At 37.1% G+C, this 72,089-nt stretch overlaps 1 protein-coding gene across 1 annotated transcript; it reads right to left on the bottom strand.

Annotated features, from left to right (window-relative positions):
• Nucleotides 1-33,355: 33,355 nt before the first annotated feature.
• On the bottom strand, nt 33,356-64,362 carry TRPA1 (transient receptor potential cation channel subfamily A member 1). Its single transcript, XM_056484015.1, is given in 28 exon segments — nt 33,356-34,460; nt 36,204-36,301; nt 36,787-36,897; nt 37,512-37,580; nt 38,472-38,654; nt 38,780-38,909; nt 40,954-41,123; nt 41,351-41,440; nt 42,023-42,170; nt 42,600-42,670; nt 43,490-43,588; nt 44,512-44,571; nt 45,191-45,284; nt 46,131-46,297; nt 47,517-47,631; nt 48,278-48,442; nt 48,529-48,698; nt 49,974-50,074; nt 51,025-51,124; nt 53,985-54,033; nt 56,247-56,383; nt 57,577-57,722; nt 58,050-58,158; nt 58,580-58,687; nt 60,371-60,546; nt 61,622-61,784; nt 64,104-64,278; nt 64,280-64,362. Coding segments are annotated over 28 exon segments (3,519 nt in total). The 3' UTR covers nt 33,356-34,228.
• Between the last annotated feature and the right edge of the window lie 7,727 nt (nt 64,363-72,089).

Raw genomic sequence — 72,089 nt, 5'->3', positions numbered from 1 at the left:
AAATAATTGTACATAAAATTAACCAAAAAGCATAAAATGGTGTCAAAGAGTAGCAACCATTGGTTTTAGCCAGAAAATCACACCATACATAAACATGTGGAGTAGACTGATAATTTGACAAAGTAAAGCTGTCTACACTGACACATGAGTAATTTAATACATGTATTTGTGGCTATCAAAAGCGATTTTAATGACACACTAAAAAATAATTTGGTTGAAAGAAACAGAGGAATCTAAACTCTCAGAAGAAGCAATTATGTGAAAATTTGTATTTTAAGTGCTTAATAAGCCATTTTTAACTCTCAAGGAATCCCATTGCACTACTCTGGCTCATAAACACTCAGCAAACGCAGGATATGATATAGAGCTTTATCTCACCAAGTGACTTCCAGTATGTGTCTGGAATTTTTTTCATTTTCAGTCATTATATGGGTTTTTAATAGCAAGCAACCTAAGTTCTAAAGGCAATGAACACAAAACCTATGTTTTACTGCAATGAACAATTAGGAATTCCAAACAATTTGGCTCATCAATCAAAACATTACCATTAAAAAAAAAAAAAAAAAAAAAGCAACAAAAAAAGAAAGGCCCACATCTAGCTGAATAGTCTTTTCACCTGGGGCTCATTAGTGCTGCAATTATTTCTCTCTCCTGTTTCTAACTAATGCACTGCTGGGAGTCCAGACCAGGTGCTCCTTTCAGTTGTGTCTGCTCCCAGCAACTCTATCTGAGAGCCCCATGTCTGCCCACACCAGGCTCATGTAACCTTTGGCTCTGCCCTGTTATATTAGAGCACCTTCCAGCTCCACACTAGCAAATGGAATCACTAACAAGGAGCAAGTCAGCAATGCTTGGGTCAGTCAGATACATTTTGAGAGGGCACATGCACAGTTTTGTTTTGTTGAAACTGGTCACATCAACAGGTTTGTGGATTTTTAATGGGCATGTTAGAAAAATTAAAAATTATTTCCTTTTTTTCCCGGTAGGCTGGTTTTATTTAGATAAACAAATAAATGAAACTCCATTTACATATTTTGGAAATGAAAGTTGAAAAATTCCCATCCTTTACCCTATGAACACTGGAGTAGTGTTATTTGACTGAAGCTACAAATAACACTATGGGTTTAAAAATAATTAACTAAACATGCCAGGTAATAGAGGACTGTTGTTGTAACCATCAGGGAATCTGATGCCCTGAATCTGAGAACTTTACTTGATTTATCCATTTATATATGTAATTTCAAATAGAATGAGATCATTAAAAAACAAAATTCTAGTATTTTAGTCCTTTTGACTTTTGATTTCTGAATGGCAATCAAATAAAAAATTGAGTTTATTGAGGCTTCCTGGTTCTGCCTTCACTCAGAGTAGGAATAATCTGGGGGACCACTAAAAGCAGGGGATGGTTATTTCAGAAGGGACTCCCAGATCATTTACAGACTGTGAGCTCCAGTAGGCAGTATTTCTTAGTTTCCACTAATGCATTTTATCATAAAGTGATGCTGTTGTTAAAACTGTGCTACATCACAGTTACAAGGTTGGTCCCAGATGCTCCTTCATGTTTCACTTCCCAACAGTGCATGAAGGTGCTCCAAACTGATTGGAAATTAGAGAAGGAAAGCCCATGGGTAATTTATCATTGAGACCTGCACAAATAGATGGACAAATAGTTGGGCAGTCTACTAGTGTATGAGCCATAATATCTCCTTTAGATCTCAAATGGGCAGGAGATTAGATAAGGAGAGAAAATCCTGTCAAACACTAATAAAGGCTGATCCCATATTTTACCTTCTCATTGGCTCTTCTACTTTCCATGTTCATGTCTAAAATATCTACATATAGATTACATGGAATAATACTTTGAACCAAATTTACTGGGGAATATGTTATTAGGACAAGATTCTCTTCTATCTATTATTTTCTGAAGTACAATGTGGGCAATAATTTACCTCTATATTGTAGTCATTGAAGATGGCATGAAAAAATTCAAAACAGAGCTTCCTTATTTAGCAATTAAGAATCAGGATCATGGTCTAAATACAGTCATCTTTCAGTTTGCCACCCATTATCTAAGCTAGCATTGTTTCACTGTTGCTTTTTTTTTCCCTAGTATTATTTCTAAATATATCAAATAAAAGTTCAGTGACCTCTGATGTAATATTTTATTAAACAAGCATCACATTTTTACCTAGAAGAACACAAAATCATGTTTAATTTGAGATCATCAATCAGTTTTTAGAAATAAAGAGACATACTTTCATCATCCTAGACAATTGTCAAATTTATTTTCAGTAGAAGTGCAGATTTTTGGTAACCATGCTTGGCAGCCCTCTATACTTCCATGTCTTCTGTGTTGGATCCACCTGATAAGAGATATTGCAGGGATACACAAGTTATCATAACTGTTGAAATATGAAATCCAAAATATTATCATGGATCCCTAAGAAGCAAAGAAAGAAGGCTTAAGGCACCTCTAATTTTATGCTGGATTTTGGATGCCTATAGAAAAATGTATAAATAATGTATGCAGATGTACTGCTGTGATCCAATCCCAACACAGAATCTGGTATAGGCAACTTAAGAGATACTGTCAGTAATCTATAAATGAAAAGTGATCAGAGTATTAGGTTTAATGGTAAAAATGGGCATGAATTGCATGTCTGACTGTAGATTCAGATCTCCAGCTGTGTATGTAAATTGAGCAGAAAATCTCCCTTCAGGGTAAGTATCAAATCAAAATCACCTGAGTGCCAAAATTCTTTCAGTTTAGGGCAAATTTAGATCTGGATTCCAGCTTTATGGACAGAGCTCCTCATTTGAGTTCAGTTTTGTTTTCCTTAGCTTTTGTGGATTTCAGCAGAATCACATGCTTCCTGTTCTTTCACAAAAGCAAACATATTTAATGGGTTTCTTTACCTGCTAATCTGACTAGGACTAAGTGCACAAAAAACACTTCTAAAAGGATTGCTCTATAATTAATTGTTAATTTCATCATGGTGTTGCTCAATTTGTCTTCACGTTGCCTATCAGGCTTCAGTCATAACATCCACCACTTGTTATGCAAAGATCCTGCAAGTGATTTATGGAACTCAGCAGGTGTTTTATTTAGGGGCAAAATCACAGCAGGGACAGATTCCATGCCTGTGTGTGACTCTCTGCTAAATTGCCTACTTGCTGCCTCACAATAAATGACACATGTGCAACTCCAAACATTTCTGTGCTTTTACAAAGTATTTGTAGCATTCATATGCAGGCAAATGAGACCCCTGGGCACACTTTAGAATTAATGTTTGTAAATTTTCAAAATTTCATCTCAGGTGACTGTCATAAAAAACACAAGGAAATTTATTTTGAAGATTTTCTTAATGAAAAGTGGATGAATGAGCAAACTAAAAAGCTGCTGAGAAAAGCTGATGGTGTTTGGTGCATTAGAAATTACAACTGCAAATCATTAGCATTTTTCACCAGACATTTTCCTGTGCAGCAGGACTGAAAATGGACATGAAGATTCAGAAAGATTCTAAAAGCTAGCAGATTTGAACTCCTTCCACACCAAGATTATCAAAGTTTAATATGTAAGGAAAATACTGAGAAGGACCTAAATTACATGGCTGTGCATGGCCAGAGACTTAATTCTGTGGTGAGCAGAGCTAGCACGAGTCCCTTTCAATCAGTGGGACTAAGTGGTGGAATAAAGTGATCCCCAAGATGGATCTGGTACCTGCAGACAGCAAAAAGTCAAACACAGGGAGATGAGAGGCCCCTGGAATCTGTGAGAGAGGCTGAGTAGCTGTTCTCTTTGCAGTTGGTCAGAGCATGGTGCCAAGGACACCAAGGTCACTGGTCCCTGTTCAGGACATTCACTCAGGAGGGTGGTGGCTCAGTGGATCCCATCCAGCCTAGGATATTCTGTGATTCTGTGTAATCCTGAGATCTTTACAGAGAAGTTCAGAACAATACAAAGCATTGAACTTGATTGTCTCTTGATATGGAATGTCAACACACAAGTGCCCTCCACTGAAACTACTGCTGAAACTGGGTGTGACTGGTCCTGAATAAGGGATATAAGAGGGGAATATAAGTGGAAAAGCCCCTTTTTATTCAGTGCTGCACAGGAGCAGGAGGCTGGGCTGGATCCCAAGAGTCTGCCAACTTGAAGACCATCCCACCTGCTCCTGCTCTGCATGATGAAGACAGCATCAAGCAGAGGAGTGAATCTGCCATCCCTCATGCAAAGGCCCAGTGGACAGACAGATAAGATTTGCAGTGATGGCCAGTTAAAGGATGCTCATGCAGCCCACAGTGATGGCTGTGGATGACCCAACCTGGGCCCAAAAGATTCCTCGAAATCAGAAGATGCAAAACTAAATTAGGATGGTGAATTAGTCAAGCCAGGCATGAGAAATGTCAACCTCCACTCAGATGCATTGCTAGAAAATAGAAATTACTCTCAATTTACAGCAGTCCAAGTGAAAGACAAAGCTGTCCCAAGATAACAGAAGAAGATAATGTGAAAAGTGAAGTAATCCTGAAATGTGTCAAGCAGCCTCTGCTTACAGCACAGTTACTGAAGCAATAGCTCACAGCTATCATAAAACATAGCCCAGGGCAGAGGAAACAGTGCTGCTGTGTTCCTGTCAGGGAAGCTGTGCAAAATATGTACTGGTTTATTCACCCTCCATACAGGCATGGCTTGGAGCAGTGAAAGAATGCTGTAAGAAAGGGAATACTAACCAGAAATTAAGCTGGGCTTGGCAGATGCCAGGGAAGTGCAGCTCTGGCAAGATTAATAAGGTGCTTTAGGGACAAAGACTTTCAGAGTATTTGTCCAGGAAATCATGGCACCCAAAGGAGGGAACAAATAATATGAAAGAAAGTAAAAGAGCAATAATCTCACCTCCTTAGTGCTCCCAAGTTGTGTATTCTCTCTGCTCTTTGGTAGTAGAAACTGGGGGCAGTTCACTTTAAGAGTGCTATTGGGACTTTATATAAAAGAAAAATGCCTCACATGCTATGGATACAACCAAAAAATATGTGCTAGAGCATATGAATTGATACATAAATAATTCTGTTCTTCTAGGCTAAGCTCATCCTGTCACTATAAACTGAATCAAACCCTGTAAGACACTAAAGCAGCAGGGTGGGGTAATGACTTTCTTATGGAGTAAATTTCTGCAGCAATTTCTGTGAAGTGGGGCAAAGACTTTAGGATAATGAAAATATCTGTCCTTAAAAGCCCATGTGCAAGAAGATAAAATCTGATTTAAATGAATATTGGATATAAGCTTTACATGGGTAGACTAAACTGGCTTTCAGAAATATTTTTTGTATTCATAAAATTGTAGAATCACTTATATTGGAAAATACCTCTAGGTCATTGAGTCTATCCACATGAAAGGAATATTTTGAGATGATGATAAAATTTCTGTTTTCTCATAAACTGGGCATCTCTGTTTTCCTCCTGATTCCCAAAAGAAAGTCTAGAAATAAGCTATAATATTGGGGAGTGTTGGCTGATTGGTGTTATAGGGCCATAATTTTTAAAGGATGGATGCAAGGTTCCTAAAATCATTGTTCATAGGGGTTAAATAGGACCCCACTTGAAGTAAATTCCTGCTCAGCATGGGTGAGTTCGCCCAGTTGTGTTTGGGCCAGTAAAAGCATAGTAATTGTGGCCAAAAGTAAGGTTATGTATAAGGTTATACTTTTATACAAAAGTAAGGTTTTGTATAAATTCCAATTTATCTCTATCAATAATCATGTATATTCATATTTAACACAGAGTTCCTGCTATTGATGTATTAGGCAGAGGAAGAAATGGGAAGGCAGGCTTCCCTAAGATGGTAAAAGTCAACATTTTCAATGCAATCATTATTTGTCTTTACATACCAAATCCATCAAGTTTAAAAAACTGCTGTTGTGTTTTATAGAGTCTCAGAATATAAATCTCTAAAACATACAATATTTTTAAGTATCTGAAGAAAGCCAGGACCAAAGTTCTTAGCTCAGTTAATTTCTAAGATTTTTTTTCCTTCTAAATGGTTTAAATATTTGACATTCACAAACAGATGTTAAGATCTATTTGAATTTGACTAAGCAAAATAAATTGATCTTGACAGGTTATAGCAGTTTAAGGATTTACACTGGTGTGGGAAATCAATAGACCCAGAAAATCAAACCAAAATTCCTCCATGATACAGGAAATTTAGAAGTTTACCTGCTTTTTATCAGAATCAGTTCAAAATTTAATTTTCACTATAATATATATTTACAGAGCCTAAAGCACTAAAATAATAGAAATATTAGATAAAAGCAAACTGTCCAAGAGATTTTTTAAAATTATTTGTAAATTCTTTGATCTTTTAGATTTGTAAGCTCTTCCCGTTGCTTTTTAAAGCATATAGTTTATCTTTCAATGAAGTAAGGTAAATGTTTCTCTGTTTTTAGCTGAGCAGTGATTTTTCCTTTAAAAGGACTTAATTCGTCCTTACCAATTATTAGCAACATCTTTAAATGGAGTTTTGCTAATTAATCAAAAACTTCTTGGGAGCTCAGACAAGCCAGCCCCAACTGACCTTGAAAGTATATGAAAGCACACAAGTAAAAACAAGAATTTCTTGGCCAAAGAAAACATCTTTATTCTTGTAATAGGCATGGAGGGAAAAACTGCTTAGTGCAAAGAACTCTGTAGAGCTGAGCTCTTTTACAGTTTTAGGTGGAGCAAATGAGTCCACAAAAAATAAGTATTTTAAATAGTATTCAAGCTCTCACTGAAGTTAGTGGGAAAGTTTTGTTTTATTCCTAAAAACAGAAGCTCTACCAGAGCAGGTTTTGCTCAGCCTGTGAGGATGTGAGGCTGCAAACCAGAGTACTGCAGAGATCCTCCCTGCCTAAAGAGAAGAGTGAGGGTACCCCAGCAAGAATCACCATTCCCTCTCAGACCAGACACTGTGCAAAAATGGGCAAGATCAGGATACTCTCTCTGCCTGGCCCAGGTTTCACACACCCAGGGTAACTTTTATTATGGGACTGTCTATAACCTTTCAATTTTCTGCCAGTGTTTTCTTAAGGAGACAGCACACACATTTCTTACTCAGAACTACCTATAGCCAAGACTGAAATTTTAATTTTCAAACCACTTCAAGTCATTCCAGTACAAAAACAATCTATGAAGAAAGGCATTCAGTGTAAAGTAACCTTTTTTTCTTATGGAAAAGTATGAGCTACTTCCTTTAAAACTTCAGAAAAGTTGCATTTTCCAAATATACAATAAATATATAATTTGATTATTTCTTTTTTTATTATTCTGTCTTTTTGAAAGCAGTTGCTAGAAACCCCAGGTATATTGAATAAACTGCTCTGTAGGTCCATGCTCCTCATATTTTTTCTACTCTCACTGTATCAGCGTCTAAAAACATTAAACCAGACTATAATGGATGAGAAGAATAGATTTCTGAACATTATGTTTGCTTTTTTTTAAGCCTCCTTTTTATACAGTAATTGGCTGACTAGCCTTGAAAGCACTGCCTGCTTAAAAATTATTTACTGTTATGCAAACAGTCATGTGGCTTCCTCAGGCTTAATTTGGAATATTTATCCCCAAAGAATCCAGGACCCTAAATTTAAGGATAAAATGAGGCTGTTTGTCTCCCTGAGGAATCTGTTCTGTGCACTAAAATGGCAGCAGTGTCACAAGTTCATCTTCATGCCAGACTTTGTCTGGAGCTGCAAAACAGCAGCAAGCTCTTGTCCAGCAATAGCCCAGTGGATTGTCATGCTCAGGGTAAGGCAGTACTAGTTCACTGTGAAAATATACCTTCTGATTTAGTTGTGACACAAACACTCATTAAATAATTTATTAGAATACCTCTGAGTGTTTTTAAGCTCTTCAGTGGCAGTGTTTCCTCTCATAAAGCCCTTCTAAAATGCTGTACTGTCAGTGGCATTAACCTCTTGCAGCAATTTTTAGCTCTCTTTTCTTTTCCACTTCTGATGTGGATTAAAGCCTGCAGGCACAGCTCTGATACAGTGTTTATCCATTATTTGCTTTGTTTATCCAAAAGGAAATTAAGTGCTGTGCCTCAGAACAGTGAGATCTGTAACACACTGATGCCTTGGAGGTCTCTGACACACATTAGTCTTTGCTAGAAAAATGGAAAGCTGCATCACTGACTTGGGAAGATAGTATTGAAAAGTGCCTGACTTTGCAGGTGCACATCTAATAGTTTGTCACAAAAAGTATGCAAAGATAAGAAGGTTTCTGATGAAATGATGATTCAATGTTATTTTAGTCAACAAAATATCTTTTATGATATAGAAAACTCATCTTCTGAAACACAGGAAGTTTCACCTGAACACGAAGAAGAAATTTACTGTAAGGGTGACTGAGTACTGGAAGGGGTAGCCCAGAGTGGTTGGGGAGCATCCTTCTCTGAAGACATTCAAAATCTGAGTAACCTGCTCTAGGGAGCACTGCTTGAGCAGGGGGGATGGACTGGATGACTTCCACTGGTCCTTTCCAATCTTACCCATCCTGTGGTCCTGTGATTTTGTCTTTCGTTCTCCTCATTCTCATCCTCCTTAAGTAACCTTGTAGGGCACATCTAGGGGTATGCAATTTCCCTGCTTTAAAAAATACAGGTTTTTGAAAAGAACAACAGAGAATTTCTTGCCTCTCAGAAAATGCAGATTTCTTTAGGTAGGAGTAGACATAAGTCTGCTGACACAAAGCTTCTCTACAGAACTGTATGTTTGTTTTAAAGATTGCTAGGAAATGCCCTGTTTTATTAGGGGTAGGTCTTAAAATACACTCAATAAATTTCTGATACATCTTTAATCCTTTTTGACATGCAAGAGTAATAATATGTGCATTAGAACTTAATATTGTAAGTAATATTTCCTTCTTGCAATAGTTTGTAGGCAGTAGGGAAGGAGTTCACATCATTACTGTTTGATCTGAATATAAAACTGCAGAGATGCTAGACAGAAACCTCAATCCCTTCAGGACTACATCCAATATGCTTCTCTGTAACAGGAATAAACTAAAAGCCTCATTTTGCTAACTTCTGGCAGACACTGGGTTCCCATTAAATGTTTAAGCTCCTCAACTCTCTGCAGGTTAAAGCCCAGGAAAATCTAACTCCAAGTGACCCTATGGGAGATTGGCAGATGCTGTGGCAACCTCTTTTAAGTTGATTCATGGAATAATACAAAACATCAACCCCACAAAGCTGTTCTTGTATTCTTGGTTAGCTGGCAACATGATATATTAATGCCCTGAATCATTACAGCAGAAGAGCAGAATAAGCATAAAGGATACATTAAAATGTAAAGCCTTGACCTACTCATATTTAATATAAGAGAGCAGTCCTTTGGTATTAAGTTAAGTGATCAAAATCCTATTAAAAAGATTGAGGTGATTTATACACCATTGAGCAAAAGATCCCTAGAAGTGTTATTATGGAATATTTGTTTCCAAAAAAGCAGGGAAGGGTAGGGCACCAAAATTCTTACCCTTACTCACACTAAATATCACAAGTGCTACAATTCCTGTCAACTTGACACAGGACCTGAGCAAAGAATTTCAGTTAATAGAGGAAGACATCTTCCTGAAGGTTTTCTCCTGACATTTTAAAATTGTATAGCTGCTTATAGGAAAGCCTATGAATAAATCTTCAGGCCAAGAAATGCCATGAGAAAATGAGATCAGAGCTTGACAAGCAGCCTTTATTGGAAACATATCAATAGAAAGCTCCTCTTTTTAGAATGAAAGAAGACTTGAGTGAAGAACAGAAAAAAACAAAATTTAATTTTTTAAAGGGAAAATATAATCTGAGCATTAGAGCATTCAGATATGTAGCTGAAATAGACTGATATATCTTTCCTGGAATCAGTAGAACTATGTCAGCTGAAAGCCAAAAACTTGGTATGGAAAAAAGTGGGTGTAGCAAGAAAACCAGCATGGATTGTTTGTTTGTATGTATACTTAAAATTCTCATTATTAGCCCATTAGTAGGAGTCAACAGCTATTTCAAAGAAAATACAAATACACAACTCAGGCTCAGCTTAGTTAGACAAGCAGACACTTGGAGGCATTTCTCCTATAAAAAGTATTGTAATTGCTTTCACATATGGCAAATACAATTATGTATCTCACCAGTAGGGTGGATTATAAATGCAATCCATGAACAATGACTTATATTTCAATAGATAGCAGCTGTGTTCCTGTAAGGAATGCTACAGGAACTTGTGGCTAAAGCTAAAAAAGAATTAAAAAAAAAAAAAATTAAAAGGCAGTCAGGTAGAGGGGAAATGTAAGTTCCTGATCCTGAGAAAAGAAAGAGCTAGACTTAAATTAGCTGCTCAGCTTGCTGTACCCAGCCCTATTCAAATATGCAGGAATGATTGATTTAAGAGGGTATGCAAAACTTGTCTTTCTCAGTAAGGGTACAGTTACTATTGAAACATGTGTGCCTTGTTTTAAACAATCTCCATGAAAGAAGGGCACAAAATGCTCATTTGGGCTAAAATTATTTCACAGATTATGGAATTTACTGTGTCTTATTTATAAAAGTGGCTACCATCACAGATGTGAACTGTACAAACGGACAGAACTGATTGATTATTCCATAGATAAACTCATTTCACACATAATTAAGAAAAATTAACATTTGAAATATGGGAATAAGTATGTAATCAATTCACTTTCCAGCATAATAATAAAGTTGTTCTAGATTCATGAGAAATGCAGTTTAAAAAGATGCCCCAAGTAAAAAGAAGTTTGTTATGAACATTTTATTTTCTCCTTAATTTTTTGTTTTCCTCTACTATTAACAGATCATCTTACATTAGCCATATACTATTGCTGCTCCAAAGAATTTCAGCAACTGAAGTTCAAGACAGTCTGTGAACACAGTAGGAGAATACTGTGCTAGTCTCTGTCTTCACAAAAGCATGAAAAGCATAATAAAGTGGTTTGTGACCTAAATGCCAGCAACAAGAGATGGTCAGACTTGCATACACTATATATCTGTTTTGGAGCACAATTTAAGATTTAGAAATAAAGTCAGTCTCTTTTAAAATATTTTACCCAATCAAGAATTAGATTTTGAATTTAAAACCCTGACTCCATTGAAGTCAAGGATGTTTAGTTCTTCAAATTTTGTGACTTAAGATTTCCTGCAGCAGCCCCTCTATAAAATTTTACTGACATATATGAGCATATATGAGGCTGCTCAGTATTTGCACTCATAGGACAAGGCCAGGGACAAAAAATATTGACAAGATCACAGGTAAAGCTCTGTTGTGTAACCCCATGGGCTGTTTCTATTCTTTCTCATGTGTGGTACAGGAATTTTTCTCAGTGTTTTGGGAATCACCTGAAAGTGGTAAATTTCAAGCAGTTTATCTGATGCTAAATCCAGACTAAAATTTGATCTCATTGTGTTTGTGGTTGTGAAAGTTAAAACCTTCTTCTTCAAGACAATGGAAGGAAGATTAACTGTGTATAATTAGTTCTGTAAGCATAGATCTGACCAGTTCCCCACCACAAGCAAGGTGATTTTCTCTGAATAAAGTGATGGCAGAAATGTTCATATGGGAAATTGTACTACACCTTCCTCCCAAAATTTTTGTTGCAGTGTTTGGCTACTGTTTGCTGGACTGTTGTGAATCCTAAACTGTATTTAATGTTTGTCTAACAGGAAAAAAAGCCTTGACTAAAGCAATTCCTGCGTGTGGTCTGAAGCTGGTTATCACAAGTCAATCAGTCACACTTTCATCCACCTCCTCTGTAAGTCTCTGGAGGGAGTTATTTTTATACAAAACAACTATATTTCCCTGTACCTCGATTAAACACAAACCATGTCTCATATTTTCATCACAGGCACAGGCAGACCACAATTCCCTGCAGCCCTGTGCAAATCATACATGGTGTGTATGTAATTTACTGGCACTTGTGAAACCAAGATGTGTATCCCTGTGCCTTACCTTCTCAGTTTTTCAATTGTTTGCTCAAACATTACAATTGTTGTCAATAGTATGGTGAGTAATTCCTATGAAGTTTATCTCTTCTGCAGGGGGAAGAATTTTTGGGGTGAGAACTATCTGAAGGAAACAGCATGTAAAAGATTCACAAAATCCCAGAAAGTATTTTCATGCAAACTTGCAGAAATTCTCCAGAGTCTCTTAAAAATGACTAAGGAGGTGCTGCCTTCACTGAGTTTGTAGAGCACTTTCAACTTCAGTCTCTGTCTCCAGCACAAGGTGAAAAGTCCTGTGATGTTTGCTACTACCCACGTCTAATTTGAACCATTTAGCAAGGCCTCCAGTTCATTGTTTTAAAATCATGCATCTTAAAACTGCACAGCTGTTCACTTCTTATTGCCAGCTAGATAACAGCTATAAAATGCAAGCCATAAGACAAATATTTCTGCAGATTTGCTAGGTTATAGCCATCCAAAAATATTCCCTCTGCTGCCCAATATGCAAACACCCTTTCTACTGTTAGGTTTTATGACTGCCAAGGATGGAAGTTGTAAAGAATGTGATACCATTGTGCTATACCATAAATTGCTATTTCACTAGATTCTGCAATTTCTTTGGGGAAATCTGCCACCAAGAAAAAAAATCGTGGAAACCCCCCTTAATTTATTAGAAACCCCTTTCTTCTCAGATAGAGTCAAATACATTATCATAAATATGTTTTACAAATAGTGTTCCAAGTACAGAGACCACCCTAACTAATGACCATGTATGTAAACCTGGGGTTTGCCTACACAATACTGCTTCTCCAGTTCTAACAGTTATGCACTAATATGGTGTGAAAAACCTATATATAGAATGCTTTTGTTAAAATCAGATTATACTAATTCTATATGAAGTGCTTTAATGAAAAATGCTTAATGGCTGAAATACTATAAGACTGCAGTTAGAGTGCAGGTGCAAAAATGATATTCTACACTCCCTGGAGAGCAAACTTGTACATACTGTGAAATATCAATTAAAGTTTATAGTTGCCTGTACCGGTTAAATGTCTTTTTCATGGGAAATTTTCATCTTCTCTTATGAAGCACTCACTCGGGTCAAAATGTGTACTGAATTATGTGGGCATTCTGAGTTATTAAGGAATAGATTTGTTTTACAAGCAAGCTGTAAGCATTCTTTGCAGTTTTTATGAGGTCATCTACATGACTTTTAAATGGTGCTCTTGGCCAACCTCGATTCTCAGATCAGTTCATTAATTCACACAGCTGTCTTTAAAAACTACAAGAATAATATATACTGGAGCCTGGAAGAAAGAGGTGGATTTCAAGGCTGTATTTCAATCCAGGGGCCTGTTGACATCATGAACTATGAGAGGACAGCCTAAGCTGTTTTGTGAACAGCAGCAAGTTCACACTTGAAATACAGCCTGCTTAATTAATTCATTTAGAATATGTGGAGAAAGGATGCAAAATTCACTTTCATGTGAGCACACCTCCCAGAAAGTGTCAGCTGGGCCATGTGCAGTGTTCAGCATTGGCAGAGATTGTCCTGAAGAAAATCTCATATTTTATGGTATATGCTATGGGAGTCAGCCTGCTCACATGTTTCTGGATCTGAATGGGGAAGACCTGGATTTAATTTCTGATTCTGCCACACTTTCTGGGTGGTTTTGAACAGGTGTCTGACTTCCCTGTGTTTCTGTTCCACATTTTAAAATTCTGGGATAGTACACCTTTCTTCATTTCTCACCTATCCTTTTTCTATCTTTTTAAAAATGCATGCCATATTCAGTCTGCCAAATGACATTTGTGTCATAGTTAATGCAAACTCTTGAGATCTCAAGGTGCTCTTTAAGAGGAAATAAAATCTTAAGCACATTAATACAATAACAACTTGTTAGAGGGAATGTTTAAAAGAATGCAACACAGGCTGAAAAATTTGTATCAAAGCTTTCTAAAAACAGCATGTGCTCCCTATTTTTAGTATGCCTCTCCATAATCTGGTAGAGAGCAAAGGCCAAAATCTAAGAAATACTTGCAGCTAAGCAGGTATATAGTAGAAAATGGATTCATCCAGAATGTGCTGACTAAGGCAGTGAGGATCCACCCCAAGATTTTCTCTCTTCTTCTTCATTGCAAATAAAAACTGGCACAAAGAGTAAGTGTGGAGCTAGAAATTGAGATGCTACTTAGAAACTGAGATTTCTACTTTGTTTTATTTATGTTTTCAAGATATTTGAATTAAGCCAAGTAAAGTTGTTCAGAGGCACATTTGTGCTGAATCTCCTGCAGCTGATTAATGGATAGTGTTTTCTGAATTCATTAAATTTTGAATGTTTTCTGGATGCATTTATAATGAAAGCAGTCATCATGCAGTGTTGATTCCAGGTTTAAGCCCTTTCCTTTCTTTGACTTTAGGATCAAGCTGTATTGCGAGCTGTTTGCAGCTCACATTTTACAGCCTGTTGGGCAAGGTGGATGATCTGGGACAGCCTTGAGCTTAGAAAACCTGCTGTACCCTCTGTTCTATCTGCCAGCCTCAGCAGGAAGGTCGAGGCCAGCACATGCCCTGTCACTGCTGCAGAACCAGAGATCTCCAAAGGTCTGCTCAGGAAAACAGAGTAACATCAGCACCAATAGGACCTTACACTTGTATTTCAGTCCTTGGGGTTCCTCTCTTTGTAGGGTTTCAGGTCAGATTACCTGATTTCTATGGAAGGAAGTGTGAAAGCACTGGCAGTAACACATTTATCACCACTTCACCTGTAAATGTGTGACACACAGATCATTTACCTTCCATTTGCTCTCTCTCTGGCAGCAGAGACTGAAGCAGGAAGAGATGACATAGCAGCTTTCCTGAGGAGTTGTGCCATGGCTGAGCACTGCAACCACTGTCAATTGCCTGTCATTGTGCTCAGCCTGACCCAGGACAAAACATGGGGGCAGGAGACCAAGGTGGCCCAGCTTGCAGTGGGAAAGGAATTTTCCCTGCCACATGGAGAGAATCACAAAGAGGGATGCCATCAGTAACCTGCTGGTGCATTGCAAAGGTGCAGTGAGAGTCCCTGTCAGAGGCACTGCCACCCAAGCAGCAACTGTGGGACACTGGAATGCAAATACTGGCTACTAATCAAATGTACAGAATCTGAGGAATGAAATGGAATAGGGCCCTTCATTTAAAACATGGTGCAGTTAAATACCTGTGAAGGAGGAGCATGAGGGATGCTGGGCAAAGAAAAGTGGAGTTCCTATCCTAAGCCTCCAGGGCATGACTTTATAAACTAGCCCAAAGAGAAACACTGTAAGAAGATAGCTAAGTCTCTATTACCACATCCTGGAAGGAAGTCACTGTGCACATTAAATGTATAGAGAGCCCATAAATGACATTGTAACAGTGGAAATCACTGAGGATCAGATATTGTCTGCTTTTTAACTTAGAGCAAGGAGGAATAGAATAAACCATCGACATTGACAAAAGAAAGGTCTGGAAAAAATGCAGGATGTGTTCTCTGAGGAGTATGGAAACTATTCTACCCCTTTTTTGTCAGAGCTCAAGGGCTGGAAAGAGCAGAGCTTTGGGGTCCTGCTGGCTGCACCACTGCAGGACCTTGGGAAGGGTGATGGTTCCTGCAGTGGGCATTCTTCCCTCTTGCTGCCTGTGTGAAATCCAGAACTGTGTTATTTGAATACCAGCTAACTATAAATAATACATTATTTGAAGAATGCTCCTCCCCTGAAGAAGCATGCTATGAGCTGTCACTTGGGTTTTGGCCTGTTTTTGCTTTTAAACTTCTTTGTTAATTAGTTTTGGGTTTTCTAAGCCTCTCCTGTAAGACAAAGCTACTCAGTACCACTGGTAATACATAGGCAGCAAGTTCTACACTGTTTCCAGCATTACCTCTCAAATATCTCATTTTCAGTATCTTTAGTTCACCAGTGAAAAACGCTGTGGTTTCTCAAAGAAGAAAAGAGGCAAGTCTTTTCATACCACTCACACAGGAAACAGGCAAGTTGTGGTCTTCCACTCCTGGAAGTGGCCAAGGCCAGGCTGTGTGGGACTTGAACAATCTGGTTTAATGAAATGTGCCCATGCCCATGGCAGGAAGGTTGGAACTGATGATCATCAATGTCCCTTCCAACCCAACCCCTTCTGTGATTCTCAAATAAAAAATTGCAAAAGCCTCTCAAGTACTTATTTAGAGTGTATACATCTGCTTTCAAATACTGATGTTTTAAATTGCCTCTCTCATCCTCACGTCTGCACAGGAACTCATGACAAGTATATTTGTGTCTAGAATGCCCTTAAAATATCTTCAGAAGTGTCTGGAAAGAGCTGTAGGCTCTAGCTATGCCTCTGGAAATCTCATTATAGTCCCTGACTCATTCAGAGCAAGCAGGCAGGACTTCCACCATCATGCAGAGTGTGATGAAAGCTGGATGGTACATGGATGATGAAATTCCACACATTGCAAACCTGTGCCTTGTCAGGATAAATGGTTTCCTCTTCCAGGACAAATCCCTTTTTCATTTTAAACTGGAATCACTGCCATTGAATACACTGCAAATAAAAATAAAAAGCTAAACTCTGGATATAGGACTTCCTTAGTCCTTGAGAGTGTTGGCATTTTGTGGAAAAGCAATCAAACAGGTCATAAAATACCTTCTGCTGTAGTAGGCTATTTGTAATTGTGAAAGAGCAAAGGCTGTGCCACCACATGGGCATCCCCAGTTGCTGCTGGAAAAACCAGCCCTTGCTTCTTGTGCTTCTCTAAATTCTCTGTTAGGAAAGCACCTAATCCATGACAAAACCACATTAACTCTTCAAGTCTTTACTTCCATAGTTTCTTGTCCTTCCAGGAACCAGGTAACACTGGCTGCTGTTGGTGGTACAGTTAAGTTCTCTCTGTGGTCCTTGCTGTGTTTGGCAGGTAGGTGCCATTAAAAGGAAAGAATAAAAGGGCTGCACAGTCTTGCTCAGCTTGCCTGTTAGCTCAGCTTTACTGTTCACATTTCCTGATACCTTTATTTTATAATTCTGACATACAATGTTCAGTCATTTGGCCTGATGGATCACTACTTACACAGAAAATACACCTTTCCTAAGTCACTTCTGTGGATTTCCTTAGTTATCCCAAAAGCATTCCTTGTAAGACCCCTGCACCTTCAAGCTTATATAGCAGTTGAGAAGACAGCACTCTTTCCAGTATAATTTTTTTTTTTTTTAGCACCACTGTCTTCCAGGAACATTTGAAAGTATTAAAATCACCTGTTCCAGGTTTCTGCCAATTCCCTTCCAAAATCAGACTGCTTCAGTTATTCCATTTTTCTCACTTACGTGCTTTATTTCTAACACTGTGTAAAAAAAGACATGACATGGGAGTTTTGGCAAGGATGCTCAGGGCTTTTCCTCCTTGGGTCATTTCCAGGACACAGTCACGTGATTTTAAAAGATTTTCCCCTGCTTCAGGCATGAATTGGCCACAGCAACAGCTGTGCTCCACAGATGCTTTTACCCCTCTCTCCTCCCTAACAGGATTTCAGGCCATGGAGCAAAGCAGACGGTCCCTAATTGTGCTAACTGCTCCTGCATGGCTTCCTCTTCTACTGCTGCTAGAAGTGAGCAGGAAAAGCAAATGCAAAACACTTCTTTTTGTTTGCAACAGTTGTCCTACTCTGCAGCTGTGTTTAATTAATTACTTGGGTAAGTGAGATGGATAGAAGAGCTTTTCAAAGCTGTTGAGAAGAGAGCTGTCTGCAGCTAATTATACTGGTGTTATAATCCCATGGCATTCCTCAGACTTTTCATCCTCAGTTTAGCAAAATATCCAAGGATCACTTATAGTTTTGAATAAACAGCTGGGAAGAGTGGTAAAGCAAAATAGGATTCAGCTAGGAACAACTAAAAGATTTTCATCTTGCTCACAGACAAATCATAAAAGATCAGATACCAGGAAAATACAAGGAGGATTTTCAAAATGTTTCCTCTCCTTCACCCAAAATATTTATTTAAGTTTGTTTTTTCATTCTTTTGATAGTTGATGTGATTCATTTTAACAAAAATACGTTATACTTATCAGAACCACTTGTGAAAGTTCCTTGAAACTGCCAAGAGGAAAAACCAAGCAGAATATCATGTAACATTTTTGCTCATTTTGGGAAGAAAAACATATATGTGAAAACTGAAATAGTAATAGCACAGAGCCAAAGGAAAGATTTTTCAAGGACTTAATAGTGTGGGTCTTTTTTTTTTTTTTTTTTTTCCCAGAACATACTTTTTGTCAAGCATCCTAGGTTACACCTGAGAAATTAGACTGGAGGGGCAAAAGAGAAACATTAAATATCTGGTGAATTGGGAGACTTGTAATAACAAAATGGCAAGTTGTTTTGTTCCTCCATAAAATGCTGTAAGACAGGTTTCTGCTCCTTTGCATGTGTAACTCCACATTGCAAATTGTTCATGAAAGAGACACAACACATGAATCATGTGAAAATTCATGTGAAAATTCACGTGAAAAGTAAAGAACAGAAATGGAAAAGATCTTTCAATCTGTGGCCACAGAAGTAGCTTTATTTCAATATGTTTATCTCTGCATCAGCCTTGCTGAGTTGTCAATGCTGCTATCTATTTTAAACACACAATTTCCCAAGAGGCATATTTCTCCTAAAAACACATCTGAAAATAAAGTGCACACATGCAAGGTGTAAGAAATCAGTGCCAGCCAATGCCTAATGATACCATCAGAGCCACTTCCATGAAGATTTTCTGCTTGCTGAGCTTCCATCTCATTCCATGAGATGACACTTACTTAACATCAAGTTATGTCTCAATTTAAACATCATGATTTTTAATTTTGCTGCATACAAAAACATGTTAGATCAGAATGTTCTCTTGAGCATGACAGGTCTAAATATTAATGGAAGTGTTAATTCAGTTTTCATGTCAACAGTCCAGCTAATATTGCAATTGCAACAGCCTTTTCCAAAAGGCACACACATTTGCAGAGCTGAGTAAGCAGCAGCTACTACTTTGACAATGTGCCAGTAGCAGACTCTGTAGGTAGACAGTGGAAAAATATTTCACTTTTGTGGAATAAGCCTGAGTATGGGCAGGCAGAAAGGAGACATCAGTGTCATGCACAGACAGCCAGTGCAGACACGGCCTGGAGATTTCATTTGGCTGCCAGCTGTAGGCAATTTACTGCAATGGTTCAGAGCTCTACACACCTAGCAAAGACAACATTTTTCCAAGCTAAATTTATGCCTGGCACTTTCATTTAGAACATGTAATTAATAATCTCACCAAAAGGAAATATTCAAACACTGTGCATCCACAAAAATATCCTTAAAGTAGCTGTGGCAATGCAACAGCTTTTAAATCCTGCTGGTGATTTTCTCTTGTATTGATAAACCACATTAAGGGGAGCCTGAGCTTGACAGTGCTGGTTTTCCTCTCTGCCCCTCACCTTTCTCTCAAAGGAATAGGGCAGAGGGGTTTTTTGGGGAGGTGGGTGTTCTCAGGGAGGACAAGCAACACTTGAATCCTTAGAGATGTTGCTCCATCTCACCACAACCACATGTGCTTATGGTCTGCATCTTTGGTGTCCTCTGAAGGTGACCTACAACTGTCTAATGAAGGGTCCTAATACAGGTAACCTCTGCCTGGACAGACATGAACTTCCAGAGCTGCTTTGCATCTCTTGATCTCTTACAGATTGTGCAAAAGAGGATGGAGTATCAGGAGGAAAGCTAGACATGCATCAACTGATGTCACACTTCTGATATTTCTTTCATAATTACATTTTCTTGGTTTATAACACGACCACATAACCCTCTCAAATGAGAAGACAGATGCCAAGTCAGCACCTGGAATTAAGTACTTGCCATGGAAACAGAAGCCTGGATCTTAGATGGGACTGGATCTCAGTCCTCTGTGGAGATGTGACTGATTCTGTTTAGCTTGGTCAGGAAGAGAGCTTGTCTCCAGCCAAGCAAAATGGCATTGATAACTCAACTGTAACAATAAAGCTTTAGGCTTTGTGTCATCTCCTTTAACTTACTCCTCACAGAGTTTTCAGTGGCCTCTGTCTTTACAGTTCCCAGCTAGAATAGGTATGTTTAGCAAACAGAGGCATGCACATAAAAAAACTTTATTTATGGGTCTTTGTTGGCAGTATTTTCTTTTTTGAGAGTGTTTTTCAGTTTAGTCTATTGCACACTTGAAATATTAGATTCCAATTTAAAGGGGAATAAATAGTGGTCTTTTGAGTTCTACTGTCTTCCACAGTCTTCTGAATATGAAATAGAAAATGTCACCACCATCAAATGCAGAGAGTATGATCACATCATGACTGTGAGAGGCATTTGAGGCAAAAAAATGTGCAATCTCCATTTCATGTTTCCATTGCTAATTACAGCTGAAGACAACCAATCACTGTGTCAGACATTTTCTACAGCATGTTGCATGGCCAGGACTCCTCAGTGCCAGTGGGAGTAAAGTAAATTCAAAGGATTCCAAGATGATATCAGATAGCCTGTCTCACATGGGATTCTCACACTGAAAAATGCTCACAGTGCTCTGGACAGCAACAGATCCTTGCACTAGTGCTGCAATAGATCAGTTACAAAGAACAACCCATCCCTCCCTGCACACAAAAATCCCAAAAGTGATGGAACACTAAGAGATGACAAAAATAACAACAAATAGAGAATGGAAAGAGGAAGGAGAATATGGCAGACTAGCACATTTCTATAGTCACAGATGTACAGTGTCTGTCAATCTCATAAAAATGTAGAATATACAGAGTGTACTGCATTTTCTGTCACTTTTCTGGGGAATTTCCCATTTCAGTGACATATCTCAATGCTGGAGACACTTCTCCCTGTGCCAATCGTTCTTTGCCTCTGGTTCACAGTGGTAAATGAACAAAATATGAGGCAATCAGAAGGTAATACAAGGTCTCCCTCCCACCTTGGTCTTGAGATCACTCCTTCAAAAGATAAAACTGTGAGGTGAGCATTGAAATGGACAAGGCAGCAAATATAAAGGCAGAAAATGTATTTCCCTGACAGCTCCACCACTGCTAATCACACATGACATTTATAAATGAACTGTATATAATACAGAAAGGCTTTGTTGATTTGATATGTAGCTGGGGGATTTTGTTTTTTTCTATCTCACTGACATAGTTTATGGACCATTTGGCTTTCCATTAGTGATTGCACAGCACTCCTGGTGCAGCAAGGAGTGCTTACACGGTAAGTTGATATTCAGGCAATGTTTGTAGCATAATTCAGCTTTCTTTTGGCAAAAATATCAGATGGAAACCATGATAGGATTCCATGGCATGTGACCACTCAGCCAGGCACAGGTCAGGGGCTGCTAGCTGATGGTCCCTGTCCTGTGCCACACACCCACCACATGGAGGATCTGCCCTGTCATGGGGCTAACACCCTCTACAATAGGACCAAATGTTGTTTTGGTATGTGTGGGGTCATTTCAACCCTGCTCTGCTTCTTCCAGAGAAGATCAGCTGTAGAGAAATGAAAACTTTTGGCAACTATAGTGTAGAATTTATATGAATCCCAGGTTATTGAAGTCTCAAAGGTGGCCACCCTGTGCTTTATATCTTATGAACAGCAATGACTTAATGTCAAGAAAGCACAATTTATTCTAATAAAATTTTCTTTGGAAGTGAAACTCAGCTTCCAATGGGACTTCATAGATTCTACACTTTCCAGAACTTGAATCATAGATTTTTTGAGCTGGAACTGAACAATGAAAAATCCTACAGTGCTATTAGGTAATTTTCTCTTTAATTTTGGCCAAAAACAACACTGCTTTTGAAATGCATTCCCAAAATCTTTGTCTAATATATTTTTAAATCACTCATATGGTGGAACTTTTGACATTCTTCTTTAGATAATATTCTCAAATCTAATCAATTAATTAACATCTTTTTTTCCTTCTATTTGAATGAAATATTTGAATTTGAATGCTGTCCTTAAATATTTTCTTTGAAATTCCACTTCAGTTAAATATTTATACATATTATAATAAGATTGAAAAAAAATACTGCTAATAATGATTGTTGTATGCATCATTTGATGCAGTTGTAGTGCTCTCTGCTCAAAAAAATCTGATCCATATGTCAGATGTACCCTGATGGACAGTGGAACCCCTGCAGCATGGATGCTGTGGAGGAGACTGGCATCCTGTCAAAGCCAGAGTGCATGAGAGTGAAATGAGGCACAAGCAAGAGGTCCAGTGACCCAGTGAAATGTGTTTGATTGGCTGTGCAAGATCTCTTTTATCTTCTAACTCCTTCTAGGTTCTCCTCCCCTGCAAGGTCAGGCACTCGGAGGAGCAATTTATAAACTCACAGCTCATATTCTGGTTGCAGTTCCAGAACTGACACAAAATTAAATCAGTCCTGAGTGCAGTAGGATACAAAAATTACCTTCCCAGTCCACTGAGCCCTTCAGGACTTCCAATAAATCTCCCAGTGGCAGCATTCCAGTGCTGGTTGCCTATCTTCCTTGCCTTACAAAAAGACCTTGAAATGGAAACAGAAGGGTTTTCTTTGAAGTCATATTTCATAGCACAAAAAGACATGCACAGAAGCAGCTGACTTAAGTGGTTTCCCCCTCTTGTTCAAAGTAGTTTCTGAAAAGTCTTAAATGGGACTTTTTAGTTAATCCCCAGACTCTTAATTGCAGGGGCCACAGCACATATGAAAGCAGAAGCTGATACTGACAAAGACTCCTTTTAAAAAATATATGAAGGCAAAACACTTTAAAAATATGCAGGCTAGAAGAAACATTGTTAGGCATCATCTAATTGCTTCATCCACTGAAAATTATAGCACTCCTCCCTAAAAATATTAAATTTAAGCAAGTATATTCATCTCAGAACTGGCACTGAGTGCAAATGACATATATCTCTGTGCAATTATTAAATTGAGCAAGCCATAATTACCTCTAGTAAGATTCCCTGGGTTTCAGTAAGAGATGTGTTGAGCTTCAGAGCAGCCCTTTCACTGACTCTTGAGGAGAAGCAGGAATGGGTCTCAAGGCTGGCTCTGGTCCTTCCAGAAGCAGTTTGCTGGTGTGTGACCTGGCATGGGTGCCCTGAGCTATCACATTGGCTTGCTCCTCCTTCCCAAGAGCTCATGGAGCTGGAGCAGGGGCATCTGAAGGGGTGGGGAAACAGAGGGGCCCAGGAAATGCCCACACTGAGTATTCCCTGAGGATGAAGCCACTCAGGAAGGAACAGCTTCCAGCAGAGAGAGGGGGCCTGCACTGGGTGACCACAGGAATTCAGAAAGTTTTCAGAGCCTTCATGAAGGTCATCCTACCCTTCCATAAAGAGCTGCTGTGGTTTCTTTAATGTCAGGCTTTCTGCTGCTTGAACCAGATTAAACACTGCACAGTGGACATGGACACCAGCCCTGGCACCTCTCAAACTTTGCTGATGCTGATGCAGGCTTTAGCCTGGGACCCACTTCTATTTTAGATGTAGAGCCCTCTGAACCTGTCTGTGTGCAATGGGCTCCAGGAGGAACTCCCACATGAGTGACCTGTGAGGACTTCATTTTGTTTAAGGCTGCTTAAAGTGTTATTGGAAAATTCTGTAAGGCAGCTCAAGTGAGTGAAGATGATTTGCTTGGGATGAATGTAACCACCAGTGCATTACTTCACATAATCTAAACAGAGTTTCAGGCACACTTCATCTATCATTCCCTGAAAGAGGGAGGCTGAGTTAATGCTCTCTGACAAATATTATGTTTCTCAGGCAGCCCTGGTGCTGTCTTCCACGTTTCCTGACCCACTTTGATTAGATATATAAACAGCACAACTAAAACACAGGTTGGATTTTGCTGTTGGAAATGCAAGATAAGGATACCATAAAGGCTCATCAACACCAGCCCTCTCTGTAAGAGACACCCAGCACTCAGGAGATTGGAGATTCCTTCTCAGTGCCATAAGATGAGTCACTTGGCTAATAACTATGATTTATAATAGCATTTTAATTGCTCCCTAGGCTCTCTGATGAAGACAGAAGAGGGCAGGGTGTCACACCTTGTTCCAGTGTCCTTCAGGGCAGGGGAGGGGGAGAGCAGGGCTGATGTCCAGCAGTGAGTGAGTATCACTCCGAGGGCAGCTGGAGATGCCCAGGAGGAAGGAAGGAAGGAAAGGATGCCAGGCAGAGCCACTGATGGCTCCTGGCAGCTGGTTTGCTAATGCTGACACTCTCCTCTGAATCTAATGGGAATGTCAGGGACAGGACTTGGAGCTGGTAATGAAGAAGGAAAACTCCAGCCCGTCCAGGTTGCTTTTACTAAAAAAGTGTGTCTAGCAAATCTCTTGGTGCTACAACTGTAGTGAGTGTTTGAGTAGGCTCAATTTGTCTTAAAAACACCCACTGCCTCAAATGTATTCATTCATTAGCTGTAAGTGGGCCCACAGCCACATCTTTGGGCATGTATACAAAGAGTAATCAGAAGAAAATTAGGACGTTTCTTTCCAAACATGTAAACCTCCCACATCCATCAAACTGCAATTCCCCTAAAGTCCGTCCTCACTGCTCACTTTCCCAGAAAAAAGCATCACAGAGCAACTTGGAAGTCAGCAAAAAACGTACAAGGCACACATCCTCACTATATTGCTAATCCAAAGGGCTCAGAGGTTAACCAAGAGCTGGCAGAAAGAACAAAAGAGATTTCTCTATCTGGTTTCCCTGATACAATCATGCTAAAACATTGGCTGGAGCAGCAAAGGCTTAAGACAGCACTCCAGAGAGCTGGCCTTGTGCCCTGTCTTTGGATCTTCACTCATTTTTTTGGGGAGGAGAGAACAAATTGAGTAATGCCACCTTCCTCAGGCTGTACAGAGAAGCATCTTTCAGGCTGCTAAATTGTCACTTATTATAGCCAACTGTGCAATCTATGTGTCCTTATTAACCAACACCCAGATTTAATTCTTCATTTTGCACTGGAACTAAGAGTCTAATCTAGTCTTGCCTATCAGAGATCCAATTTACATTTCTACTGAATACTGAGAATACTGAATCCCAGGGTTAGTGGTATTGTCTTATGTGAGTTATAATAAGGGGATCTTTTATTGCATTTGGTGAAATCTTTATATAAAGAGACCAAAGCAGGTTTTTTAATGGGAAAAAGGGGAAAAAACAGCAAACACAAATTCTGCCACAGCTAGGAAATAAAAAATGGCTATGGTTATCAGCCATAGCAACAGAGAAATAATTAAATTGGTTTTTAACTGCTCCCAGAGATTGCCACACCAAACTGGTTTAGGGGGGAGATCTGGCTGCAGACAGCTTACTTTTGGCCAGGTCACCACCCCAGCAGGCAAATCTACAATCAGGATAAATTTACAAAAGAGAGGACAATTTATTAAGGGTCAGTTTCTGTAAGTAAGGACTCTCCAGCAGGCAGGCTGATGCAGCAGGGTTGGGAAGAGGCTTGACAGCCCCATCACCAGCTCAGTCCACAACCAGCTGAGTCCTTACCAACCCTGCTGCACCTGCAGAAAGGGTAAATTGGATTCCATGAGCCTGCTTTAACCTTCTGTGAGTGAACATTGCTGTCTGAAGCTCCCTGTGAGCAGTGCAAGGCTCTGTGATGGGTGTCACTGCCCTGTACAGGGATAAGGGAAACTGGACAGCCTGGAACCTTGACCAGGGTCAGAATAGCAGAGAAAGAAATCCAGGCAAATCTCAGTCTGCAATGACAACTGAATTAATTTAGGAATTATGAGGAATAGGCAAGTGTTTTCTCTTTTTCTCTCCTTCTCTCTTAGGACCTGCTTCCCATTAATTGACCCATTTTACTGACTATGCTTGAAGAGTCATCTTCAGGTTTTTGCCTACATTGAGCCCCCTCTGGAAGCTGATTTCAAGCTCTCTGAAATTAAAATGGAACTTTCTTGTCAATGATCTGTGGCACTTTCTGCCATGGTCATTATTAAGCTGTCACTTCTGTGCAGTTATTAGCCTAACAGCAAAATATGAATGGGGGAATTAAGAATCACCAGTGGGTTTGAGGCAGCTACACCATCCCTCCACTTCCATGGCTGTAAGCTGAGTTACAAATGCTGGCAAGCTGTGGCATTGCAGAAGGGGCATCCACAAGGTCTGCAGCCCTGAAAGTCTCTCAGAAAACATCATATGGCTTCAATTTGGAAAAGACTGCACAGGTTACAGCACTTGTGACATCTACTACTCATCTTGCCAGTCACTACCTTGCCTTGCCTTGCTGGTTCTGGTACAGAAGGTGATCTTGAAAAATATCTTATTATTTTTATAACATTACCACAGTAATACATATTCTTATAAACATCCTGAGGTTGCATTGCAAGAAGAGTGCAGGCCACTGAACCAGTGAAAGGCAAATGGCAGAAGCTCAGTTTCTACAGAAGATTAGAAGGTTCTAATTGATTAGGGTGATCACTGGGGCACCACTGCTTTGGGAGGCTATTTTTGGCCTGGAATATATAAGTCACACTGCAGCACCTGTTGTTTGGTTTTCCCGGCTGCTGGCTGCTAAGTGCACCCCACAAATGGAGGTGGGAGCTCTGGGGGATGCCCAGTGCAGCACTGCTTGTGTTTCTCATCCCCCTGACTTCTGCTTGCTCTGGCTGACCTGATCTTGCTGGTAGAAGCCCAGAGGCAAGTGCTGTGCTAGTGTGGAGGCAGTGGCAATGAACAGCAGCTTTGAGCACAAGGGACCACACACTCTACTCATGCTTTGACAGAAGTACAGGTTTGCTGCTGCTTCATGATAGCATGGTCTTGGTCAGGGATTGTGCAGCACAGGGCAAAATGTCAGCTGTAGTTCTCTGGATATATTCAGACATCCTACAAATGTTCTGAAATCTGGCACAATATGCTGGAAGGTTTGCATGAACTTCTCCAGCATTTCTGAAGATTTTCAGGCTGGGAATGCCATACCTTAACTAAGGTGCAAGTACCAGTGTGTGTCCCCTGGCAGGGACCAGCATTGCCAGCTGCCATCTGAAGGACCTTCAAGCATTTCCTAATTCCTAGGTAATGTGAAGGGTACAGGTGGCAATAGAGTAGGGAAGACTCACTGCAATAAACACCTCTTATAAATAAAAAATGGGGTATCTGTAGTAAATTACTCTAAGGTTTTCAGTTCCATTTGAATAAAACAGCATGAATATCTTCCACTCCCTTGGGGTGCAGTAAACAGATGGACCTGGGACATGGGACAGGGCTCAGAGCAGGGTGAGAGCTCAAGTCCCATCACATTGGGGTGGCACTCAGGCTGCACCTGGGGTACTGTGTCCAACTCTGGGCTCCCCAGTACAGGAAAGACAAAGAACTAGCAGAGCAGGCTCAGCAGAGGGTTACAAAGATGCTCAGGGGGCTGGAACAGCTCTCTCATGAAGACAGGCTGAGCTGGCCCTGCTTAGCCTGGAGAAAGAAGACTGAGAGGGGATCTTATCAATGCACACAAATATTTATATTAATGGCCAGACTCTTCAGTGGTGCCCAGGGCAAGGGGCAACAGGCCCAAACTAAAACATAGGAAGTCCTATCTCAGTATGAGGAAAACCTTTGTTCTTCTGAAGGTGACAGAGCACTGAAACAGACTGTCTAGAGGTTGTGGGCTCTCCTTTTCTGGAGATATTCAAAAGCTGTCTGGATGAGATTGCATGCAACCTGCTCCAGGTGAACCTATTTTAGCAGGGGGTTTGGGCTGGGTGATCCCCAGAGGTTCCTTCCTACAGCAGCCATTCTGTGATTCTGTGATGTTAGTTTTTATTTTCTTCAACCTCTCTTATTAGAGGTTTTAACTTTTCTTAAAGTCTAGGAGGAAAAAGTCCACAGGCCTAGATATGTATTATTGCTTTGCTTCAAAATTCAGCAGTAAGCTCTTTACTGATTATTCAGTCTTTATTTAAAGGCTATTTTGTAAGTTAGGATTTTAGACATTAAAAAGCAGGCTCTTACATCAGAAAATATGCAAGCTGGAACTAGGATTCCATTGTTTCACTCTAGAGTCATTAATACATGTTTTATGAGTTCCTCAGGAAAAATTGGTGCATTGTTGTGTGTGTTCAGATAAGTGGACAATGATTTTATCTCTTCTGGAAAACAAACAAAACTCCCTTGTGACTCACAGCCCTTGCTGTGGACTCTTGGCTCCATCTTCATTTCTCCCAGCACCCCTTGCCTTTTCTTTCACCAGTGAAATTTAAGAAGCTTTATAGCACTGATAACTTTGCTGTCCCAAACCTACAGGTCCCAGGTGACCTCTGAGCTAGTGTCAATAGAGCAACTCCCACATTTTCTCCCCTCCTTTAAGATCTGCCATAACTGCCTGCAGCCCCCTGATTGGGTCAAATATGCTTTTTATGGCACCCACTGTTCCACACTGGTTTTTCTTAGCCTCTCTGTTCACATCTATAGATTTCACAGTTAAAAAAACAGCTTTAACAGTGTGTGCTCAGTTGCTGATGCTTTCTGGAGGAGGTGAGATTGTGTACCTCAGGGTGTGCCTCAGCTGTGCCATGGCCAGGAAGAGGGGCTCAGATGTGGCATCCTCTGTGCCACCTGTGCCTGACCTCTCTGTGTGACAGCATCCACACACCACTGATCTCAGGCAAAGGAGACATCACAGGTCACCTCAGCTGCTGTGAAGCAGCAATTAGGATAATCTCCCAGGTCATGGGAGACTTCCCAGCTCCAGGACACAGCTGATGTTGTGGCTTGGAGGCAGCAGAAGTGGATTTCAGCAGTCACCTCCACTTTCTAAGCTCCTTTTACAGTGTTTAGAAATGTGTAATTCTGCTTTACCTTCCTGTAAGAAGTTTATTCTCAGAAGTGGGAAACACTTTCTTTCACTTCTCCAAATGTTTTCTTTTGTGGTTGTACCAGCCTCACTTTTGTCCCTCTGTCCTTCCACAAGACCCCACTTGTCTGGTGGGTGGGAGGGTAAATGTGCACACTTTGGATTGTGGTTGTCTGTCTCTGCTTTATCTAATGTAATTGTAGCATGCGTTTTTTTTTATCCCCAGTACTCATTTGTTTATGTTACAAAATATTAGAGAACTTTTCAAAGCAAAATATCATATATTTGAATCCAATGAAGGAATGAAGATAATAGAGAAATCTTATGGCTAATTTCATAAATTTATGAAGAAACATGAAATAACAGAGGGTTTTTTAGGTTTTTTTAACATACTCAAGGAGAAAGACTTACTTTAACTAGCAAGGGAATAAAATCTAAATGAAATTAAATTAAATCAGTCCAGCTCCATTAATTATCAATTTCTTTTAGGTTAAGGTTAAAGGCTGAAGTGATGCAGATTCCCTTACTTTTCCTTTGTGTGTGAAACTTGTCCACAAACCATTTCTCAAGGCTATCAGCCAGCTTAAAGGAGAAACAGTCAGGGGCCAAACTTAGACCAGATACAGATTTGAAACACTAATCCTACATTTCTTCAAAACTAAATGAGGTAAGCACTTTCAGAACACCCTAGAGATTCACTGGAGCCATCTGAGATTCAAGCTGTCACCTTTCCTTTTGTTGCATGTTGACACCACCACAACTGAAAGCCAACAAGAGGGTTGTCCAAGCCTCTCTCAGGTGGTCTTTGGAGTGCCAGACTGCAGCCTGTTCCACACAGCTCAGGGGAGATGGACTGCCCATGGACTGCCTGGGGTGGGACTCACACTGCCAGCAGCAGCATTTAACCATGATTGCTGTCAGCCATTTAACACAATTGTAATTATCTCACAGACTATGCAGATATGCCAAGAAATGTTAAAATCAGAATCCACGGGAAGTGAGTCAGCTCAGGGGATGAGAAATGACTCTGAGGTCCATTATGGCTATCTCTCACAGCATCACTTCCATGCTGCCTTGCTGAATCATTCCCATGGACATTGCCAGCTCCAGGGATTGTCATCTGGACTGAGATGAGAGGCACACTTTCTGCTTTTAAAAGTTTAAATGCTCTTAACTCTCCCTATCCTTGATCCCATGTGGCTGACTGCAGCTGAATTTGACATTGCTGAGAGCAGCACTGTTGTACTCAGATGGGCCAGTGGTGCCTTGGGGCTTTCTGTCCTTTTTAATCACACTAATGTCAATGTTAGTCCCAGCTCCTTTCACTTTAGTTTTTACTCCTAGTTACTGGCCTATTTGAACCTTCTGCTTTTCACAGTCCTGTTCCCTGCTGCTGGTCAACTTTTAGACTGCAGTCACCTCTCTGGATAAATAAATACTAACAATAATGCTAAAAATTTCTGAAATTAATAGCTTTAAACTTTGCTCTGCTTTTTAAGTGGTGATTCCCAATTATGAAACAACAAAATGCATCACTTCTCATCACTTTCATTTCTTCTTGTCTTGGCTTCTAAATCAAATCTTACCTTTGCTGAGATTTTTCCCTGCCTGATTTCAGCTGGGATAGAGTTAATCTCTACAACACTGATGCATTCAAGCATCTGAAGCATCTTCTGTCATGGTTACTGTGACATTGTGTTTCTATAAGGATGTGAATATCTTACCTAAGAGGTTCAGGTGTGCCTGAGTGACCTCTGCATGGAACAACCCATGCCCTGGCTCACACAAATCTCTCTTGCAATGCCTGTGTCAGTATGGATTTACTCCTTGGCATCACTGAGAATCTGTTTACTGCTCAGAAAATGCTGCCGTTGAGCAATTATACTTTTGGTATCAGAGATTTTCTCAGCTCCTGTGTCATTCTTTGTATCTTCTCAATCATTTCAAAGAGAAAGCTCAAAAAACTCTCCTGCTGCCTGTAACTCCAGGGTGAGGTTTATTACACTCCTATACTTTGTCTGTTCTTTACCTGGGCCTAATTCCTGCCCACAGTGAGACCCCTTGTCAGATAGTCAATGTAAGGACAACTTACAGCTGATGTTGTACCTACAGGGCAAAATAAAAGGGCATTAATCTAAGGGAAAATCTGCCTCTGGCTTCTTCTCATGAGTCCTCTTCTATAGATTAAAGGTATTTTCTCATCTTTCTTTTTCTTGCTACATGCTCTGCTTATGGGCATTCCATCTTACAAAACAAAAATCTAACCAGTAAGAAGGATCACCACTTTGTTCATATAGATTTCTTTTCTTTCTTAAGGAGAATGCAAGGCTATTTCTTTGAAGAAAAAGTGTGATTCAAAAAATGATGGTGACTTAATTAATAGAGTGGCATTGTATTTGTTCTAGCAGCATATCTTGGAGAACAGCAATATGCACACTAGACAGCTTGAAGTAAGTTATTTCCTATCTACTGAAAAGAGTCTCACTCTAATCCACTTCAAATCTGGGCCCTTCAGATTTTCTGCTAAGGATGTATTTTATTGCTCTAGCTAATTTTAATTTACATGGGCAAAGTATTTTGCTAGTCCATCCTTATCAGAAAGAGTCTGATGCTAGAAAAGCAATTGGATCTTTGGTTTCAGCAAAGGATTTCCATCTTGTTTCAGACTATCAACTCATGCAGAAATGTCATTTCTTGTCCCAAATTGTAACCCTCCAGTGTGTCACACAGATGAGGCAGAAATCAGCCTTCCCAGTAGGAACTCATGGGAATGATCTGGTTTGGGTAGGAGGAGATGGTGCCATTGCCTGCACCATACTGCCATTTATCTTCAGGAGAAAACAGTGACAGCACTGCTGAGCAGCAGGAAATGAAAGGGAACATTTACCCTCACTATCAGCAATATTTGATGTACAGTCCTGTGTATGTAGACATACAGACTATGTATGCCTACAGAACACACAATTGAGAAGGTGCTACTTCCATACAGACTGAAGGGAAGTGGGTGAGTGTTGGATACAGACACACTCCCATCACAGTTTGCAGATACTATTCACACCCAGAGGATGCATTTCCATTGAATATCAATTCCCTAAGTGTGAATTCAAAAATTCACATATATTTAGCTGTACCTAACATGTAACATATCTAGACAGCTGAAGGTTGGTCTCCTCTCCCATGTAGCAAGCAATTGGACAAGAGGAATTGGCTCAAGTTGAGCCAGCAGAAGTTTGCATTGGATATTTGGAGAAATTCCTTCTCTGAAAGGGTGGTCAAGCATTGCAACAGGCTGTCCAGGAAAATGAAATCACTGTCCGTGGGAGAGCTAAAAAAGCATGTAGGTATGGTTCTCAGAGACATGATTTAGTGGTGGAGCTGGCAGTGTTAAGTTAATGGTTGTACTCAGTGGTCCCTTACTTTGCCTTACTTAGAGGTCTTTTCCAGCCATAATGATTCTAACAGAATTGCTTCTAGAGATTGCTCAAATGCCCAGAATCTTCAGCTCAGACTACACAAGTTTTTAACTGTGATTTATATTCCAGTTGTACTTGCACTTTTCCTTAAACTCTACTACTCTTGTACATAGGCTCTATTAGATACTTCTATCACATGACAATTAAATAATCTTAGTCTGATGATTCCCATAGAAGCTAAGTCATTAATTCAATGTTGTAATATTAGCTTATTATAAAATAACTTATTTCTGTCCTTCTATACAAATATAGAAAGGGAAACTTTTCTCAAATTGTGAACACTCAGAAAAGCTGAGAGGCATATAAAGATCTCAGAGTTCTATTAAAAGAGGGTTGAAAGCCTCAGACTGTAAAACTATGATTGCTGACTGCTTTGTTCCTGCTGCAACCATACTATTGCTCTTCTTCACTCAAAACAATGCATTTACTTACCCAAAAATGCTATCACTCACTGCCATCTAGTGTTAATGGCACAGACTGCCAGGAATTTAAAATTACCATTGTTACTACATTTTACAAGTTTGGCCCTATCCTGAGAACCTGCCCATTCTTTCTACTGACACAGGGAGCTGCACATGCACATCAGAGCAGAAAAACCAGTTTATTCACAGGAAGAGATCTGACTTCAGGGGCCATGACAATTTCAGAGACTATAGTTATATTTTTACTTTTCCTGCTCTGACTCTGCTTACATGTTCTCTCCCTGTTTCACTGTGTCCTACCAGGCTTGGCCCTGGAGCAGGAACTCCTCCAGCAGCCTCCTCCCTTCTCCATTTTACCTGTCAAGGATTTAAAGTCTCAAAGCTGGGATAGAGCAGTTGGGTGAGACAGAATTTTGCCTACTGAACATCTGTGGCAGTTTTAAGGCACAAGTCACACTAATTTACAGTGCATCTTCCAGTGTTTTCTGAAGACTGGACAAGTTCCGTACAGCATGAATTACCTTCTTTTAAATAAACAGGAATCATAACTGTTTTTATGAGAAGAACCAATGTATACTAAGTTCTTAAAGAAAATGTCTGAATTCAAAAGCAGACCACAGAGCCTTACCATCATGCATAGTCATAATTAGTTTATTAGCACTGGTTTTGAAACAAATATATTTGGGTACTTAAGCACATCTTAATTCATGTTTATTTCTAAATTTAATATATTACCATATATTACATAATGCACTGAATATTCAGTAAATGAATAATAAAACCAAAGTGCAAATTAAAGTAGCAAGATCAGTTTTTAGTTTGTCAGGAAGGCCAAAATCACATTACTAGTATAAGGACAGCTTTTAAGTGACTGAGATTAAATGTCATTCTATCATTGCTATATGCATGCTAGTACAAATGATCCTGCTGTGAATTGCTTCCACTTGTCTAGAAAACAAAGTAGTTCTTCCCATCACAACTTCATGATCCTTTATTTCCTACCTTTCAGGCCTGATCCTGCAGTCCCTACTCAGCACAATTTCCAATGCACTGTCAGATTAGTTTTGTACTTTTCCTTTAAGCTACATAAAGCCCATTGGCTCTCTCCAAACATCTGGATAATAAATGACTAGAATCTAATTTCTAAAAATTTAGAAACTTTAAAAATACTCGTAACAGAAAAGAATGTAATTACATACAGACCTAAGTGTACTAGGGCCAAATCCAGGAACAGATCTAGGCAGAAGCCTTGGGAACTGCCAGGACAGCAAGGTTGGCCTCTGTTGAGTTAGGCACTTTCCTGATTAGCCAGTCACTTTTAGGATCACAGTTTTGGATGTAGACATCTCCAGTCTCCTTAAATACTGTTTTGAGCACCTGCATCCTGGTTTTGGATCTGGCCTTTCTTTATACTTGAGTACATGATGTATCACATTAACATTATGCAAAGACAATAAGAGAAGTGACCCTAAAGTAGAAGAAAATGATAATACAGCATGACACCATAGCCAAGTCTAGAAGAAGCTATTGTTCTTTTCTGTGCTTGGGTTAGGCACATTTGTTTTAACAGCTTTTAACACTGTATCCCATTTACTATTCTTGTGCTCTAACTGCCTTTTCCTAAATTTGTGCTGAAATAAATCATTGCTGTCTTCATCCTCAGCCTCTGACACTATCTCCATTTTTTGGATAATCAGTTTAATGAGGTCGTGTTGCTTTTCCAACAATGTTGATATATCTTTGAGCCTAAAAAGCAAGCAAACAGACAAATACACATCAGGCTTTGTCATTTCAAAGGCCATTTAGGTCATTAAAATTACAGATGCAGAAATTGACAGTACCTAACTAAACTCTTCTGCTAACAAAGACTATTATCTAGAATACATTTAATTCTTCAAGATGAAGTACTTCTCCATGTTACTGGAAATAAGATTAAAGAATAAATCCATGGTTCTTGTGAAAATTAATACATAGTTAAGGTAGAAGCAAATTCACTCTCCAAATAAAGCTGTTGACAGCTGTATCAAAAGTTTTTCCTCCTGACCTATTTCCTTTTGTGGCAAGAAAAGGACCAGGGTTGCAATGGCAGTTAAGCAACCAAAAACATTTAGTGAAATTCACAACTACTTTTACAGCATATAAGAAATATTAAGTGCTATCCAAAGTGTAATTGATGCAATTAAGTAGTTATCATCACACATACAGAACACAGTACCTGTTATCTTTAAAGAAACAGCAAAAGAAATGGGAAATGTGGCTGGAAACTATTTAAAACTACCAAACAGGCATTTTGAAAATCTACTTTTCTGAATGTCTAGACTCTCAAAATTACAACATGAAATCTAGTGTGACTGAAAAGGATCTTTGTGAAGAACAGTTGGGGGGCTTTAGATGTGGTTAGGTTGTTAGTTTGTTTTTTGTTTTTTGTTTTTTTTTGACAAGAAATTGTTATACATCTTAAAATATGTGAAAACCACAAGAATTAAAATGCAAAGCAAAATAAATTCCTACCCCAAACCAAAATACAAAAATACATACACCCAGCACTGCCACCAGCTCCAGCAGTAACTGAACTGTGTTTTAAACTCTGATATTAAAAACACACTGGCAATGTAATAAGAGATTTCAGTCAATATCTTCAGAGTAGGAAAAATGTCTTTCTATAATGATATGGTCACAAGTTATTTTATAAAATTACAGTTTTATTCCTTCTCTGTAGGAAAAAAAATACCAACCAAGGAAGAGTCTGTTTTATGCTGTTTCATAATATATGGATGTAGTATGCATTTGAAGAAAAACATGCTATAGTCCATGATTTGACTATATCTGCAGGGTGTAGTCTCACCCTCCTTCAACTCTTGCTGAGTCTTTCACTCAAAAAAATACTCAATCTGAATCTGTGCAGGAAGACAAAATTTTAGTGGATTAAAAAAAAAAAAAAAAAAAAAAGAAAAAAATGGAGAGAAGAAAGTGCAGGGGAAAGTGAGACTGAGTGAGACACAATAAGTTTTTCTAGCTGTACATTCACAAAAAGCTTTTTTGAAACTATTATTATGGATATGTTGGTATGACAAGCAAATCAAGGAAGCACAAAGAATTCCTTCCAAGGCTTTGGAAACATGATTTGTTCAAGGGAGAATCAAGACACCAATCCATTTTTGGGGAAACAATCTGAACCTGATTTGCCATCAGACCAGGGAAAAGTCAGTAACAGATTGTGTATACTTGCAAACCAACTGGAATTGCATTGCTTGGGAGCTCCAAATAACTCTTGAAAACCTCCACTTGCAAATCTCTACAATGAAAATGAATCTTCCCCATTACTTCAGATTACTTCAATGAGCAACAGGCTGTGTTGGTTTGGGCTGGGGACACTGAATTTTGCTTCTTAGATACAGTATGGAGCTTTAAAATGCTTTTAAAAATAGAAGTGTGTTTGTAACACTGGTTTTACTTATTTTTACAACTGTAAAATATCATAAAAAATACCTGTATTTCTGCTTCAGAACTTCCAGTTCTAGTGTTGTGTCAGGGCTCTGTGCATACGTGGTAGAGTCCTCACACCCAAAGCAATACTGGAACACACTCTAAACAAAACATGGAACCAAATTAAATAGATCCTACAGGCTGACAATAGATTAAATATATGAATGGTAAGTCCTCACACAGTGTTAACACTGACAAGGCTTTCTGTCATGATGTTATTTTTTTATGTATTAAAACATTTGTTTTGCAAAATCTGTTTATAAGAAAATTCAGTGTATCAACAAAAGCTGAAATGGAAAGAAAAGAAACAAATTAAGATAGGCCCAAAGGGAGTAATTCTACCTTTGATCTGAAATTTTTTTGTAGCTTACCTCACTTTATAAAGTTACAGTTTACTAAGTATTTAAATAATAATTTTATTTGAATACAGCCGGACTGAAACTGATTTATCAATTTCACTGACCTTAGCCAAGGTCTAACACAAGTCCCTTGATGTCAGTTAATGACTGAGTCTTAGCAATGTGTGCACAAAGTCAATCACATCCCTTTTTGATCAGAATTCTTTGTCTAATATCCACCACCTTACCATAAATCCACAGTATCTCGGCCTGTTGGGATACACAGTGATTGATTCCTGGTCCACCCGACTCAAGAACCAAAAGGGCAGCTTCTTCTCCAAGTTGGTGTGGAGATTAACCTAAATGTAGTTTTGCATTTAGAATGAGATATGTTGTGTTAAGATAAATACACATTAGATGTGAAAATAATCATTATGCCATTATATCCAATTCACGTACTACCCCACACTGCAAACACTGGTGAAATATTTGAATACTCCAGCCCAGACACTAAAGATATATATTCATACCAGGATTGGGTATCTTAGCAGAATTAATTACTCCACATAGATGTGCACTCTTTTAACTATTGAGAATTTAGTACAGCAGAAGGAATTTGGAATCCTTTTGATTTTTGTGTACCTCCTTTCCACTGCATAGGTTCTACACTAAAAGACAACTGTGATTTCAAGCATTGCAGTGACATTTTGAGATTCTTCTTTTGGAAAAACCCAGAATTGCTTGAACTAATGGTTGAAAAATTCCTGTAAAATGCATTTGCTTGTATGATTCCTTGGCATTGACACATATGAGTGAAAATGGGATTCAGAATAAAATGCCATGTTCACCAATTTGCTTTACAGACATCCTAAGATAGTCAGGAATGTGATGACAAATCAACTAATTATCTAAATGGTCTTCTAGCAATAATATGTACTTCCAACATTTGATGCTTTCATGGTGTGCTCCTCACCTGCATTGCAATCCTTTTCAGTGCAGCATATTTTTGTACTTCAGCAATATCACCAACAGCCAAACCAATCTAGAAAAGAAAATAAATATTACATTATCTATTTTTTTGTAGTCTGTGATTTCAATTGTATTTCTCATTCACATTTATTTCTTCACTTGAATTTGGAAACTTTTTTTGCATATATGGAAAATATGTGTCAATAAATTTAGAGTGTTTTTATGGACAATAATCTGTTGGTAAGGCCCTAAAGAGCTGCTTTTGTCAAGAATAACATCCCTTCTTTTATATTCTTCATTATTGCTGTAATGTTAAGAAACCAGTTGATCTATTGATTGAGTAGGATGATGGCAGCAAAAAATAACTTTAAAAAACATGAACTGTTTGATTTTTTATTGTTCAGCTCATGAAAATGTGATTTCCTAAATAAAAATGTATTCAATGAAACGTGGCTAAATATATATTACATATTTTCCCCCTTTTTCACCATTATCATGTTTTCTGATTCTTAACATTTAGGTCAGGTTTGTTAGTTCTAAGAGTATTTCTTTGCTGTTTTGTGTGCAATGAAGTTTTGACTTTGGGCTTTTTTGGGCTTTATTTTTTTTAAATTTAAATTATTGTTAGGGTATGATAAAACAAGGGATTGAACAAAAATCATTGTTCCCCAATTTTCTTTATCAAGACCTCAGAATAATACGTTGTAGCTCTAATTCAAATTCCACGGCAGTTATTACCTAAAGATTTACAAGATACTCCTGCAGAAGTGAGCTGTGGGAAAATACTCAGAACAGTAAAATGGATGGAAAACAAGTGCAGACAACTGGGAAATTTTAATATGTTACTGAAAATATCTGTTAAATAATGAATGGCTGTCACTTACTGAAGTAATTCCATATGCTAGAACTCTCTATATAAAATTGTGTTTAACCACCTTTATATATTAATAAATAGCTTACTTACTAGCAAGTTCATGAGAAGGATTGGAATAAGCAAGGTAAATATAATGAGAACTGTGTAACTCAGGAATGGATATGGCAATTCACTGCTGAGTAAAGGATCAAGGAATGCATCATGGTAATTAATGTCTCCCAGCATCATTGCAAATGTCTTCATTACAGAGAGCAGAGGAGTGCTGTATGTTTGCTGCAAAAAGGAACATCAAAATAAAGAAAAAACCCAAGTGATGAAATTTGTAAATTAAGCCTTGAGATGCTTTAGTCAAAGACAATATTTAAGATGATGAAAACTTAACTATATATTGAACTAACCTGTGAACCCAAAAGGACAAAGAAACTCAGCCCAAAGGCCAGTATCAGGAAAAAGAAAACCACAGCAATCCGAATCAAAGTCCTCAAAATTTCCCAGAACATGACAACATAGATTCCATAGTTCTCAAATCTAGGCAATAAGTAAACAAAAAAAAAAAAAAAAAAAAAAGAGAATCAGTCATAGAAGCACTTAGTTTGGAGAATACTTTTAAGATAATCAACTCCAACCATTAATCTAGCACTGCCAAGTCTGCCCTTAAAACATTAAATACTGAAATTAGAGTCCCTTGCAGTTATTTATGTAAGACAGTAAGTAATGCTGATTTTCACCTGTGGAAAGAGTCACTGCCTCTCTGAGAGATTCTGTGATGGTAACAAACCTGTTCTACTTTCACCTCCAAAAGAGTGCAAGTGATCCTACTCACAGCAATTTAAACTGTACAATCTTATATTTTAATGCACAAGAAAAAGTTTCAAGATACTATTTTTCATGGATAACATTTATTCTCTCCATAGGCACAGGCAGTACAGTATTGTACCACTTCTGCATTCAGAATAAAATCATTAGCAAATTATCCAACTTTTTTCTGCTTCTCAAAGCAAAGTAGCAACCAGAACAAAGGACAACTGGCACCATAATCCATGTAGCAGCCACACACCTGATTTTAAAGATTTTGGTTTTTACAAGATGTGAAACAAATGATGTCATGTAGTTTTAGTGTAATACAATAATGGAAAACCAACCAAACAAACAAAAAGAAACACACTGCTCAGGAAGAGAAGGAGAACAGCAGTTTGTTGTTGGCAAACCTCTCCTATTCCTGGTTAACATAAAAAAACTAAATCTCAGAACAGGAATTATCATAAACCATATTACATTACTTTTTCTCTCAAACCTGAACTTTGGAATTTATGTCCTCCTCAAATCCAGGGACCAAGGGATTTTTTATGCTAATACAGTAGCAACTGTGAAAATCCCTATGCCTGGCTTTCACTCTGAAACATTATGTGCAAGATAATGAAAAGGTCAAGCTGGAAATAAAGCAAACTGATCTTCTCTTACTTATTAGGCATTTATTAGGCCAAATTCTGTTGAAGTCAATGGAATCACAGGTTGATTTGGGAAAAGACAGCCTGAATGAGTTACAAAAATCACGTGTATTGTTCTACTGCTAGACACTTGAAAACAGTCAGGCCAGGAAGGCATTTCCTCCAAAGGAGTAGAAAGGTTGTGCAATCACCTGTTTACTTTTCACTGTTTAGGTTCAAGCCCCATTTTGCCCAGAGCAGACAGGACACACCCACTCATTACTCATCCAAGATCAGACACGGGGAGGACAAGGTTTGCAGCAAGACCATAAAGGTTCTGGCTTTGACATTAACTCTGTTTACAAAGCGTGTCCTTCAACATCCCTGCTACAGTAAAACAGCCCTGAAATTAATCAGCAATTCAAGGCTTCACAGGGTGATTAGTGCATATATACAATAAGAATAGGAAGAACATCTATGCAGTGTTACCACATGCAGCCCTGCTCAGGCACAAATATGTTTAATTTATGTCTTAAGCACTACACCTACACAAATTTTTCCTCCACCCAGCTCTCCTGCAGGTCATAACTCTTGGACACTATTGTACCAGTAACAAGATTTAAGATAATTCAGGGCAATAAACAGACATAATGTCAGCTGAAAAAATAATAACATCCACTGGAATTCTTTTACAAGATACAAGTGAGATGTGCGATTTAATATGGAAAATGATAAAAGAATTTAACTTCTCCCAGGCATTATTCATAAAACCTGACTACTTTATGCCTTTCATTATTCATATCCTTCTGGGCTCTTTTAAAATCCAAGTCCGTACAGTTTAATGAAAGATGATTTTAAAAAGATAAAATTAAGCACAGCTATGCTTAATTAACATTAAAATAAATATTCTTATTTCTATAGGTGCCACAAATATGTTGTGATGCTCTACATGAAAAACACTGAAAATGACTTTACATTTTACCAGAGATACAAAATTCCTATGGTCCTCATCTGGAAACTTGCATAGTTTGAAAAAAATAAAAATACAAAATGGGACTCTCAAACTTGATCAGTCACAATTTAGGATATGTGAAATATCTGAAAATATTAAAATATTTATTGTAAAGCCCATAAAAAATTTTTACCGTTGAAGATAAAGCAAGAAGTTCATCCAAGACAAGTATACAGCAATTGCTCCACATTCCCACTGCAAATGAGCTGGTGTATTAATAAATAAAGAAGACACAAAAATTATGCTTGTGGTATAAATGGTCCAGTCCAGTAGATTGGAGTAATCCAACAAATATTTCAATTTCTAGGATTTAAGAGAGAAAGGTTCATATTTACAAGTCATCCATCATTAAACAGTGAATTCAATACACTATTTAAATTTTCTTCTCAATTTTAATCTTTATATATATAAATTAAAATGTATCAATTGGAATTTCCCTCCTAACAGGAAAAAAACACGTTAATTTCAATATCATACACACTGCCATGCAGGCACACTATCTGATCAATGTTATTTCTATATGTACTTACCTGCTGAATCAGCTGAAATATTTCTTTGCAGATGCCCAGTAAACTCATAATCAAAACTAAACACATACACACCCTTGTGAAGTATGAGTCCTGAAACAAAAATCAGAATACAAAAGAAAATAGAAATTATTAAAGGAATGTTCATCTCTATTTTACATATATTATACTGCCAAGCTAAGTAACCCTGTTAGCTTGTGTCATATACTTATTACTGTCTAACTTTATTGTGAAATCCAGGTATTGGGTTGGGCCATATAAGTGATTTTCACAACTTTTTCATATATCAGGATATTTTCATGAACCTTTTATATCCCTTGAGTTTATTTTATATTGTATTTCTACTAGCATATACTTTTTGAGTTCCTGTTTCAGTTCTATGCCTTTTCTCTCATGTGACTCTTTTTTCTTCAATATTAAACATATATTGTTCACTTCAGGGAAAAAACTGAAGTAACAATGTCCCAAATAAAAATTTCTCAGAAAAAAAAAAATAAAAATAAGAAATGAGAACTGAAAATTACTAGAAGAGGCTGCTGCTGAATGTTTAGAAATACACACTTCAATTTTATTCCTTAGAGTTGCTATATTATAAATTAATCTAGAAATTATTTAAATAATCATAACTTCTTGCTATGAAAATCCTAAACATATTGTGACTACTAATAAAAGTACCTCATATTCTAATGGTCTTGCTTCATAGAGCTCTGTTCCATTCAAAGGTCTTCCTGGTTGTATGTGGGTGACCAGAAGAGTCAGTGGGATGAGACCAAGAGAATATATGCCTAAATTCATTAGATGTGCTCGAAACCCATAGGCCATCCTTGAAAGTGAGAATGTTAGTTACAACACTTTTCAAATTTAGAAGAGCATGCATACAAATTTAACAGTCAATAATGTCTTGAAGATGAGGAAATAAATAAACATTTCTTGAAATGTCTCTTTGTGATGAATGTGTTCATCACTCATGTGGACAAAGGTGTATTTGCCACCCTGAAATAAAGTTCCTTTTATTTTTAACTTGGCAACCTTATTAGGTATTTTTGCAATAAAGAGGAAACAACGATAGTAGTTGTTGATATTTGTTGTAAATATAAAAAAATCTTGACTAAATACTAAGTTGCAATTTGTGGAAAAGACATTTGCTCAGACAACTCTATAAATAAGCACATTTTAATAAACAATTTTCAGGCACAATAGTCTTTATCTTGACATGCAGTACTACATTTCATATCCATTAAAACAGACCAACCATTTCATAAGCAAATATTCTTTACACACAGGATGACTGAGCAGCTCCATGCGATTGTGGCGCACCATGGCCTACAAAACACAAACACAGAAAGGTCAAACTTGATTCATACAGGCAAGCAAAGTGCTTACAAAACTGGCTAAGCCACCTTTTTTTACCTGACTATTAGCCTAATGAAAAGTAAAATGTGTGTAGATATTGCAAAGTTTTTGTGATTAAGGGGGCCCAAACCCATCATTATCTTGCCCTCTCTGCCTGCTAAGGTGTTCAGCTTCTCTGCTGGGGCTCTGTTATTCCATTTCAAGGTTCAAAAATGATACAGACTATTTTCAACTCCACCTGTGAGACCACACTTCTACATTTAATGAGAAAATTATTTATTTATTTATTTATTTATTTATTTATTCTTAGACAGTATAACAACTAATTGCCAAGAGGAATCCCAAAAAGTAAGCATATTATGCCAGAAAGTTGGTTATATAAATATTTTCTGACAAAGAATGAGAGAACAGACTGACAATGCAAGAAGCAGTAACTTTGTTTCAGGTATCATAAGTATTTTGCAATTAGCATATGAAACAAATCAGCTTGTCAGGTTTTTCAGTGCCTTACATTCCAGTGCATGGTCACTGCAATGACTGGAGTGCGGTTTTCTTTGATGCACTACCTGCATGTACAGCACAATTATCTTGAGCATTCATAGTTTTATCTAAACCTAAACGAAATTTTATTTATTACTTAGAACTTTGGCCTATACTTAATTTCAATATACTTTTAATATACAGAATTATGGGCTTTGGAGAAGAAATATTCTGATGAAAAATTCAAACCTCTTGATTTTATCTAAACCAAGACAGCAGGCTATGATGTCAGAGTAAACCAGAACTTACATTTAAAGTGGTAAGTGGTTCATAGAAAATATCTTCATCATCCTTTAATTTCCTGTTAAGTGTCAAGGGACACTGAAGATATCTGAAGTTATATTCAATCTATATAACACACAGACCAGAATTTAAAAATAATGCAAATGATAATCTCAGTCTCAGATTATGTTCTTAATACAAAAAAGGCTATCCTTTAGAGAAAAAAAAAGCACATTGTGTCAAGGTAGTCAGGATCAAAATGTATATTAATTGTTAGCTGAACACATGCCATCAAGATACACATCAGTGACTGCAAGATGTTAAACAAACAGCCATTTTGAACTGTAAAATAAAAAGTGCACGTTTCTTCCTAAAATGTTACTAGCAAGAAAGGTCATTTTCATAACTGTGATTTATTTTAATGGTGACTTTCAAGAAAACCTTGTCTTTAAAAGTTATATGGCTTGGGGAATACAATGAAAGAAAATGCACAGTAGCAAAACATTTGCAAGTTTTCTGTTAATTATGTGGACACAATCCAATATAATAATTGATAAGGTGGTTTCCAACATGGTTTCAAAGGTAACATAACTGGAGAACATTCATGTCTCCCTAGCATCAAAAGAAATATAATGCTTAAGATTTTGAACAAGTTTTTGCAAAACAAAGAAACATATTGAACTCTAAATTATTGATGACAATTGCACTACTTATTATAAGCATAATTTTGATATGCACAAATAGATATGTGTCTTCTCTCACTGCTATTTTGAAATACCCATAACCTCTGATACCCAGCTTGATTGCAAAAATTAAACACAGCAAAGGTACAGTTTATGGATTGTAAAGTTTTATGCCACATTTATTATGAAGATTACAGAAACTGAACTTCAAAGCATTTACAGTCCAAAGGATAAAATAAGATCTGTCTCCTGTGTTTTGTGTTAAGATCTGAGATTAATCTACAGCTGTACCTTACATACATGAGCTTGACATGCACATTAAAATATAAGTGCTGTGTACTTTCCCAGACTTTTTCATCTACTTACATAGAAGTCTCGACTTGTCTTTTCCTCTGAAGACTCAATTATGCAGTTGTCCAACACCAGCTTTGGAGGTGAACAGAAAAATGAGTTAAGGTGATATAGACAAGGTTCAACAGGAAGAATGTGTTTAGACCAGAAGAAAATGACCATCAAATTCAATGATCAGCTAACAGAAGTGGTGACTCAGTCAGATTTTATGATGTGTGTTTTGAAGACACAAAATTCCAGAGTTTTCATGCAGGAGTTAAATACAAATGCAGTTTACAAGGCTACATGTTAGTTTACAAGTATGAAGAGTGAATAATTTATGAATACATATGTACAGAGTCACTTGCCAGTTAAAAAAACCCAAGAACATTTCTGTTGTGTCATTTAGCAGTTAGCTAAGAGAGTGAAAATATCTCAGGTGATTTTGAATCCAATTCACTTATTACTTTCATTACATTTATACGTCATTTTTCTATTAATTTTATAATTCCTTTGATCTCAAGAAGCTAAGAACTTTTCTAATACTGAAGAACTTAAACTGAGACTATCACTAAAATACTATTTAAATAAATTTGTGAACTTATTTCTATTTTATAATAATACATATTAGTGAGCACAGCAAGCAGTAAAATGAATGCAGCACAACTAAGGTTATTTCGTGACATCATTTCTTTAACATGTGCAGAAAACTTACTTTAAATGAATCAGGAAGATACTCAACCATTTCCAGCAAAGGACACTTATTGGCAGTGGAGTAGTGAGAGAAAGTCACAACAGCTTCTTCCCATCTGCAAAAAATTATTTCAGATAATGGAAAATGAATTAATTGCTTCTGTTTAAAATTAACTACTTTTAGATTGAGTTTTATGTAAGATATTTAAAATCATAACATATAACAATTGTATGCACTATTAAATACAAACTAAGCTCTTTGGGAAGTATCTGAGTAATATCCTGGACACTTCTGTAAGAATGATTCATGTTAAATTCTGTTATCAATTAAACAGAAATGTTTCAACTATGCTAAGGCCTCCTAAACATATGAAACTGGAATGAATTTTGGAATCTTGGGTTACAAAATTAGGCAAGTAATAATAAATAGAGTAAAATCCTGTCAGTATTCCTGTAACTCTTACCAAAAGATGTTATCATTAGGCAATGGTTTCTTGCTTTATTCCAAAAGTGGGGTTTCACTATACCTTAACCTAAAATATTCTAAACTGCAGTTGAAATGCCACATTTTAAAATACTTACAATCTTTAAAATCATGATTTTAAATTAAATGTCTTGAATGATTTCATCTGTATTCATATTTTGATTACAATTCTATAGGCATTTAAACATTATAATATAGGTCAAAATTATTTCTGATGGCTTCTACCTTTTTTTTTCACACAGAATATCCAAATACTCAAAGTAATATGAAAAACAACCTCCCACATGTCTGATGTCAATTCCAATTATGTCATTTTTTATTTGTGCTCATTAGAACAGGACATAACCTCTGGAATTTTAAAATGTATACTCAGCTTTACTTATTAAACTACAGATTTTCAGAAGTTAATCTCATTTAAGAAAGCAAAAACAAACCACATGGGCAAATAAATTCAAGAAGCATTCTGTGTATACTTTACCTTTTGTGCAAAATGACAGCAGACACCACATCTTTTCTCCTATTGTGTATTGCTTCATGGAAAAAAGAAGCCACTGCTTTGTTGAACAGAATTTTCGCACCATAGTCAAGAAGTAACCTCACTGCTTTTGCATGTCCTTCTCGTGCAGCCAAGTGCAGAGCTGTGTTCTGTGCAGACAAGCAGTACAGCAGTGCATGAGTCATTTTTAAAAAAGTACATTTCAGTGCTTTCTCACATTGAAAAGTCACATGCTTTTCTCAGATGCATTTTGAATGCTTTTACTATCAACACAAAACATTGGAATATTGTCAGAGATTCTGACAGAGATTACAGACATGTTCTTTATGTCTACAGCTACAGTAGGGCAAAATCTAAAGAGGATACTCATGGTAGGTAAGAAAAGCCAATTCTTTAATATCTTTTAGTTTTGCAATTAAGGAAACTGCATGTCAAAATTAGGTAAAAATTATGGTATCCACAGATACAGAACACCTGTATTTGATAATCAAGAAGAGAAGCATCCAATTATATCCAGATGTGCCCATACAAAAACATCCACCAGAAAATCGGAGGGTGCAGTTTTGTAAGTGGAACATTTATTTTTTCTTTGGTGCTTTCATAAAAGTAAAGGAAACAGTGGTTTAAGAATCAAGTTACACTGAAACTGACGTTTGAGAGTCTTCTGAATACTCACAGATTTTTCTGATTGAAATTAAGGACTTCTCATAAATTGAAATTAAGGCTTCTCTTAAATTTATAGTCAAGATTTGTTTCTAATCTAGTAATTCTAAATGTTTTCATCAGGTTCTCAGAGAAATTAGCAACAGCTTCTGGGCTGGGAATTGAACAGTTTATTAATTTCTGATGGGACAGACTCATACAAGAGGCCTTCAATCCAAGATTCTGTCTTGACCTAATAGACACTGCATTTGCCCAAACTCAGCACAAGATAGGTGCTGTTTTTGTTGGACATCACTGTGCAGTGGATTTCAAACAATATGCTAATGAGCTGTAGCTGATACCAGATTTTTTCAGATCTGTGTAAATTCTTTAAATTTGCATTACCAATGTTTATACTACATTGCTAAAATATTTTAGAATTCTATAGGGGGCAAGAGGGATGTGTGTAATACATTCAGTGTTTCATGTTTTCTATTAGGGTATTTGAATATTTTTTGTCTCCCACTTAAAAGAATTGGATAACAATTTAAGCAATCATACATTTATCCAAGGAATCTTTTAACAGTGGTGAAATATAACAGCACTGAGTCTGCCACAGGAAATAAAATATTACACATGTAATGCAGAATGGAAAACTATTAATAGCCTAGCCCTGAATTTCACCTAGAAGTAACAGCAGACAAGAAAAATAATGTTAACACATACCCCTTCTTCATCCACTCTGTCAGTACACTTCACATTAGTATCCAAAATGATCTGCATGGTGCGAGTGTATCCTCCAAAGGCAGCATGGTGCAGGGCTGTCCAGCCTTTATAATCACTTACATGTAATGGTACAAAATTAGAAATTATAAATAAAAAAGCTTTTTATAAATTTAAAGTGAATGTAAATGCCTGCTCCTTTAACTCAGACCTCTTTTCTTTGGCATGGCTTCTGCAGAGATGTCCATACTTTCTGTCAACTATGATATGATGATCAATACACCATGCAGAAGGAAAAGGTTCAACTCAATAATACTTTGATCTTTCCCTTTTCATCTGATTCTGAGATCTGAGGATCTTTGACCTGAAGGCAGGACTTGCAGAGCAAGGCAAAATGCCTGTGAACCTCCAGTCCTAAGAAACCTTACTCAAGCCTGTAAGTGAAGCTGAAATGATTGTAACATTTCCAAACCATTTTTTTTTCATTAAAATGTTCAATATTCTTCTCTCAGTTGGATTTAGAGAAAACTCAGTTCCCCCAGCATTAGAAACCTTGGTTCTACAGCAAGCCATGATTCTCTGTTTTACAAGTATTTTACAACCATGCTCTTATACTGTATGTTTGTGTTTGCATATATTAATATAATAATTATTTTAATAACTGTACTTACATCTATATAGCATTAACTTCCCAGCAGATGAACATAAAACATAGGGAGATAAGGTTTTTTTTTGGCTTAATGAATGGAAATCTGTATACTTACCAGAGGAAGAGAGCTCCTCTCTTCAGAAGAAACTGAACTACCTTCTCATGACCATTCTGGGCTGCCAAATGAAGGGGAGTCATTCCCTTCTTATCACCTTCATTCAAAAGCCTTGTGTCTTTCATATCTCTTATAAGTCGTTGACAGGTATTGATGCGCCCATAGCTTTGCAAGACACACACAGACATTAATGTCAAAAATTGCACAGGGATGAAAACCATGGCATGGATTCCATAGACTGTGCCACTAACCTGGCTGCAAAGTGCAAGGGTGACTTCTTGTCCCTGCTCTTAGAGTAGATGGAAACGTTGAGGCTGAGTAAATTATTCACAGAGAGGGCCACACCTTGTCTGCATGCATAATGCAAGGGAGTGCATCCTTCATTGTCCTCATCCACAACGAGATTTTTAATATGTTCCATCTGTTATCCCCCAAGAAGTACCCAAAAACAAAAGCACAGAATTACATCTATATCTCCTCTCCTTCATAGTTTCTAATAGCTTGCAACAATAGCATTAATACTTTAAAACAAGTAACTAAAAATAAACTTAAGTAAAAGTAAAGTTAGGAACAAAGTAAAAGTAAAGTTTTTAATCTGCTGATTTGTGGGTTGCCATTTTTTCAAACAACTACTCTTCAAAGAACACAGGAGTTTGCTGTCCTGCATCCTGAGTGCAACCCATCCACAGCACTATAAAGGAAATTCTTTGCTGCTGTTCCAATATTCCAGCTCAATGCTGGCAGCAGAAGGCTTGTACCAAACCTAAATGCAGTCTTATAGTCTATATTCAGTAGCAAAGCCTCTGACTGACAAAACCCAGAAGTTCACTGGTTTACAGTGTAAATTTATTTCCTGTTTCTCTTTTTCATCTTCATTTCACCATTTTCCTTGTCTAACACTATCCTACAACCTTTCTTAAAGCAACTAAAAACTTCTCCTACTGTCCTAATTTGTCTGAATTATTAATATGATCAATAACCAGAAAGTCAATGCTGAGAACTGAGTTATCATCACTGTTTTAAAACTGATTCACTACATCTGCTGAAAAGGGAGGTTAAATCAATTCTGAACTACAATCAAAACTGTCCACAGATTTCAGCACATGTTGTAAGATGAGTTATATTTGATTCACATTTAAAAGCCAATTTCTGGAGCTTTGGAGGCCAGAACATTTAATTTTCTCAGGCAAGCTTGGACTCCATCAATATGAGTGCTTCATTTCAACATAGCCAAATACAAATTTATGTTAGACATATATTTGAAAACTAAATCCAAGACTTTGTTATGGTCTAGTCCACAGAAACCTCCTGCAGAATATGCTACAAACTATTTATAAAGTCCTAGATCTTGACTGATTAAGAGCACTTCTCCTGGCTTTACTGCATGCAAGCTGGGAAAATAGAAGTGAAAAGTTCTATATTTTATTGCCTACCTCTTGAGCTATTCAATGCCCCAACAGCAAAATAATTAATGGGATTATGTTATTCCTTTGCCTGGCAATAAGAAAACTGTATTATTGGCCTTGAAATGTTTTAATGAAGAGATATGTGACATGTACCTCTTCAAACCAATTCTGTGACACTCAATTTAACAAGTGCCACAAATTTGTACAAACATACCAAAATACAATGGTATTTTTTCTTTACATTTTCCTAGTAAGGGTAACAGAAAGACATAAATTGATGCTTACTGTACCTGCAGATATTTCTCATTCAGATGCTGTAATCCTCCAGGCTGCAACACGGTCAAATGCAAGAAATTCCGACCGAGATGATCTTTTAATGACACATTTGCTCCTAAATAAATATGGAAATAAATACCAGCAACTTCAAATCTGCTGGTTCTTGGCATACATAATGATGTTTAAGACAAAGGAACAAATGTTGAACAAATGCTTATTAATATTATTATTAATTAATTAATATTAATTATTAATATTAAAATTATTAAAATAATTTTTATATATCTATAAAATGTTCTTTCAAGTCAACCATGCAATGTATCATTTTGCTTCCCAGAAAAATCACCTCTACTGTAACTCAGCTTCCATCATTTTCTTGTGTGTATGCATTTTGTAATTAATTGCAGCACTAAGTTTTATATGGGGCCATTATATTCCAAGATGCTGATCACCCACAGATCAAGAGGAAGTTTAAAGATGCAGAAAATAACCTCTACAGTGACTTTTTACAGTTTCAAAACTTACTATAAGGCTTTTACAGAAAATTATTTATACTATTAACAAGAGGAAATACAGTAATAATCATTAACTTGCACCAAAATGCAGCAAATGAAAGAGCTATAGCTCAAACATTTTCAAGGTGACTGTGATTTTGTAAAACCACAGGTAAGGATTAAATGGTGGGCTTTACCATTTAAAGACTGATTGCTGGTGTGAAACACAGCTCTGTTTAAGTGGTGTATTTATTCTGCAGCTCTGCACTAAGGAGTGCAGGGATGGAGTGCCAGTGCCACCTCCACCTTGAGGAGCATGACAAATGGCATCCACATTCTTCTACAGTCTGTTCAAACTGTAGTGAAAGGGGTGAAATCATCACACCAGTTCTTCCTTTATCTCAGGGGATGCCAGCAGTGTGCAGCTGTTTGGTTCAGCTGCTCCTGGGCTGGATGCTGAAGCAGTGAATTCAAATTGAGAGGGAAGCTGGATGCAGAGCTTTAAAATTAATGAACCTTGCTCAAAGGAAGTATATATATATATATATAGTATGTGTATATTCCTTTTTACCTTTGGAAAGCAGTAAATTCACAATTTTCCATGATGCACAGGAAGTGGCCAGCAGAAGTGGAGATCGACCTTCTATGTCAACACTATCAATATTAGCTCCCTGAGAAAGAGAATTCCAAGTTTATGGTGAGCAATGAACAAATGAAACTTTAAAATGGTGCTGCCCTTTATGAGCATAGCAGAAATACAGGCATTCTTAGTAATTCCAGATGGTCCAGATAAGTAATTTCACATTACATATATAATAAATAAATAAATAAATAAATAAATAAATAAATAAATAAATAAACCCTTTACATCTCTCTATAAAACTATGTTTTCTCACCATCAACCACAGTCTATTCATCCATATATAAAAATTCAGATGTCAAACTAATAGTGGCCTGCTTCTAGGTGTACTGAACTTACAGCTTATGATCTTTGTCAGAGAACCTTTCCATGTATTTAAATTCTAAATATAAACTTGAAAATACCAGGATTGACAACATGGAAAAATGCAAAAATAGTAGCCCTTTGAATGATGTGGTCTTATCTATCAAAGAATTAGCAGAAAAAGATCTTCCTAAACCTCTACACTGTATGAACACGATTCAAGAAGAAATGCATCCAGAAATTAGTATAGTTCAATCTGCTTAGCTCACCCTATATTAGTTTTCTATCCTTCAGCATAAGTGATTTGAACCAAGTCCATTTTCACACCAAAGCAGCTGTATCAACAGGAGTATATTTTATTGTTTCATCTACTTTTTGCACTGACACATATTGCCAGAATATTAGAGTCACTATAGTCACAATATCACTATGGTCATATCAGCAAAGTGCCACTGTAAGCATAAACATATTTATCTAAAAAATCCCACCAAGGGAGCAGGAAGATACACACAAATGAACCAATGAGGTGTATGTATATTTTATGATGGTTTTGATATTATTTTTTCTAAATATCGAGTTGTAAGTTGAACTTGATGAGTTGAACAAAGTACACAAAAAAAAATCCATTTTATTTCAGATAACATCCAAAGATGATTGAAAAAAAAAAATCAATGGCAATTTTTCGATTAACTTGAATCATCTTTGGGTCTAGTCCTAATTTGAGAGAGAATTAATCACAGTCCTGAGCAGTATTTACTTTCTAGGATGGTAACACCTGCAATGTAGTAATAAGAAGCACACAATAAAAGTGTAATGATTACTTTACCACAGGAAACAGGGAGCTTCCAATGTATGTTCATTAAATATTTGGGAGTAATACATGCAATACCCTTTCCCCATTTACCATTCTACAAGGTGAGACAACATCCTAAAAATTCTTTTTTTCATGAAGAAACAGACTTTTTTTTATCCAAGTGTCTCATTTATTTCAATGAACACAGGGCAGCAATTTCCAGTTCCTTATGTAATATTTAATCACCTTCCTACCAGCTAACACAATTGTTCAGCTTTCAGTAATTTGGCAGAATTCATAATTACTTATCACAGTAAGAAGTAATTTATATATTGCCACATATATTCACCTCATTTACAATACAGCTGAAAATTAAGAGTTTGTAAAATAGTTTCTGAGCTCCATTTAACTTTCCATTTCTGTTGCCCTGAATGCATTAACATAAATGAATTAAACAGATGTGAATATAAAAACAAACATGCCAATTTTGTAAATATCAATTATTATTTTTACCAATTTAATCTTCTATTTTCCTTTGAGATAAAATGAAAGAAGCAAAAGGGGGAAAAGGTCCAAAAAACAAGAAGAAAATGTGTAAAAATACTGCTTATACAGCAGAGGCAGAACTCTGTGATCTTGCCATGAGTCCAAGGGAGGAGGCAGCACAGGTTGTACATGCAACACTCCACCAGCTCCATCTGACACACTCTGATCCATTCCCACACAGGGCAAACTAAACCTATGCAATCCTAAAGCATCAAAATTGATGTACTTTATATGGAAAGCCAAAGAAACCCTCAGCAAATCTATGGAAGAGGCCAAGCTAGCCAAAGGCACTCAAGGAATCAAAGTTTGTTCTTAGCAAATGCAGTGTTAAAGAAATTTATGTTATAATGTTTTGTACACACCAGCCTCCACATGCAAGAACTTGTGCCTGTATTTCTCAGGTAGTCAGTTTTGTTGACAGCTGGTTTTGTCAGACAAGTTTAAGAAACCTCACCACTTCATATTTGAATCAAATGTAAGCCAAACATCTAGCTCTAACTAAATCAAATCCCTGTAACAGACTTTCTCAGAAAAGCAAAACTGTATGTAGAAGAGAATTTCTTTTAGTGTAATTGCCATGAAATGAAGTAAAAACCCTAAATACATATAAAACAAAAAAATAAATCTGATGATTGCTGAAAATGTCCTCAGCTGAGTGGGGCACAAAATGATTATGAGCCTTGGTTTAATTGGCACAAATGGACACTGGGAGCATAGCCAGTAGCATCCCTGATTACATTTCTTCTCTTTCTTCTCCATAATTATTCACTGAAGAAATACAACCAAACCACATAGAATAAAAAATATTTCTAAATCATGCACAAACTTTGATATATGGCTATGTCATCCCACATTAATTGTATGGACATTCTTTAAAGAAATTATTAATTTGTTAAAAAAACCAGATGAAATTCAATGCATGTTCAGCACTTTTTTTAGTATTCCATGTCTGAAGAGTGTAGGGTGACCAGACCACTTCACCATATATGGTAAAAGTTGTTTATGAAACTTTTCTGAGTAACTAAAATGGAAATAAAAATGTAAGATTTCATCCCCTGTAACTGGGATGATATTATGGGTCAATAACTACTGTTGCACTGTCTCAATTATACATTATGAAATGAATACATCTACCCATCTAAGTAGCCTATACCAGAGAACACATTCTACCTTATGAATTTTTCTGTGCAGAACTGCAGCAATAGATAGCAATAATCTCTCTAAACATGTTGCTTGATTAAATATTTACCATTGAAATCAAATATTCTGCCAGTTCATAATGATCAAACAGTGCCGTTCTGTGGAGAAAAATGCAAAAATACAGCAATATTAGAAAGGACAATGAAGTTTCAAGCCAAAGGATAGCATTCTTCCCCATTTTCTAATATTTTCAAATAAATCAATTTTAAAATAGAGGTATTCCCTTATTATATAATTCATCTTAATAAACTGCTTTTATTTTTTTGCATGGAGTTATCTTTTCAAACTAAGTTCAGTTCAGTTATTACATTCAAAACACACTGCAGGAAACAAATACTTCCTTGGTAGGTAAACAGGTATTTTACCACTGATTTTTAAGAGAACCAGTAATTTCATATGCCAGATCATTCAGTGTGCCACACAAAGTCAATACAGAATTCCATAAATTTCATATGCAGTTTTTTCCAAGCATGCCTGGAGCCCCAAATTTATTTCATTATTTAAAAATAATTTGGTTGCATTTTGTGCAATAATGCCAGTATGAGGTTAAAATGGCAATGTCCAAACATACATTCTGACTGTGGGAGGCAAGTCTACTTGAAAAAATATCAACAAAATAATTGGTGTAAATTGGGACTATATGGAGCATAGTCAGTAGTATTAATTAAATATACTGATAAAAAGTTTTCATTTACCAAAAATGTTTTAAAGCTGTCTGTACACTTGAAATCTTCTTAGGTTTTTCTCTACAGTAATGCATGGAATTATGTATTACAGGAAAAAACTGGTCTAAGCATGAAAGTATAGCACAATAAATACACACAAACAAAATGTTATCACAAGTCAGACCTCTGCAAAATATTTTGACTCAATAAGCCACACAGAAGGACAGTTCCAAGGTTGTATCTCAGATGATAACAGTTGCCTTAGCATTATAAGAGGTAATAAAACATTGGGTGTACTATAGTTAGAACTGATTGCTCAAAAGACATATTTTAAAAATCAAGTCATGGTTCCAAATATGTAGAGATGCCTCCATTATCTATAGCAGACCTTTCCAGCCACACATTAATACTGAAAAAAATTCCAAGGTGGCTGAAGAGAAAGCAAAGTAATTTTATGAAATATTTAGATGAAAACATGACAGTAGGAATGCAAAAGCATCAAGTCCTACCTATGCTTCACTTCTGTTTCGTTTCTCAACAAGTTAATGTTCCTACTCAGTTTTTTATATTCTGAGATATTTGGGTGACTTTCTACCTTCTTAATGATTCTTGGTTATATAATGTTTAGAGTTTCACAGACACAGGATTAAAATAGTGTTGTCCTTTTTACCAAGCTTTTTTCAAGGACAATAATTTTCAAAGATAAGGCAGCCAGTTATCTGTTAAGTAGTACATGTGTCTGCACAATTTGCTTTGGCATTCTGTCATCACTTTATCTTCAATCATGTTCTTCCATGGCAACAATTCCAAGTGTACCCAAACAATATCCTAATTTTACAACAAACTCTTTTAATGTCTCCAATTATCTTTGAATCATTCTACTTTACACTGTGTCCAAAGAACAATCATCTCCACTGCTTCTACCACTTATTTCATACTGTAAAATTTTTTGTAGAATAACACTGTCAAGTGATCACAGTTACATGCAGCAAAACATATATTTCTTGCAAAAAATTTATAGATGAGGAAATAAATTATATTCCATAGAGTTGGGAGACAGCATGTTTAACTAAGCTCCTTTCTGCTGCAAAAGATTTAGGAAACTTCTCCACAGTCTAGTGCTCTAACTTTTAATGGAGTGTGAAAGACTAGAAGCCTTGAGGATTATTACACAAACACCATCTGCAACTTTGAAGTCTCAATGAAGTGTAAAACCATTTCATTTTACCTGATGAGGCATAAGGGTTTTTTGAAAATAAAAGAAAGTAATTTTTTAAACAGTTTATATTATTTTAAACTCATTTTCTGAAAATCATCAAGTGATTATATATGGGCATTTTTTCCACATTGTCAGAAGATGATAACAATTCCATAAACTTGTTTCCCTAACTTTACTGGGGTAAATTTTCCATGCAAACTGTTAGTGACCATTCCTTGACATGGTTCCAAGGTAACTGGAACTGTTTGCATTTCAGTATCAGCACCAAGATTTTGAACTGAATTCTGACTGAATTTTTCACTCTTTCATACTACCATCTCCCAAACCATGGAGAAGTTTCAAATGGAAGGGTGTTCCAAATGCAAGGAATAACTAAGAATATCATGGTTTACAATTTATAGTGAAATCTGGCACAGCAGCTTCCTACCTGTGAAGCAATGTTTCCTTATTCCCATCCACAGCATCAATTATGGATTCCTCACCAGCATAGGATGACATCATTAACTTTACAATCTCTGTTGCTCCTTGAGTGGCAGCAAAATGAAGTGCTGTGCATTTCTCATTCTATAAATGAGGAAATAAGACAAAATACACATTTTTAAACCTCAGAAACATAACTTCCAATTTGTTAAACACACTAGTGAACCAGACCAGGATTTGTAACTCATAAATGCCTAAATTTCTCTGCAAGTAATGAAGTTTTAAGTCTTTAACTGTAGTAGAATTCTAAAGAGATTGACAAAACCAGGAAAGACTGAAGAGATAGTTCTAAAGGATTACTACAAAGATTCTTATCACTCTATATGAAGTCCCTAAGATTTGAGATAATTGTACTACATTTAATACAAGAAATGAAACCTACAGAAAACCATTTCTAGGCCAATATAAATGAAAAAACAAGCAAATGGCTCTATATAATACAGAAAATGCATTTTTTAAAAATGTCATTTACTTCCTAAAATGGAATCGTCCTTAGAAGTAATTTTTAAATCCATTTTTCTGCAGGTATAAAATAACATTGTCCAATATGCTAAAAAACTATTCTAACCTAGACTCATAAAATAATTAAGCAATATACAAATGAACAGAACAATATTTGCTAAAAGGGGATTTTGTTTAGCTAAATGGGACTAAGCAGCTTTGATATATGCCTGAGGGTCTTGACTTTCTCATTTTTAGAGCAGGACCATTTTGGTGAATGCACTGGAATGGGCTTTTCCACAATGCCATAACCATTCCAAAACAGTTCTACCCATCACAAAATCAGCAGCATAAATCACCTCCTTCAAAAGCTGTGTGTTCAAAGAATCAAACCAGTAAAAGAAGGCAAAACTATATTTATTTTTGCTCTCATGAGTTGATTTCATCTTTGCAAACATTTTGATTAGTGATAGATATTTTTTAAAAGGTTTATTCATGAATGCATCTGGGCACAGACCCTTACACCAGTGGTACTACACCATGGAAGCAGCAGTATTATCATGAATTTGAGTTTGCCTACAAAGAAGATACTGCAAAGGCCAAGGCAAGGCTGAGAACAGACAAGAATGATCAGAAAGGGTCAGACTTGTGTAAAGAAACATAACATTTTGCCTGATTTGAACCAGAGACTTGGTTGCATTTGCTGCTCCCTCTGCTTTGTGTTGGAGAAGAAAATGAACAATGATAATCTGCTCATCTTTCTTTTCATACCACTCAGACATTTAGAGATAACTAGGTTTTATCAAAAATACATTTCACTCCAATTGGAGTTTTACCTGTTTTAGATCAATTTGGGCTCCAAATTCAATGCACATTTTAATCATTTCAAGGTCACCACTCTGAACTGCCAAATGAAGTGGACTGCACTTTCCATTATTGGTAAAATTGATGTGGGTTTTAGCAGAGTGACCCAATTCTTCACCTAAGAGATGAAAATAAATGGATTTTTTTAAAGTGAGAACGAGATACCAGAAAAAATAAAGGCTTTCAAAACAAGCATATTCAGTAATATTCTCTCCTCTCAAAATATGAACTTGTCATATGTATCATTTAAAAGAGGATGAACATATTTAGGAAAGCATCTAGTTTGCTGTTACAATCATACAAAAGTTGTCATCATAAATCACTCATAGGAATAACTGCAATAACTTCTTGCAAATTCAAACACAGTTATAATTTCTTGTTTTCACAGTTATTTGAAAACTGAAGCAGCAAATTGGTACTCACTGCTTGAGAACATTGTATTTACCTTTTTTCAAAAGAATTTCCAGGCATGTTTTTGCACCTGAAAATGCTGCTGCATGGATAGGCATACATCCTGTTTTGTTTGCTTTACATATTTTTCCTCCATTTTCAATCTGAAAAATAATGTCCCAACACAGCTTAATGACATACAGAAAAATCTGACAAATTACTGTACTATTACAGATATAGTCTCCTAGGTAGCATCTCCTTTTTTTAATGTTGCATATGTATTATTAGTATCATATGCATTATAAGTATCTTTTGCATGTTATGGCCATACATTGTTATGTGCTTCATTCTGTGTTCTCATGACTTTCAAAATCAGGTTTTTTCCTAAAGCTGGCCACTCAGATAGTTATAGATATAATATACCCTCTTAAAAGATTGAAGTTTCTTAGGAACTCATGCAAAGCCAGTTGAACACTAGGTCCATGATTAACCTTCCTGCACTGAACAAAGACAGAACATGAACAGAATAACACTGCATCAGGGTAGAGAGAATCACCTCAAAAGATGCTGGATAATTACACCTACCAGGAGTGTCAGTGCTTCAGGATTGTCCTTGTAACATGCTACAATTATAGGTGTGTTCCCTGCTTCACCTTCCAGGTTAACATCTGTACTGCTATGTTGGACTAAAATCTAAATGTTGAAGAAAACATTCAGTCAATCATAAGCCAAACACAACAACAAAAGCCTATTTCATTATTTTTGTTGTTTACAACCCATAGCACCCTTGCAACTTACTCATTTTGCATGCCAAAAGCCCACAATGCATTGGCAGATGAGGGAAAAAATGCAGAATGCCAAAATATGCTGGTGAGAAATATGAACAGATATGAAGTATAATTCTTCCCAGCAGGCAGCCAAGCAACTAAGTTAAACTCTGCACACAGCTGCAAAGTATTTTAAAGTCTGATTTAACAATTTCTCAATAATGGGGGAAAGTATTTTCTGTAGCACGTTGCAGATAAGGATTTTTAACTGAAGTTTTCAACAGAAAATTCCCTGGCAAGTGGCAATGTTGCAGAATCTGCTCAATTAGGAATCTGCTCAATTGAGGGGAGATGGAAAATGATGATGAAAACTGTGACCTTGCAGTCCTGAAATCCTGCTCCAGTCCCTATGCTAACAGCTGACACTGAACTATCAGTACCATCAATTATCTCCATCACTGCTTCCAGCACTTTCTGACAAGCAAAGGATCTGGAAATTGTAATGACCATACTGGCTTATTTATTCCCCTAGCTACATATTTATTTAATTGTCTTTCAGTAATTTCAGTTATTTATTTTTTCTGTGCTAGAGGAACATTTAATCACTCTCAGGCAATTTGGCAATGAAAACCAAGGGAGATTTAGTTTGAATAAACAACAGAGTGGAGAAAAAATGAAAGCAGAGATTTAGTCAAGAACCAAAGCACAGAAACTGATAAAAAACCCATTTTAAAAAGTCATTGATTTCAGATGTCATTGTTCTTAATTCATAATAAATACAGATTTTGTAAAAGATTGAAGAACACTGAAGCATTTTTAAAGAACTCTTAGTCTTGAATACAAATAACATGTTTCTTTTGCATGGATCAACTAGAGAGACAAATTTAAAGATAAAAGGAAAATGTTGCAATTTTAAGGTTGTATTCATCTAAAAAATTAAAAACTTTAAAAATTTTAAAATTCTAACCCTATGCTGCCTATGAAGGGAAAACATTCTCACTGTACTTAGACATTTAAAAAATTATACTGCTTAAAATCTCAAAGCTATTGCTCTTTTACAAGGTTCAACATGGACACCTTAGTAATTTCTTCACAATATATTTTTGATTGCAGATTTAGTTCTACTACCATTCAATTGTTTATTAAAATGTTGATTCTAAGAACTGTGCTGACTAGTTTTAATCTATTTTTTTATTTAAAAAATACACTAGTTTTAAGAATTTTAATACTTCTAAGACTCCCTATACAATTGCAAAAAAAAAAGAAATAGAACATTATAATTTGAAATACACATGCCTACATGAAGTTTCTGTTTTAAAAAGAACACTTTTAAAGAAACTCCCTTGTGTCTGGAAAATTAAAATAATTTTCTGTGAAACATAAGGACTACTAGCACCAACATTTCTATTTCTATAAATCAGTAAGTTTCTTTTTTCTGGCAGTGCTAAGAGGACACCAACATTTCTACAGGCATCATGTTACACATCCAGCTCACTAAAGGAAACATATGAGGAGATATGGAATATATCAACAAAGCCTTGTGCTCTGCACACACCTGCTGCCTGAGCTACTTATCAGGTGTGTACCTTTACATGGACTTTAGGCTTACCTTCACAATTTCATTGTGCAGGGACTGAACAGCCATGTGCAAAGGTGCCATCATATTGGAGTTGAGGATGTTTGGATTGGCTCCTCTGCTGAGAAGCAAACGAACGCTTTCAACCTGGTTCTTCTTTGTGGCCCAGTGCAGTGGGGTATTTCCAGAAGAATCCATCACATTTAATGCTGGGTCAAAGGAGAGAAAACAAAACAAAACAAAAAAACAAAGCAAAACCATCAAATGTTCTGATTGCACTGGAAAAAAAAAAAAAAAAGGTGTCTTCAGTGTAAAGTTTAGATCTGTCCTACCACATTTCTTTGGAAAAGGAAAGGAAAAGATTTCATGAGATGCAGTGCATTGTGTTAAATTGATTAAATATTGTGCTGAATATGCAGTATTGGTGAGAGGAATGGGAGTGGTGAAACACCTGTCTATTTCTTGCCCATTATTATACATGTTTTTCCTACCCAAGAGTCACTTGATTTCCCTCTCTCCTTGATTCTTCTTTTTCCTATTTTATTTGACTTCACAGCTATTTATTTAGAGGCTGCACAGAATAAATGAGTGCGAATAAAGGAAATAAGAGGTAACAAATAAGTGCTTGCAAACCATAAGAAAATTAAAGATCATAGATACTCTTTCACTTCAGAACACAAAAGTAAATCAATTCACACCATTTTTAAAAATTGTCTCTTCTACCCATACATTTTGAGCTTGAAAACTGAAGATAAACGTCTACAAATATCCTAAAAAAACATTAGGACAAAAATGAAAGATGGAAAATAAAAGATATATATTTCAGCCAGAATCTAAAATTAGATTTGCCATCAATAGGTGAAAAAAACAAGTTTTTAATGGCCACTGCATGTTTAGTCAGTAGCATATACTTTATCAGTGGAGACTGATGTAGTTCACAATGCTTATTATGTAATGCTTATTATTCACATGAATAAGGAAAACAGAAAGTCAAATCTGTTCAGTCATTGCAGTTTCCTTTTTCACATCTGAAGACTATATATCTGAGTGTCAAACAAAGCAAGACATATTGATTCACTGCATTAGAGAGAAAACAGTCCTACACAACAAGAGTGACCCAAGCCATACCTGAGAGAGTGCAAAGTGTGGCAGACAGTCTGAAATATATTTGAATCTATAAATGCAGATAACACTCATCAGTCCTGGTTCAGCTGGGTAATGGGCATCTTGATTATTGAATTATTTTATTGTGCTAAATAAAGTAGTTCATAAAAGGCATGTTACCTTCACAGGAAGAATCATCTATGATCAGCTGCATGAGTTCTATTTGTCCCCCTTCCGCAGCGTGATGCAGGGGGGTGGCATTTAACTCGTCCACCTTGGTAAGCCCAGAACGATTCTTCTTAATGAAGCTCCGTAGCCTACAGGCACTTCCATCTGAAATTACCTGTTTTGGGCAAAAACATTCTCATTTTCTCATTCTCCTGAAAGGCAGGAAGTTAGCAATGCCATAATGTGGTTTTGTGGGTATATTACTGCTCAATAACTCCTGCCCAGTTGTTTGGGCTCACACAGAAATTCACAAATCCTGATCAGATTGAGCCAACAGTGAAACTCTGATTGGTTATTGGTTTAATTGACATCAATATAAGATCCAGATGAGAAACAGTGCAAAATGAACTGAAAATCGTCTTGAATACACTGTTTTCTCTTCTGTAGTGAGATCAAGATCCTTCCTTCACCATGGAAAATCTCCAACAAGCAAATTCATCACTTATGTTTCTACACTCTTTCTTGCAGGGCCATGTAAAATGAACTCAACAGAGAGGAAAACTAATAATCTTGATAAATCAATTTTTTTAGATCCTTTTACAGAAACTGATACTGTGTCCTTGGCTTCCAAGTTCAGCCATTGGACTTCTGTGATGTTCTTTGTGTCAGAAAAACCAATATATTTTTTAATTTCAGCATCTTAGAACATCAGCATATTATCTCAGCCTGAAACAACTCAGTATCTTCCCAGTGAGCCCACTGACAGCCTGACACATTCCAAGTACTATGCTTTACAAACAAAGCCCACTATGGAAACTCTGCTGATTCTTATTTTATGACAGTATCCAAATATTTTTGTTATAGCTTTTCAAACCCCATATTTCTATGTAAAGAAAAGTGATAGAATGACATGATTGTGGTAGAATGGGCAGGCATTTAAGAAACAGATACTAAAAATTAAAAGAGAATAAAAAAGAAAACAGTTCAACTACATTGGGTAAAAAAAAAAATAAGAAAGAAAAATGCTTATCTAAGGTAATGCAAATCTTCAAAGGTGTGTAAGCAAGCAAAGAATAAAAAAAGGGAATTCCCTAAAATCACTGCTCCCTTCACACCTGCAAAAGTAAAGGAAAACTTTGCTATTCAGGATCCCCTGAGTCAAAAAGACTGAACAATTTTTGCCATCCTTAAGCAAATATACATTACAGAGCAGCCCATTCACACTTGAGCACGTGTTTGGCTTCATTCAGCTTAATAGTCCCACTGACCTCAGTGAGGTTACTCATGTCAATAATGTTACAAATGTGTTTAAACATTTATAAGACTGAGGCCAAATCGAGGGCTGGTATTTGCTTCAAAAGTGCAATCAGAAAAAGCTAATTGAAAACATGTGATATAATTGTGGAAAGGATATTTGAGATGATTCAACTGTCACAAAAATAACAGCTCAATTACACATGCAATATCTATAAATTTTAAAGGCACCAAAAAGCTGTCTAAGAAAACTTATTAAAGAGCCCAGTATTTTCTATTCCTTCTAACATTCTACCTTTATTATTTTCATTGATCTAGACCACATTTTTCCACTTTTAACACTGGATTTATTTCTCAGTGTAAGACAAAGTGTGGCTTGATGATAATTTCTATCGACAAAAGTAAGATTTATCTGCCAATACTGCAGTGTTTCACTAAAAAAATAAGAAATAAAGAACAGTTAGGTGTTCTCAGTACTTGGGTTAGCTAGAAACAGCAAAGCAAGTTATTTTAAACAGGAGCAGCTGTTTTGCCCCGTGCCTGACCAGCCCTGTAGTGACAGATCACCCATCAGAGTGACAAGTCATATTATGCTGAAGAGGTGTTGCTCAGGTCTACAGCCAGCACACAGAAAACATATGTGGATGGAAATGACCTGAGGAGGTATTTAAACCCATTTACAAACTTTGTCAAATTTGTTTAGCCTACTGCTAAAAATCTCCAAAGTTATCCAAGTTTTCCATTCTGTAAGCACACTCTTCCTTTGCTTAATTATTCCGATGCTTCAAAAAGGCTTCACTAAAGCTTGGTCTAGGTCTCTCTGGCAGCAATGCAAATACACGACTTCTCATCCTATTCTTGATTAAAAACGGGAAGATTAAAAATGGGAAGAACCTTCCTGGTTGCAATATCACTTTTGTAGGTTGCACTGCTGGTTCCCTTTCCCTTCAACAGTGACAGTTCCAGCGCTTCTAAACTTCTCTTTCGTGCCTTTTTTGCCTAAGGGGTGATCTATTAATCTATTTCTATCATGACTTCGGCTTCCCTGCTCCAGCAGCCTGCCACCCACATCCTCCTTCCCCTGCTCCCCACTTACACAGCATCAGTGTGCTCACAGCCACGGCAGCTCCCGGCTGTCTCCCAGCCGCACCGATCCTCCCGGGGGTGTCCTGAGGAACAACCCCGGGACACAGCCCTGCACAGAGACCCCCATCACCCTCACCCACCGCACCCCACGCACCTTGAAGACATCCTGCGAGGCGACGGAGGCGGCATCGGCCTCGCACACGACGCCCTGGTAGGCGCTGGCGGCGGCCGCCTTGTCCCGCGCCCGGCAGAGCCGCAGCAGAGAGCGCTTCATGCCCGCCCGCCCGGCTCCCTCCGGCGACCTGCGAGGGACACACAGTGACGGCCGGGGCCGCGGGGGAGGCGGGGAAAGCGGGCAGGCAGGCAGGGAAAGCGGGGAAAGCGGGCGGGGGCGATCCCGGCGGGGCGGGCATCCCGGCGGGGCGGGCACCGGCGCTCCGCTCCCGCGGGTGCGCCCGCAGCCACCGCCCGGACTCTGCCCTCCGCCCCTCTAAAAGCCGCTCGAGTTCTCTACCGTGAGCTTCTCTGCGTGGCCACAACATCTTCGTGCAGATTTTGTTTGACCGGACAGTTTGGGGATCTGAAGGGAAGCTGTGAGAGGAGTACAGAAAGGAGCGGCATGAGATGTTCTCAGAGGGTTAATCCTGAAGAGGCTGTAACTGAGTCAGTCTGTACGGAAATGTGTGTAACAAACACTTTACTTAACGTGAGACGAGTAGCCCTGCCAAAGGTCAGGTAGTGGAAGAGGCAGAGGGTTAGGAAAAGCAGTAGGAGGCACAGGAGGTGATTTTTTTGCCTGTGTTTTCATGGTTTATGGCAAGCGGCTGCTTAAGGACTGCCAAAACCAAGCGACACACCCCATATAGCCTATTTAATAGCTGTCGGCAAGCAAATCTCCATTATTTTGCTCATTGCCTTTTAAAATCCTTTTTATACTGTCTGTGCCACAACATCCTGTTGTGCTAAGTGCCATAATTTCATTATATATTTGTGAAAAAAAGTTTTCTTTTACCACTGGCTTCACTTAGTGGTCCCTAGGGTTTTTATTTTGAAAAATGGAGCGTTTTCCCCCATTTCGTTTCATCCCTGTTTGTGCTCATTATTTTGCAAAGTTTTTCCAGCACTTTGCTCATTGATGGGCCCTTGTGCATGAGGTTTTCCTTCTTACAGATGCCAATTTTTGTCTCTGAATAGCCACATCCTGCTACTCTGAATCTTCTCCATGTTCCTTTAGAAGTGGAACGGGAATACACTTATAGTCAAGGTATACTCAAGCAGTAGTATTCATTGTTCATTTGATTTTTTTTCTTCATTCCTCTCATAAATGTTCACAAATATATTTGGGGTTTTTTGAATGTCACTGAGCTAAGTTTCCATAGAAATTTTCTCCACCACAACCCCTTTTCTAACGGGTGATAGTATCAATAAATTGCATTTAGGTACGCCCTCGTGTGGAGCTAGTTAGGGTTATGTTTCTTCTGGGTACTCACCAGGATTTATCAACATTGAATTTCACCTGACATTTCATTACTGTATCACCAATTCTTTGGGATCTGCCACAATCATCTGTATTTTTGGTCATTCTGAAAATTCTGTAGTAGTGCCTTCCAAGTCACCAGACTGTTTCTTGTACCTTTATATCATCACTGACTTTAAGGGGTCCCAAGGAACCTCCTTGCTTTACAAAGTTGTATTCCTACTCCATATTTTTGAATGCTTAATCAAATTCAGGAAATTCTTCTTGCCTGTCCTATGACAAATTAGTTTCATTAAAGGACTACAAGGAGAGACCTTTTTGAAGAACTTTCTCAAATCCACTTATCTCTGACATCATTTGTACTTTTTTGCTTGCTGGTTCCTTCAGAGACTTTCACTGGCATGCATAACACCAGGCTTCTCTCTACTAACACTGTGTTTATTATTTTGATCTATTTATTTTGAACTTGTAACTCCAGAATTGTTTGTCTTAAGTTGCTGAAATTACAAATCCTTAACTAAGCAGTCTTAAGACTATAAAGCTAAATAGTTCTAAGACTAAATGGGTGGGGTTAAGTGCTTGTGGTACAAACCCTCATTCCTGTCAATTATTAGGCAATATTAAGAATGAGACAAAAAAATTTCTTCCCCTCACATGCTGCTGTAGCCACAGGTATTTAAAATGTTCGACTGCAGTGCATTAAGATATGTTTTTGTTCCTACATCATCATTAGCTGTGACCAAAAGGAACAGGGGTTTTGATACTACAGCCAGAAAGCTGTACTCAAGATAGCTAGCCATTAGTGCCTGCAGAGATTCTAATTATCTGACCTGGGATTAGGATGGTGGAGGAGATCTCTCTATTCCCCATTGTTTTCATGGTGCCTCAATCAGAAGCAGCTCCAGCTGGTAAGAGGTTCACCTTCCTGTGGTGAGATCCCTTAGAATTCCCTGTCTAGCCTTGACTTTTATGTCGCTCACAGTTCTCCTCATGAGAAATTAAACTCAACGTCTGGGTATTTTATTAAAAAAAAAGTCATTTTCTGCAGGAATCATTATCTGGAAATAGAAGTGTCACTGAACTGTCAGTAAGAACTAGTAAAACTATCATCCATTTCTTTTTAAAATCCCCTAAACTACAGCCAGAGAAATACTGTGAAACAATAGAAGCCATGAACCTCAACCAACCATAGCTTTACTAATTTTCTTGAATTTGATAATACTGTTCCCTTCTTTTATTACTACTACATTTTAGTCTTCTAGTAAATGTCCAGAAGAATGTTCAGAGTATGAAATATAGTACAAAGGTTTTCCATTCCCAGTAGGATTCAAATGGAATTTTAAGTGGGCTGACCACAGCTTTTATTTCTGCATAATGATTTGACATAAGGAACTAATTCACAGAAGTAGTCGAAGAGTAACCTTTCATACAGCTGTTTTTCCCTAGAGTGGATTAAAATACATTTATACCATTTTATTTCAAACATGATCTTGCTAATGGAAGAAGTGGATCCATTAGTACAAGCAAAATTCACTAAGGGTAATCATACCACAGCATTTCATTAAAAATATGATTGTTTAATAATTAAATCATATATACAGTAAATATGCACCATTAGAATACTGGAGCCTGAGTAACACATTACTGCAATTTTGTTAATTTTTCAGACCCAGGAACCATAAATTCAAGCAAGTGACAGTAATGAAAAGGATGTACTGTAAGTTTCTTTGCTTTGGAAATTATTTATTTGGCACCAGTATTATATAAATTATGATGTATAAAATGATCATTAGGATTTCATGGATCAGCTTAATGCAGAAAGCCAAATGAAGTAATGGTGCTACTTTAGATATTGAATACAGTCATTCAGAAATTAATCTGAGTTACTGCCTAAACAAGCAAGAATACATTGTCTCCTGAAAAATTTTCAGTAACATACTTGTATTTACCATGGAGAAAAAAATGCTGCTGTCATTGACAAACAAGCAAGGTCAACTTGACTAACACTTTAAACTTATGTCAAATGGATTTTTCAATGCGTTCTCTGTTCTTGAAATTTGCTGTAGTAAGGAATTTGCTGCTAGCTCAAAAGGATTTAAGTAAGTTATTGACATGTTTGTTACATGCCTAATTGTGGAAAAAAAAGAGGATATAAAAAACAATAATTCATTTTATTACACTGCAGAGTATTTTTTTCTCTAATGATAAAATATGATATAAAATAATATCTTAAAGAATTTGAGTCCTACTCTTATTATTTTGGACAAGAACAAATTTGTCCAAAAGAGGCCTGCAGAGTAAATCTATGATTTGAAAGGAGGTATAAATTAATTTATTGGTTAATATCTATTGTAATAAGCAGATGTCACTCCATTAGGACATTCTTGGTAAGGATAACTTCCTAAGGTATTCAGTGCAGCCCAGCAATTAACTGAAGCTACTGTTGGCTTCAAATTAGCTCCTAGACAAAGACATTATGCTGGATCTAGAAGAGTTTTAAGGGTATGGTAGCAAAAGTGAAGGTAATCCCTTGTCCCTGGGAGGGATGGATGCTTTGGAATGTGTAGGGGTGACTTAGGGACTCATTTCACACAATAATCCTCCTGTGAAGCTGAGAGCTGAGCCATCTCTTGCAAACTGGCTTTAAAACAAGTGAAGGGCCTCTTAATGGCAGGCATTATATGTCTCCCTCAAATTAAAGAGATTAAAACATTCTCTCTACTTCCTAATGAAAACAATCATGGTCACCAAATGGCACCTTGCTTTCTGATAGTGATGCTCTCTCCTCCTCCTATTGGAGCTGTGCCAATGTACAGCCAGAGACTGGCTCAAAGTGTGATGTTTGATTCTCCACCACCCTGGAAAACTCTCCTTGTTCCTGCCTTCAGGTTTTGTGGTTTCTCATTCAGTTGCCACTGACTGGACCAAGAAACCATCTGTGAATTTGGGGAGCTTCATCCTGGACTTTCCCTAACCATGAAATTTAAGAAAAGCTGAATTATCAGGCTTCAGAAACTTCCTGAGCCCTCAGTCCAATGAGACTAAGGCATGGAATATATGCTTTACACTGTTTATTTTGAATGAACTTATTTTTTGTTTTGGAGATTGTGGAGATATACCTTCAGTTGCATTATATCTGGAAAAAAAAATGAAACTCTTGATAATAAAATATCTAGAACTAAATGTTAGTTTGTGTTAGAAGGAACCTTTAAAGGCATCTAGTCCAACCCTCCTGCAATGAGAGACATCTTCAACTAGATCAGATTGGAGATACAGGTGCCTCAGGATATTTGTATGTGTGAGAATTAGACAAGGGTTTGTTTGGGGCAAGACAGTCCTAGATTTTGGAAGCTCAAATCCCACCTGCAATCTAATTCAAGCACTTTCTTGATGACCAGTAATACATTCATAAACATTATTTCTTAGTGCTACTTGGTCTTTCAGCAGCTGTGTGATTTTCATCACCACTGCTGTACTAATATGCATCCACAGACCTTTCCTTAGTATATTTGCTGCCTGTCAGGGAGCACAGCAACCTCATTGAAATGGTGCTTTTCATTCATTATTTTATCCTTTTAGAAATCCTTTTCTCCTGTGGACATCCTGTACAGCCAAATCTGTCCTGTACAAAGACATCTTAATCACACAGCTTCTAGTCTCTTTCTTCATCTCTGAAAACAGCCTTAGGTTATGTTTGTTCTTCCAAAGATAGTCTTTGGTGGTTACTGATATTGAGCAGTTATTGATAAGTGTCCTTAAAGGTGGGAGTCATTAAAAATGACTGTATGAAGGAAAACCTGCCAGAATGTGTCCTAGTAATTCATAGCTTTCTATTGGGATGTACTTGTCCTTGCAGTAACAGAATAATTTCTTATCACAATTAGATAAACAATTATCTATTTATCTATATTTATTTATATTTATATTTATATTTATATTTATATTTATATTTATATTTATATTTATATTTATATTTATATTTATATTTATATTTATATTTATATTTATATTTATATTTATATTTATATTTATATTTATATTTATTCTGTCGAATTTTTTCATGGATACATTATTTTCTGATGAAAATTTTAAGCTTGCTGGCTTAGAGTTCACCCATTTTGTCGTATATTTCCTCAGAGTGCAGTGTGCATTTCACTGCTAAACCAGAATGCTCAAACTTTTCCATGCTTATAGTTGTTGGAAATTAGTATTGGATAATGTCGTGGATGTTTCCCCTGTCACTTGTTTGCAAATAAAGGAAATGAAGAGCGACAACCTCAAGCATGGAAAAGTAGCATTAGTATAACACCAGTGCACTTTGTCCTGGTTTAGGGTAAATTTGGGATGAAAGCATCATAAAGTCACCCCAAGACACACAGGATCTCCAATATTTTCATGTTGGCATTTCAAACTCATTTTTCTGACCATTTCTGTATCCTTCCTACAACCTCTCTTTTCCGTTCTTCTCCCTTGGCTTCTCTCTTTATATCTCAAGTTTGCTTAATCCTCTTTCTTCTCTTCCCCTGACATTGCTTTATTTCTGTACATATTGTCCATCCAAAGTCTGTCTTCCTCTTAACTTCTGCTGACTATAGTTTCTCTTTTTTAAACAAAGAGGATTCACTCAGCTCTCTAACTTTCTTAGGGACACACGTTTCCTGAAAGCACTTCCATGGTTTCTGATCTCTAAAGAGAGATATGGATCCTAACTTTACAGTGGTTAACCTGAACCTCTTGCTTAAGTAACTGGGAATAATGAATTGAATCTATTTTGCAGAAACAGGCAACGTTGGAAATCTTCAATAAATGCTTTCTATGGATCATCACAGACTGCTATAGCTGCAATAAAATAGATTTATACTTATTTTCTTCAAAATTTATACTTACTTTCTTCAAAATAGAATGTAATTTATATTTTCATTTTCAGATTGGGCCTCAGGTCTTCACTTCTTTCAAATACCTATAATATGCTTTGAAAGTTTTCTGTATCATTTTTATTTCTTTTCAATGAATTACTCATGCAATTGCTCTGAAATCATGAAGGATAATTTTTGTTATATTAAGCTATAGGTCTATCAGGTTAGAAAGAAAAAACTTATTGAAAATTAACTTTATTAAAAGGTATGTTATATAGTGCATATAAACTATACATATATATAATCTTATAATGACAGAAAATATTATTTTGAAAATGAGTACGTATGTAATGAAACAAAAATAATGCTCGCATGCCTGAACCTAAAAAAAAATTGAAAATATGTAGTCTTGTTTTAAATTAGTCAGTTTAAACAAATTTAATTCAGTAAAGAAGAAATAGGCAAGAACAATGAAACTACTATAAGTACAGTACTGAGTGTTTCAGCTCTTCTTTAAGACTTGTTGACTATTGACTTGACTTCTACAAGCCCTGTCCATTCCTGTCCTAGATGAAGGATGGTACCTAAGTAAAAAAAAATTGTGTCTCACTGCCTAAGATAAAGTTATGTAGGCTTATTAGATGGAGTAGGTATGGGTATTAGTTTGAAATTTATTTTCTATTTCATATTTAGTAGATATGAAACTATGGCCAGACTCCCATCAGTAATAGTCTATTTTATTCCATTTAAAGCATACTTCATTTTTTGCAAGCACCAGTTGGAAATAGAGCTAATATCCACTACCAAGGTAGGTTCAACACTTACAATGTTTTTTTTCATATGGCTATAGCGGGGAAAATAAACAATGTCTCATGGCCAAAAAGAGAAAACAGATTATGAAAAACTTTTGCAAATAAAAAGAAATGGAAAGTCCATACTGAAAATGAAAGGATGCAATGTTATTTGTATATTACTTGCATTTTCCTGCCTGTAAAATACAGATTTTATGAAAATCAACTAAAATATGTAGATACATTTTTCCAATGAGCTGAAATTATGCCAAATTTACATTTCAACACGAATTCAAAAAAATCTGCGTTGTATTTTTAACAAAAAAATCTCCTTAAAAACGAAAGAAAAATAGGCCCAACAAAAATCTGAGTGACAGAATTTGAGCGAAAACTGTATTACGCTTACCATTCAAGAAGTTTGCAGATGATTTCTCTCTGAAGCAACACATATATAAAGAACACAAAGATATGACTGTCTGAATCCTTGTCTGATGTTTATGTCAGTAAGTTCTTGTGGCAGGGGAAGCCACCAGTTGTGTCATCTGGTGGCTCACTTTGTGAAAGGAGATGCTTATTTAAAAGAGGTAGGTGTGCATGGCTCAGGGTGGGAGGAGCACTGGTTCTCATCAAGGGATCCTTGATGCTCTCTTTTTTAATACCTGCAATCCAACCCCATTTCAATTCTGGCTGCAAATGTACCTTCCATACAAGAAGTATTTTTCTAATGCAATATCTCAGAGTAGTTTCAGTGTATCAGGTAGTCACTGGAGGGTACTTGTTTACCTATTTGCAGTGAACTAATTGCCTTTAATGGAAAATCTAAACATCACCGAGGAGGAAAACTGCCTAATTATGATATTCACTTTACTAATAAATGTTTCAAAAATTGGAATTACCTTATAAAAAGTAGCAGACTGTGATCGATTCCTAATGTAATATGGAACAGCGTAAGAATTACATATGCTTTCTCTTTGAAATATAAATCTTACTTTGTCTGCTGCACTTTATTTTCAATG

This window comes from Oenanthe melanoleuca, chromosome 2, assembly GCF_029582105.1.
Source record: "Oenanthe melanoleuca isolate GR-GAL-2019-014 chromosome 2, OMel1.0, whole genome shotgun sequence".
Taxonomy (NCBI): Eukaryota; Metazoa; Chordata; class Aves; order Passeriformes; family Muscicapidae; genus Oenanthe; species Oenanthe melanoleuca.
This window is presented reverse-complemented; position numbering and strand designations above follow the sequence as displayed.